This window comes from Salmo salar, chromosome ssa13, assembly GCF_905237065.1.
Source record: "Salmo salar chromosome ssa13, Ssal_v3.1, whole genome shotgun sequence".
NCBI classification, from domain to species: domain Eukaryota; kingdom Metazoa; phylum Chordata; class Actinopteri; order Salmoniformes; family Salmonidae; genus Salmo; species Salmo salar.
Window position 1 is genome coordinate 8,366,102 of NC_059454.1, and position 72,089 is coordinate 8,438,190.

At 46.0% G+C, this 72,089-nt stretch overlaps 1 protein-coding gene and 1 long non-coding RNA gene across 4 annotated transcripts in view; both read right to left on the bottom strand.

Annotated features, from left to right (window-relative positions):
• Positions 1–11,380: 11,380 nt before the first annotated feature.
• LOC123726185 (uncharacterized) lies at positions 11,381–42,426 on the bottom strand. Its single transcript, XR_006758487.1, has 2 exons — positions 42,064–42,426; positions 11,381–11,651 (listed from the first exon to the last, which is right to left on the bottom strand). It is a non-coding gene; the product is annotated as an uncharacterized lncRNA (long non-coding RNA).
• Positions 42,427–49,932: 7,506 nt separating this feature from the next.
• LOC106566383 (alpha-enolase) overlaps positions 49,933–72,089 on the bottom strand; it is a 29,251-nt gene continuing 7,094 nt past the window's right edge. For 2 of the 3 annotated variants that reach the window (XM_014134351.2, XM_014134353.2), the window contains exons 3-12: positions 65,406–65,501; positions 64,698–64,756; positions 64,108–64,177; positions 60,102–60,235; positions 59,517–59,739; positions 56,177–56,374; positions 54,824–55,025; positions 54,280–54,388; positions 51,990–52,048; positions 49,933–50,505 (exon numbers count right to left, since the gene is read on the bottom strand). In XM_014134351.2, the coding sequence (XP_013989826.1) occupies positions 50,442–50,505; positions 51,990–52,048; positions 54,280–54,388; positions 54,824–55,025; positions 56,177–56,374; positions 59,517–59,739; positions 60,102–60,235; positions 64,108–64,177; positions 64,698–64,756; positions 65,406–65,501 (1,214 nt within the window). In that variant the 3' untranslated portion in view covers positions 49,933–50,441. Of the gene's footprint in view, positions 50,506–51,989; positions 52,049–54,279; positions 54,389–54,823; positions 55,026–56,176; positions 56,375–59,516; positions 59,740–60,101; positions 60,236–64,107; positions 64,178–64,697; positions 64,757–65,220; positions 65,280–65,405; positions 65,502–72,089 lie in introns of all 3 variants that reach the window. The other variant, XM_014134352.2, reaches the window with a different exon arrangement.

The window sequence follows — 72,089 nt, forward strand, 5'->3', positions numbered from 1 at the left end:
GTGTAGGGGTATGAGGTAATAACATGACTATATACAGGAAGTACCAGTACCGAGTCAATGTGCAGGGCTATGAGGTAATAACATGACTATATACAGGAAGTACCAGTACTGAGTCAATGTGTAGGGGTATGAGGTAGATACAGGGCATTCGGAAAGTATTCAATCCACTCTACTTTTTCCACATTTTGTTCCTGTTACAGCCCAATTCTAAAATGACAAAGAAAAAAATAAACTGAAGTATCATATTTACTTAAGTACTCAGACCCTTTACTCAGTACTTTGTTGAAGCACCTTTGGCAGCGATTACAGTCTCGAGTCTTCTTGGGTTTGATGCTACAAGCTTGGCACCCCTGCATTTGGGGAGATTCTCCCATTCTTCTCTGCAGATCCTCTCAAGCTCTGTCAGGTTGGATGGGGAGCATCGCTGCACAGCTATTTTCAGGTCTCTCCCGAGATGTTAGATTGGGTTCAAGTCCGGGCTCTTGCCTGTCCCGAAGCCAGGCCTGCATTGTCTTGGCTGTGTGCTTAAGGTTGTTGTCCTGTTGGAAGGTGTACCTTTGCCCCAGTCTGAGGTCCTGAGCGCTGACCTCATCAAGGATCTCTCCGTACTTTTCTCCGTTCATCTTTCCCTCAATCCTGACTAGTTTCTCAGTCCCTGCCACTGAAAAACATTCCCACAACATGATGCTGCCACCACCATGCTTCACTGTAGGGATGGTGCCAGGTTTCCTCCAGACGTATGACGCTTGGCATTCAGGCCAAAGAGTTCAATCTTGGTTTCATCAGACCAGAGAATCTTGTTCCTCATGGTCAGAGTCCCTTAGGTGCCTTTTGGCAAACTCCAAGTGGGCAGTCATGTTCCTTTAATTTAAGAGTGGCTTCCGTCTGGCCACTCTAACATAAAGGCCTGATTGGTGGAGTACTGCAGAGATGGTTGTCCTTCTGTAAGGTTCTCCCATCTCCACAGAGGAACTCTGGAGCTCTGTCAGAGACCATATGGTTCTTGGTCACGTCCCTGACCAAGGCCCTTCTCCCCCGATTGCTCAGTTTGGCTGGGCGGCCAGCTCTAGGAAGAGTCTCGGTGGTTCCAAACTTCTTTCATTTAAGATTGATGTGTTCTAGGGGACCTTCACTGCTGCAGAACATTTTTGGTACCCTTCCCCAGATTGGTGCCTCGATACAATCCTGTCTCGGAGCTCTACGGACAATTTCTTCGACCTCATGGCTTGGTTTCTGCTCTGACATGCACTGTCAACTGTGGGACCTTATATAGAATTGAATTTACCACATGTGGACTCCAATCAAGTTGTAGAAACAACTCAAGGAGGATTAATGGGAAACAGGATGCACCTGAGCTCAATTTCCAGTCTCATAGCAAAGGGTCTGAATACTTAAGTAAATAACGTATGATCAAACTTATGAAACAGACGTCGATGACAGGTTCAGATTTGGTCCGGGCCAAACCAATCAAATGTGGTCTTTTTTGGGGGCGGCGCTCATTACAATAATAACCATTGTGTAGAATAATGCCCAAATATTCAAAATGATATATATATATTATAATTAATATATAAATATATATTGTATATTTCTACCTTTGTGCACCTATTCAGTATACATCACCCTGAAGAGAATGACCTTCATATCCAGCCATTATGCATTTCCATGTAGTACAGATCATGGACCCATGACATCATTCTGTTAATGAAATTCCGTTACCAGGTGTTTATCCACTCAATTTACTGTCGTTCAATAACAAAAATAGATTTTTTTTTCAAACTCAAGATGTCATAGCCGACAGCCCATTCTTTCTGCAGACATCTTAAAATCTTAAATGAAGAGCAGATATTTCACAGAGTCTTTGGAAAACATGACACCATAAACACTGAGGGAGATTTCACAGTTCTTAACTTCCAGTAAATGTGTGTTTGTGAAATGTTCTGTGTAAATTGGTCAAAGTAGTCCTTGTGCATAGAGTTGTATGGTTTGTTAAACTCTGAAATCAATGTTTTTTTTGTTTGGCAGACATTTTAAAGTAAAAAAAAAAATCGGAGTCATTCTGTTACCGTGGAAATGCCCGAGTGTTTTTTTTCTTCTCTGTGGTAGAGAATGGAAAGACAACACTAGAGAGTGATTCAGCCATATGACCGAGAGGACAGCTAGAGCCTCTCTTTTACATGTCAAGGAGGAGGGAGACCGATTCTCATCTCATCTGGTCTCCTGGGACCCTCTGACTGTTCACACATTGCTGTTTCTCATTTCATGTGTCACACACAATTAAAACGCGCCTGTCGATTCCTGCAGGGAGACCGCCCTCCCTCCTCCCGCCCTCATCCCTCCCTCCCTCCCTACTTTCCCTTCCTTTTCTCCCTCCATAGAGGGAAGGACACACACACACACAGCTAATTTTCAAGGTGTTCATCTCTGAGACAGCAGAAACCACAAGGTGAAATGAAACCAAGAAAGAAAGGTAAAGTAGAGGGACACAAAGACAATGGGTCTGTCGTTGTAGTGGGTTTAGTAAACACAAAGACAATGGGTCTGTCGTTGCAGTGGGTTTAGTAAACACAAAGACAATGGGTCTGTTGTTGTAGAGGGTTTAGTAAACACAAAGACAATGGGTCTGTCGTTGTAGTGGGTTTAGTAAACACAAAGACAATGGGTCTGTCGTTGCAGTGGGTTTAGTAAACACAAAGACAATGGGTCTGTCGTTGCAGTGGGTTTAGTAAACACAAAGACAATGGGTCTGTCGTTGCAGTGGGTTTAGTAAACACAAAGACAATGGGTCTGTTGTTGTAGTGGGTTTAGTAAACACAAAGACAATGGGTCTGTTGTTGTAGTGGGTTTAGTAGCTGCAGAGACGAGACAAAAAGCTCAGGGGAAGACAAGAGTGAGGAGAAGCTTTGTGAGAAGGAAGAGGGGAGAGAGAGGGGGGGAGAGAGAGCGAGAGAAGGGAGTAAATGGTGTTGATTAGAGACGACAGTAAGCAGGTAACGTAGAGATGGATAATGGGAGAGACAGAGAAAGAGACGGAGGGAGGGAGGGAAGGAGAGAGAATAAAGTGTTTCTAACCAGAGGTACGAGTCTGTGATCTGTGTCACCGTGACAAAGTGGTTTCACCCAGAAGGACTGATGTTTAAACCACCGCTGTCAGGAGAAATATTAGTCTTTCATTACAGCATGGCTTGTTGCTAGGAGCGACCAGGCTAGCTCAGGGTGATGTCACCTCACCTTTCTGCCTCATTTACTACTGTAGCTTCTGTTTGTAGAGAGGAGGAACCACACACACACACACACACACACACACACACACACACACACACACACACACACACACACACACACACACACACACACACACACACACACACACACACACACACACACACACACACACACACACACACACACACACGTGAGAACCATGATGTCCATGTCTCTCTTTTTACTAAACCCTCTACAACAACAGACCCATTGTCTTTGTGTTTACTAAACCCACTACAACAACAGACCCATTGTCTTTGTGTTTACTAAACCCACTACAACGACAGACCCATTGTCTTTGTGTTTACTAAACCCACTACAACGACAGACCCATTGTCTTTGTGTTTACTAAACCCACTACAACGACAGACCCATTGTCTTTGTGTTTACTAAACCCACTACAACAACAGACCCATTGTCTTTGTGTTTACTAAACCCACTACAACGACAGACCCATTGTCTTTGTGTTTACTAAACCCACTGCAACGACAGACCCATTGTCTTTGTGTTTACTAAACCCTCTACAACGACAGACCCATTGTCTTTGTGTTTACTAAACCCACTACAACGACAGACCCATTGTCTTTGTGTTTACTAAACCCACTACAACAACAGACCCATTGTCTTTGTGTTTACTAAACCCACTACAACGACAGACCCATTGTCTTTGTGTTTACTAAACCCACTACAACAACAGACCCATTGTCTTTGTGTTTACTAAACCCTCTACAACAACAGACCCATTGTCTTTGTGTTTACTAAACCCTCTACAACAACAAACCCATTGTCTTTGTGTTTACTAAACCCACTACAACAACAGACCCATTGTCTTTGTGTTTACTAAACCCTCTACAACAACAGACCCATTGTCTTTGTGTTTACTAAACCCTCTACAACAACAGACCCATTGTCTTTGTGTTTACTAAACCCTCTACAACAACAGACCCATTGTCTTTGTGTTTACTAAACCCTCTACAACAACAGACCCATTGTCTTTGTGTTTACTAAACCCACTACAACAACAGACCCATTGTCTTTGTGTTTACTAAACCCACTACAACGACAGACCCATTGTCTTTGTGTTTACTAAACCCTCTACAACAACAGACCCATTGTCTTTGTGTTTACTAAACCCACTACAACAACAGACCCATTGTCTTTGTGTTTACTAAACCCTCTACAACAACAGACCCATTGTCTTTGTGTTTACTAAACCCACTACAACAACAGACCCATTGTCTTTGTGTTTACTAAACCCTCTACAACAACAGACCCATTGTCTTTGTGTTTACTAAACCCACTACAACAACAGACCCATTGTCTTTGTGTTTACTAAACCCACTACAACGACAGACCCATTGTCTTTGTGTTTACTAAACCCACTACAACGACAGACCCATTGTCTTTGTGTTTACTAAACCCTCTACAACAACAGACCCATTGTCTTTGTGTTTACTAAACCCACTACAACAACAGACCCATTGTCTTTGTGTTTACTAAACCCTCTACAACAACAGACCCATTGTCTTTGTGTTTACTAAACCCACTACAACAACAGACCCATTGTCTTTGTGTTTACTAAACCCACTACAACAACAGACCCATTGTCTTTGTGTTTACTAAACCCTCTACAACAACAGACCCATTGTCTTTGTGTTTACTAAACCCACTACAACAACAGACCCATTGTCTTTGTGTTTACTAAACCCACTACAACGACAGACCCATTGTCTTTGTGTTTACTAAACCCACTGCAACGACAGACCCATTGTCTTTGTGTTTACTAAACCCACTGCAACGACAGACCCATTGTCTTTGTGTTTACTAAACCCACTGCAACAACAGACCCATTGTCTTTGTGTTTACTAAACCCACTGCAACAACAGACCCATTGTCTTTGTGTTTACTAAACCCGCTACAACAACAGACCCATTGTCTTTGTGTTTACTAAACCCACTACAACAGACCCATTGTCTTTGTGTTTACTAAACCCACTACAACAACAGACCCATTGTCTTTGTGTTTACTAAACCCACTGCAACAACAGACCCATTGTCTTTGTGTTTACTAAACCCTCTACAACGACAGACCCATTGTCTTTGTGTTTACTAAACCCACTGCAACAACAGACCCATTGTCTTTGTGTTTACTAAACCCTCTACAACGACAGACCCATTGTGGCTCCCGAGTGGCAGAGCGGTCTAAGGCACTGTATCTCAGTGCTAGAGGCGTTCACTACATACACCCTGGTTCGAATCCAGGCTGTAGCACAACCGGCCGTGATTGGGAGTCCCATAGGGCGGGTCCACAACTGGCCCAGCGTCGTCCGGGTTTGGGCTGGTTTAGGCCATCATTGTAAATAATAATTTGTTCTTAACGGACTTGCCTAGTTAAATAAAGTTTAAATTAAAACTGACGTGTCTAGTTAAATAAAGGTTAAATTAAAAAAATGTAATCATAAAAAGAGACAACAGAACAAGTGGACTTGATGGATTACCGCCCCCCCCACATACACACACACACCCCTTGAAGGGAGATTTTAACAATATAGGTATTATACACTGAACAAAAATATAAACGCAACATGTAAACTGTTGGTCCCATGTTTCATGAGTTGAAATAAAATACCTTTTTTGGGGGGGTTCACAAATTTGTTTATATCCCTGTTTGTGAGCATTTCTCTTTTGCCAAGATAATCCATCCACCTGACAGGTGTGGCATATCAAGAAGCTGATTAAACAGCAGGATCATTACACAGGTGCACCTTGTGCTGGGGACAATAAAAGGCCACTCTAAAATGTGCAGTTTTGTCCCACAACACAATGCCACAGATGTCTCAAGTTGAAGGAGCGTGCAATTGGTATGCTGCCTGAATGTTCACCAGAGCTTTTGTCAGAAAATATAATGTTCATTTCTCTACCATAAGCCGCCTCCAACGTTGTTTTAGAGAATTTGGCAGTACGTCCAACCGGCCTCAGAACCGCACACCACGTGTATGGCGTTGTGTGTGTGTGAGCGGTTTTCTGATGTCAACGTTGTGAACAGAGTGCCCCATGGTGGCGGTGGGGTTATGATATGGGCAGGCATAAGCTACGGACAACTAACACAATTGCATTTTATCAATGTCAGTTTGAATGCACAAAAATACCGTGATGAGATCCTGAGGCCCATTGTGATGCCCATTGTTTTTTTAAGGTATCTGTGACCAACAGATGTATATCTGTATTCCCAGTCATGTGAAATCCATAGATTAGGACCTAATGAATTTATTTCAATTTACTGATTTCATCATATGAACTGTAACTCAGTAACATGAATTAACCATGTTGCGCTTATATTTTTGTTCAGTATATATAATAATATACACTGATTGTACAAAAACACCTGCTCTTGGTGTGCTAGCAGATACCCATAGACTTCCAGTCATTGCGCTAACGCTAGTTAGCATTGGCTAGCAAAATTACCTCTAACTTCCTTCATACTGGACACAGAGACATAAAAATGGTATCCATGAGTTCATCTGACTCTGGAGAAGTTGATAAAGGGCCTCAATGCCAAAATCCCAAAGTATCCCTATAATGAATCCCACAGTGCCCAAACACCCTCTTTTTATCACACATACAGTACACACTGTGCAGTAATTAGAATCCATAGAGCAGCTTTAAGTGATACAGTCTGTGTGCTCACACCTCTGCCTCTATCCATCACTTTCTCTGTGTCTTCTGTTGCTGTCTATTGTCTGCCCTCTTCTGTTGCCCTCTCTCTCTCTCTCTCTCGTTTGCCCTCTTCTGTTGCCCCCCCTCTCTCTCTCTCTCTCTCTCGTTTGCCCTCTTCTGTTGCCCCCTCTCTCTCGCTCTCTCGTTTGCCCTCTTCTGTTGCCCCCTCTCTCTCTCTCGTTTGCCCTCTTCTGTTGCCCTCTCTCTCTCTCTCTCTCTCTCTCTCTCTCTCTCTCTCTCGTTTGCCCTCTTCTGTTGCCCCCCCTCTCTCTCTCTCTCTCTCGCTCTCTCGTTTGCCCTCTTCTGTTGCCCTCTCTCCCTCTCGTCTGCCCTCTTCTGTTGCTGTCTCTCTCGTCTGCCCTCTTCTGTTGCCGTCTCTCTCGTCTGCCCTCTTCTGTTGCTGTCTCTCTCGTCTGCCCTCTTCTGTTGCCGTCTCTCTCGTCTGCCCTCTTCTGTTGCCGTCTCTCTCGTCTGCCCTCTTCTGTTGCCGTCTCTCTCGTCTGCCCTCTTCTGTTGCCGTCTCTCTCGTCTGCCCTCTTCTGTTGCCGTCTCTCTCGTCTGCCCTCTTCTGTTGCCCCCTCTCTCTCGTCTGCCCTCTTCTGTTGCCCCCTCTCTCTCGTCTGCCCTCTTCTGTTGCCCCCTCTCTCTCGTCTGCCCTCTTCTGTTGCCCCCTCTCTCTCGTCTGCCCTCTTCTGTTGCCCCCTCTCTCTCGTCTGCCCTCTTCTGTTGCCCCCTCTCTCGTCTGCCCTCTTCTGTTGCCCCCTCTCTCGTCTGCCCTCTTCTGTTGCCCCCTCTCTCGTCTGCCCTCTTCTGTTGCCCCCTCTCTCGTCTGCCCTCTTCTGTTGCCGTCTCTCTCGTCTGCCCTCTTCTGTTGCCGTCTCTCTCGTCTGCCCTCTTCTGTTGCCGTCTCTCTCGTCTGCCCTCTTCTGTTGCCGTCTCTCTCGTCTGCCCTCTTCTGTTGCCGTCTCTCTCGTCTGCCCTCTTCTGTTGCCGTCTCTCTCTCTCTCGTCTGCCCACTTCTGTTGCCGTCTCTCTCGTCTGCCCTCTTCTGTTGCCGTCTCTCTCGTCTGCCCTCTTCTGTTGCTGTCTCTCTCGTCTGCCCTCTTCTGTTGCCGTCTCTCTCGTCTGCCCTCTTCTGTTGCCGTCTCTCTCGTCTGCCCCCTTCTGTTTCCGTCCTAGTATTCTGTTGCCGTCTCTATCGTCTGCCCCCTTCTGTTTCCGTCTCTCTCGTCTGCCCTCTTCTGTTGCCGTCTCTCTCGTCTGCCCTCTTCTGTTGCCGTCTCTCTCGTCTGCCCTCTTCTGTTGCTGTCTTAGTATTCTGTTGCTGTCTCTCTCGTCTGCCCTCTTCTGTTGCTGTCTTAGTTTTCTGTTGCTGTCTCTCTCGTCTTCCCTCCTCTGTTGCTGTCTTAGTATTCTGTTGCTGTCTCTCTCGTCTGGCCTCTTCTGTTGCTGTCTTAGTATTCTGTTGCTGTCTCTCTCGTCTGCCCTCCTCTGTTGTTGTCTTAGTATTCTGTTGCCGTCTCTCTCGTCTGCCCACTTCTGTTGCCGTCTCGCTCATTTGCAGTCTTCTGTTGCCGTCTCTCTCTCTCTCGTCTGCCCACTTCTGTTGCTGTCTCTCTCGTCTGCCCTCTTCTGTTGCCGTCTCTCTCGTCTGCCCTCTTCTGTTGCTGTCTTAGTATTCTGTTGCTGTCTCTCTCGTCTGCCCTCTTCTGTTGCTGTCTTAGTATTCTGTTGCTGTCTCTCTCGTCTGGCCTCTTCTGTTGCTGTCTCTCTCGTCTTCCCTCCTCTGTTGCTGTCTTAGTATTCTGTTGCTGTCTCTCTCGTCTGCCCTCTTCTGTTGCCGTCTCTCTCGTCTGCCCTCTTCTGTTGCTGTCTTAGTATTCTGTTGCTGTCTCTCTCGTCTGGCCTCTTCTGTTGCTGTCTTAGTATTCTGTTGCTGTCTCTCTCGTCTGGCCTCTTCTGTTGCCGTCTCTCTCGTCTGCCCTCTTCTGTTGCTGTCTTAGTATTCTGTTGCTGTCTCTCTCGTCTGCCCTCTTCTGTTGCTGTCTCTCTCGTCTTCCCTCCTCTGTTGTTGTCTTAGTATTTTGTTGCCGTCTCTCTCGTCTGCCCACTTCTGTTGCCGTCTCGCTCGTTTGCAGTCTTCTGTTGCCATCTCTCTCTCTCTCGTCTGCCCACTTCTGTTGCCGTCTCTCTCGTCTGCCCACTTCTGTTGCCGTCTCTCTCGTCTGCCCTCTTCTGTTGCCGTCTCTCTCGTCTGCCCTCTTCTGTTGCCGTCTCTCTCGTCTGCCCTCTTCTGTTGCCGTCTCTCTCGTCTGCCCTCTTCTGTTGCCGTCTCTCTCTCTCTCGTCTGCCCACTTCTGTTGCTGTCTCTCTCGTCTGCCCTCTTCTGTTGTTGTCTTATTATTCTGTTGCCGTCTCTCTCGTCTGCCCACTTCTGTTGCCGTCTCTCTCGTTTCCAGTCTTCTGTTGCTGTCTCTCTCATCTGCCGTCTTCTGTTGCCGTCTCTCTCTTCTGCCCTCTTCTGTTGCTGTCTTAGTATTCTGTTGCCGTCTCTCTCGTCTGCCCTCTTCTGTTGCTGTCTTAGTATTCTGTTGCCGTCTCGCTCGTCTTCCCTCCTCTGTTGCTGTCTTAGTATTCTGTTACTGTCTCTCTCGTCTGGCCTCTTCTGTTGCTGTCTCTCTCGTCTGGCCTCTTCTGTTGCTGTCTCTTAGTATTCTATGTTGCTGTCTCTCTCGTCTGCCCTCTTCTGTTGCTGTCTTAGTATTCTGTTGCTGTCTCTCTTGTCTGCCCTCTTCTGTTGCTGTCTCTTAGTATTCTGTTGCCGTCTCTTAGTATTCTGTTGCTGTCTCTCTCGTCTGCCCTCTTCTGTTGCTGTCTCTTAGTATTCTATGTTGCTGTCTCTCTCGTCTGCCCTCTTCTGTTGCTGTCTTAGTATTCTGTTGCTGTCTCTCGTCTGCCCTCTTCTGTTGCTGTCTCTTAGTATTCTGTTGCCGTCTCGCTCGTCTGCCCTCTTCTGTTGCTGTCTCTCTCGTCTGCCCTCTTCTGTTGCCGTCTCTTAGTATTCTGTTGCCGTCTCTTAGTATTCTGTTGCCGTCTCTTAGTATTCTGTTGCCGTCTCTTAGTATTCTGTTGCCGTCTCTTAGTATTCTGTTGCCGTCTCTTAGTATTCTGTTGCTGTCTCTTAGTATTCTGTTGCTGTCTCTCTCGTCTGCCCTCCTCTGTTGCTGTCTCTTAGTAGTCTATGTTGCTGTCTCTCTCTTCCTGTCCTGTTTGTAAAAAGTGTAAAAGTAAACAACTGTTTTAATAGTAATTTCACAGGCTTTTTCACCTCGCCTGCAAATTCTTTGTAAACCATGTTGTACTTTTTCACTGTCTGTATTTCACCTCTTATAATTTGTGCAAATAAATACAACTAATTAGAATATATAGAGCAACTTGAAGTGACAGTCTACTGTGTGCTCAATCCACCTCGGTTCTCTCTCCATCTGCCCTCGTCTGTCACTTTCTGTGTCGTCTGGTGTCTCTCTCCATTATATCCTATTCTTCTGTTGCTGTCTCTGTTGCTTGGCTGGTGTCTCTCTCCATCATATCCTATTCTTCTGCTGCTGTCTCTGTGTTTTGTCTGGTGTCTCTCCATCAAATCCTATTCTTCTGTTGCTGTCTCTGTTTCTTGTCTGGTGTCTCTCTCCATCATGTCCTATTCTTCTGTTGCTGTCTCTGTTTCTTGTCTGGTGTCTCTCTCCATCATGTCCTATTCTTCTGTTGCTGTCTCTGTGTCTTGTCTGGTGTCTCTCTCCATCATGTCCTATTATTCTGTTGCTGTCTCTGTGTCTTGTCTGGTGTCTCTCTCCATCATGTCCTATTCTTCTGTTGCTGTCTCTTGTTTGGTGTCTCTCCATCATATCCTATTCTTCTGTTGCTGTCTCTGTGTCTTGTCTGGTGTCTCTCTCCATCATGTCCTATTCTTCTGTTGCTGTCTCTGTGTCTTGTCTGGTGTCTCTCTCCATCATATCCTATTCTTCTGTTGCTGTCTTTGTGTCTTGTCTGGTGTCTCTCTCCATCATATCCTATTCTTCTGTTGCTGTCTCTTGTTTGGTGTCTCTCCATCATATCCTATTCTTCTGTTGCTGTCTCTGTGTCTTGTCTGGTGTCTCTCTCCATCATGTCCTATTCTTCTGTTGCTGTCTCTGTGTCTTGTCTGGTGTCTCTCTCCATCATATCCTATTCTTCTGTTGCTGTCTTTGTGTCTTGTCTGGTGTCTCTCTCCATCATATCCTATTCTTCTGTTGCTGTCTCTTGTTTGGTGTCTCTCCATCATATCCTATTCTTCTGTTGCTGTCTCTGTGTCTTGTCTGGTGTCTCTCTCCATCATGTCCTATTCTTCTGTTGCTGTCTCTGTGTCTTGTCTGGTGTCTCTCTCCATCATATCCTATTCTTCTGTTGCTGTCTTTGTGTCTTGTCTGGTGTCTCTCTCCATCATATCCTATTCTTCTGTTGCTGTCTCTGAGTTTTGTCTAGTGTGTTTCTAGTATTTCAATCCAAAACAGTCAAAGGGATACTGGGGTAGCTTAACTTGCTTTGGGCCTGTGTCTAGGTCACCTAAATCATCCTCTTCCCTACCATTTGTCCCCTGGCTGATGCTGTTCTCATCTGTCCTCCTCCTTGGCTCATCTGAAAAGGTAGAAAGGTAAAGGTGCAACATGTCATTAGTTAGTTTTAAAGGGCACTTGTAGTTCCTGATTTGGCCTCGTTTTAGATTTGGTTTATTAAGAATTGCTAGCGGGCATGACTGAATTGAAACGTGAGTTGGTTTCGGGGTGTGGTTTGATGTGGATGTTCTGTGTGTGTGTTCGCAGGTGGGAAGACTTAGCCAAATTATTTTGCCAATTCGCTTCAGCCGGCTGGTGTGAGACCACTAGAGACTTTGACTTTGGATATCCGTAAAAAAAAAAATCAGAATGTAAATGGGACAGTATTTTCATGTTGCACATCTTTCAGTAGTCTCATTAAATACTTTCAATATTTGTATATGAATTTCTACAATGTATAGTTGGTTGGAGATTTTTAAGTCATTGAAATGTGGAGCTAACTGTAACATACTGTCCCATGTACATTGTATAATTTACCGGTGGTCCCTAACTAGCCCCATAGGGATATCCAAAGTCAACCCACATTTACCACAGGCATTATGATCGGGTCGCGTACAGCTGCACTCCGAATTGATGATTACTTGTGTGCTGCCAGCTTTGGACATGTTGGCATGATTGAAACAAACCCAACCTTCATTTAAGTTGTGATGCAGTTTTGGACGAGACTGACTTTATGACCAAAATGATCCTATTTACACTTATTAGTACATTTTGACAGTAGAATAAATGTTGTTGACTCATATCGAGGGTCTGGGTCTGGGAGGAGGGGTGTGTGTGTGTGGCAATGCACTGCCGTTTGGTGTGCAGCACGTTGGCAGTGCTTGCTGGGACTTGTAGTACAGCGCATCGCGGGCTGTATGGAAATGAGCTAACATTTATTGACAATTCAAATCATTGCGCGGGCCGGATAGAAATGTGTCACGGGACGGATTGGGCCAGCAGACTTGCGTTTAACACATGTGGCCAAGGCTATATGAATATAAAAAGAGACATGAGCCCAAAAAAAACAAACAACAACATATCTTTAAAATGGAATAAGTTAGAACCTCTAATGATTCATTTCATTGTGTCAGTTCCACCAGCTAATGTGAGATTGTTAGATTTACACAACTAAAAGGACCTCGGTATTTTGGTTGGTTGTAGTAGAGGACAGATCAGCTGGTTGGTTGGTTGTAGTAGAGGACAGATCAGCTGGTTGGTTGGTTGTAGTTGAGGACAGATCAGCTGGTTGGTTGGTTGGTTGTAGTAGAGGACAGATCAGCTGGTTGGTTGGTTGGTTGTAGTAGAGGACAGATCAGCTGGTTGGTTGGTTATAGTAGAGGACAGATCAGCTGGTTGGTTAGTTGTAGTAGAGGACAGATCAGCTGGTTGGTTGGTTGTAGTTGAGGACAGATCAGCTGGTTGGTTGGTTGTAGTAGAGGACAGATCAGCTGGTTGGTTGGTTGTAGTTGAGGACAGATCAGCTGGTTGGTTGGTTGAAGTTGAGGACAGATCAGTTGGTTGGTTGGTTGTAGTAGAGGACAGATCAGCTGGTTGGTTGGTTGTAGTAGAGAACAGATCAGCTGGTTGGTTGGTTGTAGTAGAGGACAGATAAGCTGGTTGGTTGGTTGTAGTAGAGGACAGATCAGCTGGTTGGTTGTAGTAGAGGACAGATCAGCTGGTTGGTTGGTTGTAGTAGAGGACAGATCAGTTGGTTGGTTGGTTGTAGTAGAGGACAGATCAGCTGGTTGGTTGGTTGTAGTAGTAGAGGACAGATCAGTTGGTTGGTTGTAGTAGAGGACAGATCAGTTGGTTGGTTGGTTGGTTGTAGTAGAGGACAGATCAGCTGGTTGGTTGGTTGTAGTAGAGGACAGATCAGCTGGTTGGTTGTAGTAGAGGACAGATCAGCTGGTTGGTTGGTTGTAGTAGAGGACAGATCAGCTGGTTGGTTGGTTATAGTAGAGGACAGATCAGCTGGTTGGTTGGTTGTAGTAGAGGACAGATCAGCTGGTTGGTTGGTTGTAGTAGAGGACAGATCAGCTGGTTGGTTGGTTGTAGTAAAGGACAGATCAGCTGGTTGGTTGGTTGTAGTAGAGGACAGATCAGCTGGTTGGTTGGTTGTAGTTGAGGACAGATCAGCTGGTTGGTTGGTTATAGTAGAGGACAGATCAGCTGGTTGGTTGGTTGGTTGTAGTAGAGGACAGATCAGTTGGTTGGTTGGTTGGTTGTAGTTGAGGACAGATCAGCTGGTTGGTTGTAGTAGAGGACAGATCAGCTGGTTGGTTGGTTATAGTAGAGGACAGATCAGCTGGTTGGTTGGTTGTAGTAGAGGACAGATCAGCTGGTTGGTTGGTTGTAGTTGAGGACAGATCAGCTGGTTGGTTGGTTATAGTAGAGGACAGATCAGCTGGTTGGTTGGTTATAGTAGAGGACAGATCAGCTGGTTGGTTGGTTGTAGTAGAGGACAGATCAGCTGGTTGGTTGGTTGTAGTTGAGGACAGATCAGCTGGTTGGTTGGTTATAGTAGAGGACAGATCAGCTGGTTGGTTGGTTGTAGTAGAGGACAGATCAGCTGGTTGGTTGGTTATAGTAGAGGACAGATCAGCTGGTTGGTTATAGTAGAGGACAGATCAGTTGGTTGGTCGGTTGGTTGTAGAGGACAGATCAGCTGGTTGGTTGTAGTAGAGGACAGATCAGCTGGTTGGTTGGTTGTAGTAGAGGACAGATCAGCTGGTTGGTTGTAGTAGAGGACAGATCAGCTGGTTGGTTGGTTGTAGTTGAGGACAGATCAGCTGGTTGGTTGGTTGTGTTAGACAGTCAGCTGGTTGGTTGTAGTAGAGGAGAGGCAGGACAGATCAGCTGGTTGGTTGGTTGTAGTAGAGGACAGATCAGCTGGTTGGTTGGTTGTAGTTGAGGACAGATCAGCTGGTTGGTTGTAGTAGAGGACAGATCAGCTGGTTGGTTGTAGTAGCGGACAGATCAGCTGGTTGGTTGTAGCGGACAGATCAGCTGGTTGGTTGTAGAGGACAGATCAGCTGGTTGGTTGGTTGTAGTAGAGGACAGATCAGCTGGTTGGTTGGTTGTAGTAGAGGACAGATCAGCTGGTTGGTTGGTTGTAGTAGAGGACAGATCAGCTGGTTGGTTGGTTGTAGTAGAGGACAGATCAGCTGGTTGGTTGGTTGTAGTAGAGGACAGATCAGCTGGTTGGTTGGTTGTAGTAGAGGACAGATCAGCTGGTTGGTTGGTTGTAGTTGAGGACAGATCAGCTGGTTGGTTGTAGTAGAGGACAGATCAGCTGGTTGGTTGTAGTAGAGGACAGATCAGCTGGTTGGTTGGTTGTAGTAGAGGACAGATCAGCTGGTTGGTTGGTTGTAGTAGAGGACAAATCAGCTGGTTGGTTGGTTGTAGTAGAGGACAGATCAGCTGGTTGGTTGGTTGTAGTTGAGGACAGATCAGCTGGTTGGTTGTAGTAGAGGACAGATCAGCTGGTTGGTTGTAGTAGAGGACAGATCAGCTGGTTGGTTGGTTGTAGTAGAGGACAGATCAGCTGGTTGGTTGTTGTAGTAGCGGACAGATCAGCTGGTTGGTTGGTTGTAGTTGAGGACAGATCAGCTGGTTGGTTGTAGTAGAGGAGAGGCAGGACAGATCAGCTGGTTGGTTGGTTGTAGTAGAGGACAGATCAGCTGGTTGGTTGTAGTAGAGGACAGATCAGCTGGTTGGTTGGTTGGTTGAAGTTGAGGACAGATCAGCTGGTTGGTTGGTTGGTTGTAGTTGAGGACAGATCAGCTGGTTGGTTGGTTGTAGTAGAGGACAGATCAGCTGGTTGGTTGGTTGGTTGTAGTTGAGGACAGATCAGCTGGTTGGTTGGTTGGTTGTAGTAGAGGACAGATCAGCTGGTTGGTTGGTTGTAGTAGAGGACAGATTAGCTGGTTGGTTGGTTGTAGTAGAGGACAGATCAGCTGGTTGGTTGGTTGGTTGTTGTAGTAGAGGACAGATCAGCTGGTTGGTTGGTTGGTTGTAGAGGACAGATCAGCTGGTTGGTTGGTTGTAGTAGAGGACAGATCAGCTGGTTGGTTGGTTGTAGTAGAGGACAGATCAGTTGGTTGGTTGGTTGGTTGTAGTAGAGGACAGATCAGCTGGTTGGTTGGTTGGTTGTAGTAGAGGACAGATCAGCTGGTTGGTTGTAGTAGAGGAGAGGCAGGACAGATCAGCTGGTTGGTTGGTTGTAGTTGAGGACAGATCAGCTGGTTGGTTGGTTGTAGTAGAGGAGAGGCAGGACAGATCAGCTGGTTGGTTGTAGTAGAGGACAGATCAGCTGGTTGGTTGGTTGGTTGTAGTAGAGGACAGATCAGTTGGTTGGTTGGTTGGTTGGTTGTAGTAGAGGACAGATCAGCTGGTTGGTTGGTTGGTTGGTTGTAGTAGAGGACAGATCAGCTGGTTGGTTGGTTGGTTGTAGTAGAGGACAGATCAGCTGGTTGGTTGGTTGTAGTAGAGGACAGATCAGTTGGTTGGTTGGTTGTAGTAGAGGACAGATCAGCTGGTTGGTTGGTTGTAGTAGAGGACAGATCAGCTGGTTGGTTGGTTGTAGTTGAGGACAGATCAGCTGGTTGGTTGGTTGTAGTAGAGGACAGATCAGCTGGTTGGTTGGTTGGTTGTAGTAGAGGACAGATCAGCTGGTTGGTTGGTTGGTTGTAGTAGAGGACAGATCAGCTGGTTGGTTGGTTGGTTGTAGTAGAGGACAGATCAGCTGGTTGGTTGGTTGGTTGTAGTAGAGGACAGATCAGCTGGTTGGTTGGTTGTAGTAGAGGACAGATCAGCTGGTTGGTTGGTTGTAGTAGAGGACAGATCAGCTGGTTGGTTGGTTGGTTGTAGTTGAGGACAGATCAGCTGGTTGGTTGGTTGTAGTTGAGGACAGATCAGCTGGTTGGTTGGTTGTAGTAGAGGACAGATCAGCTGGTTGGTTGGTTGTAGTAGAGGACAGATCAGCTGGTTGGTTGGTTGTAGTAGAGGACAGATCAGCTGGTTGGTTGGTTGGTTGTAGTAGAGGACAGATCAGCTGGTTGGTTGGTTGGTTGTAGTAGAGGACAGATCAGCTGGTTGGTTGGTTATAGTAGAGGACAGATCAGCTGGTTGGTTGGTTGGTTGTAGTAGAGGACAGATCAGCTGGTTGGTTGGTTGTAGTAGAGGACAGATCAGCTGGTTGGTTGGTTGGTTGTAGTAGAGGACAGATCAGCTGGTTGGTTGGTTATAGTTGAGGACAGATCAGCTGGTTGGTTGGTTGTAGTTGAGGACAGATCAGCTGGTTGGTTGGTTGTAGTTGAGGACAGATCAGCTGGTTGGTTGTAGTAGAGGAGAGGCAGGACAGATCAGCTGGTTGGTTGGTTGGTTGTAGTTGAGGACAGATCAGCTGGTTGGTTGGTTGTAGTTGAGGACAGATCAGCTGGTTGGTTGGTTGTAGTAGAGGACAGATCAGCTGGTTGGTTGTAGTAGAGGACAGATCAGCTGGTTGGTTGGTTGTAGTAGAGGACAGATCAGCTGGTTGGTTGGTTGTAGTTGAGGACAGATCAGCTGGTTGGTTGTAGTAGAGGAGAGGCAGGACAGATCAGCTGGTTGGTTGGTTGGTTGTAGTTGAGGACAGATCAGCTGGTTGGTTGGTTGTAGTAGAGGACAGATCAGCTGGTTGGTTGTAGTAGAGGACAGATCAGCTGGTTGGTTGGTTGGTTGTAGTAGAGGACAGATCAGCTGGTTGGTTGTAGTAGAGGACAGATCAGCTGGTTGGTTGTAGTAGAGGACAGATCAGCTGGTTGGTTGGTTGGTTGTAGTAGAGGACAGATCAGCTGGTTGGTTGTAGTAGAGGACAGATCAGTTGGTTGGTTGGTTGTAGTTGAGGACAGATCAGCTGGTTGGTTGGTTGTAGTAGAGGACAGATCAGCTGGTTGGTTGGTTGTAGTAGAGGACAGATCAGCTGGTTGGTTGGTTGTAGTTGAGGACAGATCAGCTGGTTGGTTGGTTGGTTGTAGTAGAGGACAGATCAGCTGGTTGGTTGTAGTAGAGGACAGATCAGCTGGTTGGTTGTAGTAGAGGACAGATCAGCTGGTTGGTTGGTTGGTTGTAGTAGAGGACAGATCAGCTGGTTGGTTGTAGTAGAGGACAGATCAGTTGGTTGGTTGTAGTTGAGGACAGATCAGCTGGTTGGTTGGTTGTAGTAGAGGACAGATCAGCTGGTTGGTTGGTTGTAGTAGAGGACAGATCAGCTGGTTGGTTGGTTGTAGTTGAGGACAGATCAGCTGGTTGGTTGGTTGGTTGTAGTTGAGGACAGATCAGCTGGTTGGTTGGTTGGTTGAAGTTGAGGACAGATCAGCTGGTTGGTTGGTTGGTTGTAGTTGAGGACAGATCAGCTGGTTGGTTGGTTGTAGTAGAGGACAGATCAGCTGGTTGGTTGGTTGTAGTTGAGGACAGATCAGCTGGTTGGTTGTAGTAGAGGACAGATCAGCTGGTTGGTTGGTTGGTTGTAGTAGAGGACAGATCAGCTGGTTGATTGGTTGTAGTTGAGGACAGATCAGCTGGTTGGTTGTAGTAGAAGAGAGGCAGGACAGATCAGCTGGTTGGTTGGTTGTAGTAGAGGACAGATCAGCTGGTTGGTTGGTTGTAGTAGAGGACAGATCAGCTGGTTGGTTGGTTGTAGTTGAGGACAGATCAGCTGGTTGGTTGTAGTAGAGGAGAGGCAGGACAGATCAGCTGGTTGGTTGGTTGTAGTAGAGGACAGATCAGCTGGTTGGTTGTAGTAGAGGACAGATCAGCTGGTTGGTTGGTTGAAGTTGAGGACAGATCAGCTGGTTGGTTGTAGTAGAGGAGAGGCAGGACAGATCAGCTGGTTGGTTGGTTGAAGTTGAGGACAGATCAGTTGGTTGGTTGGTTGGTTGGTTGTAGTAGAGGACAGATCAGTTGGTTGGTTGGTTGGTTGTAGAGGACAGATCAGCTGGTTGGTTGGTTGTAGTAGAGGACAGATCAGCTGGTTGGTTGGTTGTAGTAGAGGACAGATCAGCTGGTTGGTTGGTTGGTTGTAGTAGAGGACAGATCAGCTGGTTGGTTGGTTGAAGTTGAGGACAGATCAGCTGGTGGGTTGGTTGTAGTAGAGGACAGATCAGCTGGTTGGTTGTAGTAGAGGACAGATCAGCTGGTTGGTTGGTTGTAGTTGAGGACAGATCAGCTGGTTGGTTGTAGTAGAGGAGAGGCAGGACAGATCAGCAGTGATCCACAGACAAAGACTTAAAGGCATAAAAGGAGACGTTTACCAGTAAATAGACATACGGTCAGTCAGGAGTCACTCAGCACAGAGTTATAGTCTTTTGCCACTAATTGGTCTTTTGACCAATCAGCCTTGGCATTTACACAGCCACTCTAAGAACCCAAATCTGATTGTCTTTCTATATCCGATGACTGTCCACATTCAGTTTTACATTTCCACACTAATGTAGTCCCTGAAGTAGCACTAAGACAATCATAGAATTTAGGAGTTAGAATACTAGAATGGTGAAGAACCTTCTTATGATGGTCTAAAGGTCAGCCATTTTGGTCAGGTTAGTCTAAAGGTCAGCCATTTTGGTCAGGTTAGTCTAAAAGGTCAGCCATTTTGGTCAAGTTAGTCTAAAAGGTCAGCCATTTTGGTCAGGTTAGTCTAAAAGGTCAGCCATTTTGGTCAGGTTAGTCTAAAAGGTCAGCCATTTTGGTCAGGTTAGTCTAAAAGGTCAGCCATTTTGGTCAGGTTAGTCTAAAAAAGGTCAGCCATTTTGGTCAGGCTAGTCTAAAAAAGGTCAGACATTTTGGTCAGGGAGTTGGTAAACCATGCATTGCCAGTGTTGTGATAAGATATCGTAAAATAATGAATTTTAAGAATTTCAGCACCGCATATTTATTAGCTAGCCAGCCAGACAGTTTTAGAGGATTGATTCGACTAATGCAGGCAATCCACAGGCTGAAATCAGGTGATAAGACATAGACAAGTTGTAAATGCAACATGTGATATTGTAACATAATTAGAGGTCAACCGATTAAATCGGCATGGCTGATTAATTAGGGCAGATTTCAAGTTTTCATAACAAATCGGTAAATCGGCCTTTTTGGACGCCGATTATATTGCAATCCACGAGGAGACTGCGTGGCAGGCTGACCACCTGTTACGCGAGTTCAGCAAGGAGCCACGGTAAGTTTCTAGCTAGCATTAAACTTATCTTATAAAAAAAACAATCAATCTTCACATAACCACTAGTTAATTACACACGGCTGATGATATTACTAGGTTAACTACCTTGTCCTGCATTGCATATAATCAATGCGGTGCTTGTTAATTTATCATCGAATCACAGCCTACTTCAACTTTGCCAAACGGGTGATGATTTAACAAAAGCGCGTTCGCGAAAAAAGCACAATCGTATCTAACCATAAACATCAATGCCTTTCTTAAAATCAATACACAGAATTATATTTTTTTAAACCTGGATATTTAGTTATAAGAAATTCATGTTAGCAGGCAATATTAACGAGGGAAATTGTGTCACTTCTTTGGTTCAGTGCAAGCAGAGTCAGGGTATATGCAGCAGTTTGGGCCGCCTGGCTCGTTGCGAACTGTGTGAAGACCGTAATTAATTTTCCTTGAATTTGACATAATTATGACACAACATTGAAGGTTGTGCAATGTAACAGCAATATTTAGACTTAGGGTTGCCACCCGTTCAATAAAATATGGAACGGTTCCGTATTTCACTGAAAAAATAAACTTTTTTTTCTCCCCCAAAATGATAGTTTCCGGATTCGACCATTTTAATGACCTAAGGCTCGTATTTATGTGTTTATTATATTATAATTAAGTCTATGATTTGATATTTGATAGAGCAGTCTGACTAAGCGGTGGTAGGCAGCAGCAGGCTCGTAAGCATTTACTCAAACAGCACTTTCCTGCGTTTGCCAGCAGCTCTTAGCAATGCTTGAAGCACAGCGCTGTTTATCACTTCAAGCCTATCAACTCCAGAGATTAGGCTGGCAATACTAAAGTACCTATAAGAACATCCAATAGTTAAAGGTATATGAAATACAAATGGTATAGAGAGAAATAGTCGACGAGTCATAATTCCTATAATATCTACAACCTAAAACTTCTTAACTGGGAATATTGAACCACCAGTTTTCATATGTTCTCATGTTCTGAGCAAGGAACTTAAACGTTAGCTTTTTTACACGGCACATATCGCACTTTTACTTTCTTCTCCAACACTGTGTTTTTGCATTATTTAAACCAAATTGAACATGTTTCATTATTTATTTGAGACTAAATAGATGTTATTTATGTATTATATTAAGTTAAAATAAAATAGTTAATTGTTAAATCAGTATTGTTGTAATTGTCATTATTACAAATATATATATAAAAATAGTTCGATACATCGGTAACTTTTTTTGGTCCTCCAATAATTGGTATCGGTATTGGCGTTGAAAATCCATAAAATCGGTCGACCTCTAAATCATAACAGAATCTCACAGCTTTCCAAGAAACAAAATCTATGGTCCGTTTACATATATTTATATTTTAAAGGCTATTTATACAGAAAATGTGTATAAAACCCATATAAAGTGGATTTATAATTATATTACAATATTTTAGGTTGACAATTATTCTATTACATAATTTCTGACATATTATTTTCATGCACAACAAAAGTCTGGATTATGCCTCCACTGCCATTCAATCCAATTGAAGTGGTTTGGATTTCTCCCTGACCAAGATGGCTGCCATTTTCAACCCATTCTGGAACATTGAGGGTTTATGACATAGCCCCCTCTAGTAATTTAATAGGATCTCTATGTATGCAACGGTCTCATTTCCGGTCACTGTTCCTTTACATTTTTGGGGAGGTTGTCATGGTAACGGCAGGTAACGTGCAACAAAAAAAACACGAGAGAAAAATTAGTTCAGAGGTTGTATATGAAGGATCTGGTTTGTTTCAGGATTGAGATCTACATATGGAGGTGGTATAAATCGGAAGTCAAAAGATCAGATTCCATGTGTTTTTCTGCTTTTCACACATTAGGGACAAGATCAGATTCAAATTTGCAAAACGTCTGAATTGGGCTGCCTGTGTAAACGAAGCCATAGAGTCAAAGGCCAACTGAGATTTCAGTCTTCAGACACAGATAACCTGCTACAGCCATTCTAAACAGAACAGCATCAACTGTCTGTCTGTGTTTCCTCTCGTAGATTTGTTCTTGCCTAAACGCCAATAATAAAACACATGATCTGTTAATCTGTTGTCCACAAAGGATTACAACTAAAATGTTTTTGAGGTATTATGCAGCAGAGACAGGAGTAATTACCACAGCACTCGGAATCAACGAACACTTAAGATGTCGAAGAAAGACAGTGTCATTAGAACAGGAAGTGATGTAGCAAATCAATGATGAGAGATCAATGAACACCTCTCAGCTCTGCTTGAACCCCCCCCAAACACGATCACACATGCTTACGCGCACACACACGGCCATGCACACTGTCAGATATATTCCGTGTGCAGCTGCAGGACTCCCAGTCACTGACACTTCCTGCAGGCTATAACGCTTCTCTCTCTCTCTCACTGGGACCATTTCATCTACAACTTCACACACGTTATGGTCTCTCCCCCCCGTCTGACGTTATGGTCTCCCCCCCGTCTGACGTTATGGTCTCTCTGGTGGTGGTAGTAGTGGTAATGATGATGGTATTTGTAGTACTGATGTAATGGTGAAGATGACCGTTATTTAGTTATAAGTTAGTTTCATTTTCCATACTTATATTTATATATTTAATTTTGTATTATTATTTACTGACATTTTATATTATTATTTGGTATTGTTTATAATTTTATTACAATGTATATTGTATACATTGTTGCTTTGGCAATATTGACAATGTTTTTCAGCTTGAATGAATGAGAGAATGAGAGAAAGAGAAAGAGAAAGAGAAAGAGAGAGAGAGAGAGAGAGAGAGAGAGAGAGAGAGAGAGAGAGAGAGAGAGAGAGAGAGAGAGAGAGAGAGAGAGAGAGAGAGAGAGAGAGAGAGAGAGAGAGAGAGAGAGAGAGAGAGAGAGAGAGAGAGAGAGAGAGAGAGGCTGGAAGTGGAGCGTTGATTGTCCTTCATTTCCGTCCCTTCTCTCCAGATCCTGCTGATTTACAGTCACATAACAAACATCACTTTCAATGTTTACAAGAAAATGTGCCTCTTTTCAACGACCAAACCGCATTGGTTTGGCAGCAGGGCAGTGGCAGAGCTACAGATCATTTACACTGGCTATATGAGACGTTTATGACTGTGTACCGCTACAGAAGTGTTAGATACACACAGGCAGGCACACACACACACGTTTAGCCTTTGTTAATGATTACACACTACTACAGAAGAATTAGAGACAGACAGACAGTCTGTCTGTCTGTTATGGTCTCTCCCCCCCGTCTGACGTTATGGTCTCGACAGACAGACAGACAGACAGACAGACAGACAGACAGAGACACACATAGACAGACAGACACAGAGGGAGAGGAGAGAGAGAGAGAGAGGAGAGAGAAAGACAGGGTTTAAGCTCAGTCACACTTAGCACTTCAAACCACTTACTAGATATCTCTGCCCCCGAGGCAACAGCAAACATCATGGTTGTCACGTCTGCTTTCCTAATTAAAACCTTGATAGAACGTATGCCTATGTTCCAAATGGCACCATATTCCCCATGTAGTGCACTACTTTGGACCAGGGCCCGTAGGACTCCATTTGAGAAGCAGCCTCTGTCGCACCACAGAACAGATGGGATTAAATCATCTTTAAATATGGTCTCTTAATGTAATCTCTCTTGGTAAGAATGTTACTATGCTAAATCCAAATCTCCCTGTTCTGGTTAAAATGGAGAAGAAAAAAAAAATAAAAATCACTGAGTTAGCTACAGGCAACGGCCGTGCTAGCAACAGGCAACGGCCGTGCTAGCAACAGGCAACGGCCGTGCTAGCAACAGGCAACGGCCGCGTTAGCTACAGGCAACGCGGCCGTGCTAGCTACAGGCAACGGCCGTGCTAGCAACAGGCAACGGCCGTGCTAGCTACAGGCACCGGCCGTGCTAGCTACAGGCAACGGCCGTGCTAGCTACAGGCAACGGCCGTGCTAGCTACAGGCAACGGCCGTGCTAGCTACAGGCAACGGCCGTGCTAGCTACAGGCAACGGCCGTGCTAGCTACAGGCAACGGCCGTGCTAGCTACAGGCAACAGCCATGCTAGCTGATAGCTATAGACAACGGCCATGCTAGCTGATAGCTATAGACAACGGCCGTGCTAGCTACAAGCAACGGCCGTGCTAGCTACAGGCAACAGCCATGCTAGCTGATAGCTATAGACAACGGCCATGCTAGCTGATAGCTATAGACAACGGCCATGCTAGCTATAGACAACTGAAATAATTGAACACAAAACATTTTCATAAATGTATCAAAAATGGCTAGAAACTGGGTCCTCCAATTGATTCATAACTACAGTGAACTAACAGTGGAATATCTGAGACAAGACATATGAATGAACACTGGTCTGAGAGACAACAGCTCAAAGCACAACAGATCAGAGACATGGAGATGAATACATCAGCTTTAACCAACTGCTTAAAGTGGTCTGTCTGTCTGTCTGTCTGTCTGTCTGTCTGTCTGTCTGTCTGTCTGTCTGTCTGTCTGTCTGTCAACAAACAAAAATTTGACATTTTGTTAATCCCCAAAAAGTCAAATGCTATTTCTATGGGATTTAGGGTTAAGGTAGAATAAGGTTTAGGGGTTAGGGAAAAAGATTTTGAATGGCTATAATATTGTGTCCCTACAAGGTTACTTAAGCAAGACTGTGTGCGAGCATGGCTAGCATGGATACCTAGGCCAGTGCTGCTGGTAACATTACAGCTATACAGCACTTCACCAAATCCCTGGTGGGCTCAATGAGAATGGGTTGGCGTAAAGAATCCTTAATATGGCCCATATGGTTGCTAGCAAAGTGGGGAGGGGAAGTCCCCAGTGTTTGCTGTAGTCTTTTGTGGAGTAAAGATGTTATTTTTTTTTTTTTTTAAACGTCGCTTGTTAATGTTAATGTAATAGATATCAATTAATTCTGTATGTAAAGGGAACTTTACCCACTCATATAAACTATCCCTGGTGAAACAAACTTTTGCTAGGCTTAAATGTTGCAGTCATTTATGTGCATTAATCTACATGTCATTCAGTGATAGGATAGTGATATGCTTAGTTATCTGTCGAGCCAACAAGCAAGTCTCTGGCCTGGGAGACACAGCAGCAGCAACAGACACCTCTTAGCTGAGGAGAATATAGCTGCCTGCACAACAGCTTCAGGCAACAGATTTATTACAAATTGATCCATTAGATAGCACTGCTGTGTTTCACCCTCCCTCCCTCCCTCCCTCCCTCCCTCCCTCCCTCCCTCCCTCCCTCCCTCCCTCCCTCCCTCCCTCCTCTCTCCTCCCTCCTCTCTCTGGCTGTTCGCTCTCCCTCTAACCCCCCCTCCCTTCCTCCCTCCTCTCTCTGGCTGTTCGCTCTCCCTCTAACCCCCCCTCCCTCCCTCCTCTCTCTGGCTGTTCGCTCTCCCTCTAACCCCCCCTCCCTCCTCTCTCTGGCTGTTCGCTCTCCCTCTAACCCTCCCTCCCTCCTCTCTCTGGCTGTTTGCTCTCCCTCTAACCCCCCCTCCCTCCCTCCTCTCTCTGGCTGTTCGCTCTCCCTCTAACCCCCCTTCCCTCCTCTCTCTGGCTGTTCGCTCTCCCTCTAACCCTCCCTCCCTCCTCTCTCTGGCTGTTCGCTCTCCCTCTAACCCTCCCTCCCTCCTCTCTCTGGCTGTTCGCTCTCCCTCTAACCCTCCCTCCCTCCCTCCCTCCTCTCTCTGGCTGTTCGGTCTCCCTCTAACCCCCCTCCTCTCTCTCCCTCTCTCCCTCCCTCTCTCCCTCCCTGATGGTAGTGTGTATTAAACTGGAAGTGGTTCAGTGGAAAATATCCACCCACTACACAGAGCGGATGTACTCTCCAGACAGACACTCGAGAAGAGAAGGGAACAGATGGCACCCTACAACTAGGAGGGTACAGATGGCACCCTACAACTAGGAGGGTGCAGATGGCACCCTACAACTAGGAGGGTGCAGATGGCACCCTACAACTAGAGAAGGGTACAGATGGCACCCTACAACTACAGAAGGGTACAGATGGCACCCTACAACTAGAGAAGGGTACAGATGGCACCCTACAACTAGAGAAGGGTACAGATGGCACCCTACAACTACAGAAGGGTACAGATGGCACCCTACAACTACAGAAGGGTACAGATGGCACCCTACAACTAGGAGAGTACAGATGGCACCCTACAACTAGAGAAGGGTACAGATGGCACCCTACAACTAGAGAAGGTTACAGATGGCACCCTACAACTAGAGAAGAGTACAGATGGCACCCTACAACTACAGAAGGGAACAGATGGCACCCTACAACTAGAGAAGGGTACAGATGGCACCCTACAACTAGAGAAGGTTACAGATGGCACCCTACAACTAGAGAAGGTTACAGATGGCACCCTACAACTAGAGAAGGTTACAGATGGCACCCTACAACTACAGAAGGGTACAGATGGCACCCTACAACTAGAGAAGGGAACAGATGGCACCCTACAACTAGAGAAGGGTACAGATGGCACCCTACAACTAGAGAAGGTTACAGATGGCACCCTACAACTACAGAAGGGTACAGATGGCACCCTACAACTAGAGAAGGGAACAGATGGCACCCTACAACTAGAGAAGGGTACAGATGGCACCCTACAACTAGAGAAGGTTACAGATGGCACCCTACAACTAGGAGGGTACAGATGGCACCCTACAACTAGAGAAGGGTACAGATGGCACCCTACAACTAGAGAAGGGTACAGATGGCACCCTACAACTACAGAAGGGTACAGATGGCACCCTACAACTAGAGAAGGGTACAGATGGCACCCTACAACTAGAGAAGGGTACAGATGGCACCCTACAACTAGAGAAGGGTACAGATGGCACCCTACAACTAGAGAAGGGTACAGATGGCACCCTACAACTAGAGAAGGGTACAGATGGCACCCTACAACTAGAGAAGGGTACAGATGGCACCCTACAACTACAGAAGGGTACAGATGGCACCCTACAACTAGAGAAGGGTACAGATGGCACCCTACAACTAGGAGGGTACAGATGGCACCCTACAACTAGAGAAGGGTACAGATGGCACCCTACAACTAGAGAAGGGTACAGATGGCACCCTACAACTAGAGAAGGGTACAGATGGCACCCTACAACTAGAGAAGGGTACAGATGGCACCCTACAACTAGAGAAGGGTACAGATGGCACCCTACAACTAGAGAAGAGGAGGGTACAGATGGCACCCTACAACTAGAGAAGAGGAGGGTACAACTAGAGAAGAGGAGGGTACAGATGGCACCCTACAACTAGAGAAGAGGAGGGTACAGATGGCACCCTACAACTAGAGAAGAGGAGGGTACAGATGGCACTCTATCTATCCTACCCTGCCTTTCTAAAAGTCTTCGAAAGCCAAGTTAACAAACAGATCACCGACCATTTCGAATCTCACCGTACCTTCTACATTTTTTTAACATCCTTCTCCGCTATGCAATCTGGTTTTTGAGCTGGTCATGGGTGCAGCTCAGCCACGCTCAAGGTCCTAAACGATATCATAACCGCCATCGATAAAAGACAATACTGTGCAGCCGTATTCATCGACCTGGCCAAGGCTTTCGACTCTGTCAATCACCACATTCTTATCGGCAGACTCAACAGCCTTGGTTTCTCAAATGACTGCCTCGCCTGGTTCACCAACTACTTCTCAGAGTTCAGTGTGTCAAATCGAAGTGCCACAGGGTTCAATTCTCGGGCCGACTCTTTTCTCTGTATACATCAATGATGTCGCTCTTGCTGCTGGTGATTCTCTGATCCACCTCTACGCAGACGACACCATCTTGTATACTTCTGGCCCTTCTTTGGACACTGTTAACAAACCTCCAGACGAGATTCAATGCCATACAACTCTCCTTCTGTGGCCTCCAACTGCTCTTAAATACAAGTAAAAGTAAATGCATGCTCTTCAACCGATCGCTGCCCGCACCCGCCCGCCTGACGAGCATCACTACTCTGGACGGTTCTGACTTAGAATATGTGGACAACTACAAATACCTAGGTGTCTGGTTAGACTGTAAACTCTCCTTCCAGACTCACATCAAACATCTCCAATCCAAAATTAAATCTAGAATTGGCTTCCTATTTCGCAACAAAGCATCCTTCACTCATGCTGCCAAACATACCCTCGTAAAACTGACCATCCTACCAATCCTTGACTTCGGCGATGTCATTTACAAAATAGCCTCCAACACTCTACTTAGCAAATTGGATGCAGTCTATCACAGTGCCATCCATTTTGTCACCAAAGCCCCATATACTACCCACTACCGGCCTTGTAGCTCCTTAGCTGGCCCTCGCTTAGTCGACAAACCCACTGGCTCCAGGTCATCTACAAGTCTCTGCTAGGTAATCCTCGCCTTATGTCAGCTCACTGGTCACCATACCCGTAGACGCGCTCCAGCAGGTATATCTACTGGTCCCCCCAGCATTCCTCTTCCAGCCTCTCAGGAACTTATCACTAACTGGAGACTCATTCTCCTCACTAGCTTTAAGCACCAGCTGTCAGAGCAGCTCACAGATTACTGCACCTGTACATGTGTTCACCATATAATGTCCAGGGTATAACCTAGCCTGGTGGAACCCGCCTGATCGCTGTGTTCACCATATCATGTCCAGGGTATAACCTAGCCTGGCGGAACCAGCCTGATCGCTGTGTTCACCATATCATGTCCAGGGTATAACCTAGCCTGGCGGAACCAGCCTGATCGCTGTGTTCACCATATAATGTCCCGGGTATAACCTGGATCCGTATGAAGGAGGGGGGATCCGTATGAAGGAAGGGGGGATCCGTATGAAGGAAGGGGGGGATCCGTATGAAGGAAGGGGGGATCCGTATGAAGGAAGGGGGAGGATCCGTATGAAGGAAGGGGGGATCCGTATGAAGGAAGGGGAGGGATCCGTATGAAGGAAGGGATCCGTATGAAGGACGGGGGAGGGATCCGTATGAAGGAAGGGGGAGGGATCCGTATGAAGGAAGGGGAGGGATCCGTATGAAGGAAGGGGGAGGGATCCGTATGAAGGAAGGGATCCGTATGAAGGACGGGGGAGGGATCCGTATGAAGGAAGGGATCCGTATGAAGGACGGGGGAGGGATCCGTATGAAGGACGGGGGAGGGATCCGTATGAAGGAAGGGGAGGGATCCGTATGAAGGAAGGGGGAGGGATCCGTATGAAGGAAGGGGGAGGGATCCGTATGAAGGAAGGGGGAGGGATCCGTATGAAGGACGGGGAGGGGGATCCGTATGAAGGAAGGGGGAGGGATCCGTATGAAGGAAGGGGGGGGGATCCGTATGAAGGAAGGGGGAGGGATCCGTATGAAGGAAGGGGAGGGATCCGTATGAAGGAAGGGGGAGGGGGAGGGATCCGTATGAAGGAAGGGGGACCCGTATGAAGGAGGGGGGAGGGATCCGTATGAAGGAAGGGGGAGGGATCCGTATGAAGGAAGGGGGAGGGATCTATATGGATCCCTCCCCCTCTCCTTCATACGGATCCTCTCCCCCTCTCCTTCATACGGATCTCTCTCCCCCTCTCCTTCATACGGATCTCTCTCCCCCCTCTCCTTCATACGGATCTCTCTCCCCCCCTCTCCTTCATACGGATCTCTCTCCCCCCCTCTCCTTCATACGGATCTCTCTCCCCCCTCTCCTTCATACGGATCTCTCTCCCCCCTCTCCTTCATACGGATCTCTCTCCCCCCCTCTCCTTCATACGGATCTCTCTCCCCCCTCTCCTTCATACGGATCTCTCTCCCCCCTCTCCTTCATACGGATCTCTCTCCCCCCCTCTCCTTCATATGGATCTCTCTCCCCCCCTCTCCTTCATACGGATCTCTCTCCCCCCCTCTCCTTCATACGGATCTCTCTCCCCCCCTCTCCTTCATACGGATCTCTCTCCCCCCTCTCCTTCATACGGATCTCTCTCCCCCCCCTCTCCTTCATACGGATCTCTCTCCCCCCTCTCCTTCATACGGATCTCTCTCCCCCCCTCTCCTTCATATGGATCTCTCTCCCCCCCTCTCCTTCATATGGATCTCTCTCCCCCCCTCTCCTTCATACGGATCTCTCTCCCCCCCTCTCCTTCATACGGATCTCTCTCCCCCCCCTCTCCTTCATATGGATCTCTCTCCCCCCCCTCTCCTTCATATGGATCTCTCTCCCCCCCTCTCCTTCATACGGATCTCTCTCCCCCCCTCTCCTTCATATGGATCTCTCTCCCCCCCTCTCCTTCATACGGATCTCTCTCCCCCCCTCTCCTTCATATGGATCTCTCTCCCCCCTCTCCTTCATATGGATCTCTCTCCCCCCCTCTCCTTCATACGGATCTCTCTCCCCCCCTCTCCTTCATATGGATCTCTCCCCCCCCTCTCCTTCATACGGATCTCTCCCCCCCCTCTCCTTCATATGGATCTCTCTCCCCCCCCTCTCCTTCATATGGATCTCTCTCCCCCCCTCTCCTTCATATGGATCTCTCCCCCCTCTCCTTCATATGGATCTCTCCCCCCCCCTCTCCTTCATATGGATCTCTCTCCCCCCCTCTCCTTCATATGGATCTCTCCCCCCCCCTCTCCTTCATATGGATCTCTCTCCCCCCCTCTCCTTCATATGGATCTCTCTCCCCCCCTCTCCTTCATATGGATCTCTCTCCCCCCCTCTCCTTCATATGGATCTCTCTCCCCCCCTCTCCTTCATATGGATCTCTCTCCCCCCCTCTCCTTCATATGGATCTCTCTCCCCCCTCTCCTTCATATGGATCTCTCTCCCCCCCTCTCCTTCATATGGATCTCTCTCCCCCCTCTCCCCCCTCTCCTTCATATGGATCTCTCTCCCCCTCTCCCCCTCTCCTTCATATGGATCTCTCCCCCCTCTCCCCCTCTCCTTCATATGGATCTCTCTCCCCCCCTCTCCTTCATATGGATCTCTCTCCCCCCCTCTCCTTCATATGGATCTCTCTCCCCCCCCTCTCCTTCATATGGATCTCTCTCCCCCCCCTCTCCTTCATATGGATCTCTCTCCCCCCCTCTCCTTCATATGGATCTCTCCCCCTCTCCTTCATATGGATCTCTCCCCCTCTCTATAAAACTGATCCATTTAGTCCACAGCATAATTCCACTGATCACAGACAGACACAAACTAGAAATGTCTTTCCTAATAATTGCTGAAGAGATATGGATTATTATTTACCTTTGATCTGGTGTCAAGAGATCGGAGCAAGACGTTACACCTTGCTACCATTTTGTGTCTTTCTACAACATGGCGTCCAGATGTATTGGAGGTCCCATTACCAGAGAGGAGGGGAAAGCAATAAGCTATTCTGTGTGTCAGTGTTTGTATTAGTGTGTCTGCTCGCTCTGTGTGCACGTGTGTGTATATGCATATCGGAGTGTGTGTGTGTGTATATGCATATCGGTGTGTGTGTGTGTGTGTATATCGGTGTGTGTGTGTATATGCATATCGGTGTGTGTGTGTATGTGTGTGTGTATATCGGTGTGTGTGTGTGTGTGTATATGCATATCGGTGTGTGTGTGTGTGTGTGTATATATCGGTGTGTGTGTGTATGTATATGCATATCGGTGTGTGTGTGTGTGTATATCGGTGTGTGTGTGTGTGTGTGTGTGTGTGTATGCATATCGGTGTGTGTGTGTGTGTGTATGCGTGTGTGTGTGTGTGTGTGTGTATGCATATTGGTGTGTGTGCGTGTATGCGTTTGTGTGTGTGTGTGTATGCATATCGGCGTGTGTGTGTGTATGCATATCGGCGTGTGTGTGTGTGTGTGTGTGTGTGTGTGTGTATGTATGCGTGTGTGTATGCATATCGGCGTGTGTATGCGTATCGGCGTGTGTGTGTGTGTGTGTGTATGCATATCGGCGTGTGTGTGTGTATGCATATCGGCGCGTGTGTGTGTGTGTGTGTATGCATATCGGCGCATGTGTGTGTGTGTGTATGCATGCATATCGGCGTGTGTATGTATGCATATCAGTGTGTGTGTGTATGCATATCAGTGTGTGTGTGTATGCATATCAGTGTGTGTGTGTGTGTGTGTGTGTGTGTGTGTGTGTGTGTGTGTGTGTGTGTGTGTGTGTGTGTGTTATCTGTGCCAATAAGTCAATAATGACTGCACCTTACCTCCATTATTCACAGCTGGTTATGTCCCAAATGACATCCTATTCCCTATGTAGTGCACTACTTTTGATTAGGGCCCATAGGACTCTGGTCAAAGGTAGTGCACTACATAGGGAATAGTATCCCATTTGTGTACCTCAGTTCAAAGAAAAACCCTGAATCTTGTAATGAAAGGGGAGTCAAAGGCTTGACAGAGCGCTGTTAAACAGAACTCAGAGACAAGTCTGCTTCTAACAACAATGTTTCTAGTTAAATAGTTCACTCAGATCCTATTGTGTTGTCCTGTCATCCCTCTCCACATCCTTCTAGTGTCCCAGACTACACTACAGTAGAGGGGGGGGGTCCATCCTTCTAGTGTCCCCAGACTACACTACAGTAGAGGGGGGGGTCCATCCTTCTAGTGCCCCAGACTACACTACAGTAGAGGGGGGGGTCCATCCTTCTAGTGTCCCAGACTACACTACAGTAGAGGGGGGGGTCCATCCTTCTAGTGTCCCAGACTACACTACAGTAGAGGGGGGGGGTCCATCCTTCTAGTGTCCCAGACTACACTACAGTAGAGGGGGGGGTCCATCCTTCTAGTGTCCCCAGACTACACTACAGTAGAGGGGGGGGGTCCATCCTTCTAGTGTCCCAGACTACACTACAGTAGAGGGGGGGGGTCCATCCTTCTAGTGTCCCCAGACTACACTACAGTAGAGGGGGGGGGTCCATCCTTCTAGTGTCCCAGACTACACTACAGTAGAGGGGGGGGGGTCCATCCTTCTAGTGTCCCAGACTACACTACAGTAGAGGGGGGGGTCCATCCTTCTAGTGTCCCAGACTACACTACAGTAGAGGGGGGGTCCATCCTTCTAGTGTCCCAGACTACACTACAGTAGAGGGGGGGGTCCATCCTTCTAGTGTCCCAGACTACACTACAGTAGAGGGGGGGGGTCCATCCTTCTAGTGTCCCAGACTACACTACAGTAGAGGGGGGGGTCCATCCTTCTAGTGTCCCAGACTACACTACAGTAGAGGGGGGGGGTCCATCCTTCTAGTGTCCCAGACTACACTACAGTAGAGGGGGGGTCCATCCTTCTAGTGTCCCAGACTACACTACAGTAGAGGGGGGGGTCCATCCTTCTAGTGTCCCAGACTACACTACAGTAGAGGGGGGGGTCCATCCTTCTAGTGTCCCAGACTACACTACAGTAGAGGGGGGGGTCCATCCTTCTAGTGTCCCAGACTACACTACAGTAGAGGGGGGGGTCCATCCTTCTAGTGTCCCAGACTACACTACAGTAGAGGGGGGGGGTCCATCCTTCTAGTGTCCCAGACTACACTACAGTAGAGGGGGGGTCCATCCTTCTAGTGTCCCAGACTACACTACAGTAGAGGGGGGGGGTCCATCCTTCTAGTGTCCCAGACTACACTACAGTAGAGGGGGGGGGTCCATCCTTCTAGTGTCCCAGACTACACTACAGTAGAGGGGGGGGTCCATCCTTCTAGTGTCCCAGACTACACTACAGTAGAGGGGGGGGGGGTCCATCCTTCTAGTGTCCCAGACTACACTACAGTAGAGGGGGGGGGTCCATCCTTCTAGTGTCCCAGACTACACTACAGTAGAGGGGGGGGTCCATCCTTCTAGTGTCCCAGACTACACTACAGTAGAGGGGGGGGGTCCATCCTTCTAGTGTCCCAGACTACACTACAGTAGAGGGGGGGGTCCATCCTTCTAGTGTCCCAGACTACACTACAGTAGAGGGGGGGGTCCATCCTTCTAGTGTCCCAGACTACACTACAGTAGAGGGGGGGGTCCATCCTTCTAGTGTCCCAGACTACACTACAGTAGAGGGGGGGGGTCCATCCTTCTAGTGTCCCAGACTACACTACAGTAGAGGGGGGGGGTCCATCCTTCTAGTGTCCCAGACTACACTACAGTAGAGGGGGGGGGTCCATCCTTCTAGTGTCCCAGACTACACTACAGTAGAGGGGGGGGGGTCCATCCTTCTAGTGTCCCAGACTACACTACAGTAGAGGGGGGGGTCCATCCTTCTAGTGTCCCAGACTACACTACAGTAGAGGGGGGGGTCCATCCTTCTAGTGTCCCAGACTACACTACAGTAGAGGGGGGGGTCCATCCTTCTAGTGTCCCAGACTACACTACAGTAGAGGGGGGGGGTCCATCCTTCTAGTGTCCCAGACTACACTACAGTAGAGGGGGGGGGTCCATCCTTCTAGTGTCCCAGACTACACTACAGTAGAGGGGGGGGTCCATCCTTCTAGTGTCCCAGACTACACTACAGTAGAGGGGGGGGGTCCATCCTTCTAGTGTCCCAGACTACACTACAGTAGAGGGGGGGGTCCATCCTTCTAGTGTCCCAGACTACACTACAGTAGAGGGGGGGGGTCCATCCTTCTAGTGTCCCAGACTACACTACAGTAGAGGGGGGGGTCCATCCTTCTAGTGTCCCAGACTACACTACAGTAGAGGGGGGGGGGTCCATCCTTCTAGTGTCCCAGACTACACTACAGTAGAGGGGGGGGGTCCATCCTTCTAGTGTCCCAGACTACACTACAGTAGAGGGGGGGGTCCATCCTTCTAGTGTCCCAGACTACACTACAGTAGAGGGGGGGGGTCCATCCTTCTAGTGTCCCAGACTACACTACAGTAGAGGGGGGGGTCCATCCTTCTAGTGTCCCAGACTACACTACAGTAGAGGGGGGGGGGTCCATCCTTCTAGTGTCCCAGACTACACTACAGTAGAGGGGGGGGTCCATCCTTCTAGTGTCCCAGACTACACTACAGTAGAGGGGGGGGTCCATCCTTCTAGTGTCCCAGACTACACTACAGTAGAGGGGGGGGGTCCATCCTTCTAGTGTCCCAGACTACACTACAGTAGAGGGGGGGGGTCCATCCTTCTAGTGTCCCAGACTACACTACAGTAGAGGGGGGGGTCCATCCTTCTAGTGTCCCAGACTACACTACAGTAGAGGGGGGGGTCCATCCTTCTAGTGTCCCAGACTACACTACAGTAGAGGGGGGGGGTCCATCCTTCTAGTGTCCCAGACTACACTACAGTAGAGGGGGGGGGTCCATCCTTCTAGTGTCCCAGACTACACTACAGTAGAGGGGGGGGGGTCCATCCTTCTAGTGTCCCAGACTACACTACAGTAGAGGGGGGGGGGTCCATCCTTCTAGTGTCCCAGACTACACTACAGTAGAGGGGGGGGGTCCATCCTTCTAGTGTCCCAGACTACACTACAGCAGAGGGGGGGGTCCATCCTTCTAGTGTCCCAGACTACACTACAGTAGAGGGGGGGGGGTCCATCCTTCTAGTGTCCCAGACTACACTACAGTAGAGGGGGGGTCCATCCTTCTAGTGTCCCAGACTACACTACAGTAGAGGGGGGGGGTCCATCCTTCTAGTGTCCCAGACTACACTACAGTAGAGGGGGGGGGGTCCATCCTTCTAGTGTCCCAGACTACACTACAGTAGAGGGGGGGGGTCCATCCTTCTAGTGTCCCAGACTACACTACAGTAGAGGGGGGGGGTCCATCCTTCTAGTGTCCCAGACTACACTACAGTAGAGGGGGGGGGTCCATCCTTCTAGTGCCCCAGACTACACTACAGTAGAGGGGGGGTCCATCCTTCTAGTGTCCCAGACTACACTACAGTAGAGGGGGGGGGGTCCATCCTTCTAGTGTCCCAGACTACACTACAGTAGAGGGGGGGGGTCCATCCTTCTAGTGTCCCAGACTACACTACAGTAGAGGGGGGGGGGGTCCATCCTTCTAGTGTCCCAGACTACACTACAGTAGAGGGGGGGGGTCCATCCTTCTAGTGTCCCAGACTACACTACAGTAGAGGGGGGGGGTCCATCCTTCTAGTGTCCCAGACTACACTACAGTAGAGGGGGGGGGTCCATCCTTCTAGTGTTCCAGACTACACTACAGTAGAGGGGGGGGGTCCATCCTTCTAGTGCCCCAGACTACACTACAGTAGAGGGGGGGGTCCATCCTTCTAGTGTCCCAGACTACACTACAGTAGAGGGGGGGGTCCATCCTTCTAGTGTCCCAGACTACACTACAGTAGAGGGGGGGGGTCCATCCTTCTAGTGTCCCAGACTACACTACAGTAGAGGGGGGGGTCCATCCTTCTAGTGTCCCAGACTACACTACAGTAGAGGGGGGGGTCCATCCTTCTAGTGTTCCAGACTACACTACAGTAGAGGGGGGGGTCCATCCTTCTAGTGTCCCAGACTACACTACAGTAGAGGGGGGGGTCCATCCTTCTAGTGTCCCAGACTACACTACAGTAGAGGGTGGGTCCATCCTTCTAGTGTCCCAGACTACACTACAGTAGAGGGGGGGGGTCCATCCTTCTAGTGTCCCAGACTACACTACAGTAGAGGGGGGGTCCATCCTTCTAGTGTCCCAGACTACACTACAGTAGAGGGGGGGGGTCCATCCTTCTAGTGTCCCAGACTACACTACAGTAGAGGGGGGGGGTCCATCCTTCTAGTGTCCCAGACTACACTACAGTAGAGGGGGGGGTCCATCCTTCTAGTGTCCCAGACTACACTACAGTAGAGGGGGGGTCCATCCTTCTAGTGTCCCAGACTACACTACAGTAGAGGGGGGGGGGTGTCCATCCTTCTAGTGTCCCAGACTACACTACAGTAGAGGGGGGGGGTCCATACTTCTAGTGTCCCAGACTACACTACAGCAGAGGGGGGGGGGTCCATCCTTCTAGTGTCCCAGACTACACTACAGTAGAGGGGGGTCCATCCTTCTAGGGTCCCAGACTACACTACAGTAGAGGGGGGGGGGGTCCATCCTTCTAGTGTCCCAGACTACACTACAGTAGGGGGGGGGTCCATCCTTCTAGTGTCCCAGACTACACTACAGTAGGGGGGGGGGATCCGTATGAAAGAACCGGGGTGCTAGGGTCAGTCTGTCATATCTGGAGTATTTCTCCTGTCTTATCCGGTGTCCTGTGTGAATTTAAGTATGCCCTCTCTAATTCTCTCTTTCTTTCTCTCTCTCGGAGGACCTGAGCCCTAGGACCATGCCTCAGGACTACCTGGCATGATGACTCCTTGCTGTCCCCAGTCCACCTGGCCGTGCTGCTGCTCCAGTTTCAACTGTTCTGCCTGCGGCTATGGAACCCTGACCTGTTCACCAGACGTGCTACCTGTCCCAGACCTGCTGTTTTCAACTCTCTAGAAACAGCAGGAGCGGTAGAGATACTCTCAATGATCGGCTATGAAAAGCCAACTGACGTTTACTCCTGAGGTGCTGACCTGTTGCACCCTCTACAAACACTGTGATGATTATTTGACCCTGCTGGTCATTTATGAACGTTTAAACATCTTGGCTATGTTCTGTTATAATCTCCACCCGGCACAGCCAGAAGAGGACTGGCCACCCCTCATAGCCTGGTTCCTCTCTAGGTTTCTTCCTAGGTTCTGGCCTTTCTAGGGAGTTTTTCCTAGCCACTGTGCTTCTACACCTGCATTGCTTGCTGTTTGGGGTTTTAGGCTGGGTTTCTGTACAGCACTTTGAGATATCAGCTGATGTAAGAAGGGCTATATAAATACATTTGATTTGAATTTACAGTAGGGGGGGGGGGGTCATCCTTCTAGTGTCCCAGACTACACTACAGTGACTACACTACAGTGACTACACTACAGTAAACATATGGCCGGCAGGCCAGAACCAGTAGAGGTGTGCGGATAAACTCACGGCGGAAGTCAAGCCTTGCCACCGTGATATAAAGGCCTGAAGGCCGAGACAATAAGAAGACACAGTAGCAGAATAAATTCAACCACACCTTTTGTTTCATCACAAAACCGGATAGAATCCTCCGTCCAGTGAAGTCCACAAAGCATATTACATGTACAGTAACAGACAGTTACTTACAGCATGGTCAAGCAAGTTAATATTTCCGATATTTTAGGACGGCTAAACAACTATTGATTTAAAACCACAGAGTTACCGTATGTCGTAAAGAAAAACAGGAGCTGCCTCCACTATTGCAGCAGCATTTCAACATCATCAAATCACCTCTGCTTAGTCTAATACAGTGACAACTAAAATATACCCAAAACAACTCAGTCCAATAAGATAAATATGATGTGGCTGTCCATGGTTCTGATTTCTGTGTGTGTGTGTGTGTGTGTGTGTGTGTGTGTGTGTGTGTGTGTGTGTGTGTGTGTGTGTTTCAAGTAGAAAAACATGTTGACTCACCCTACTTGTAGAGAAACACCAATGCCATCCTCCTCTCTTTCAAGTTGATGAAATGTTCTGTCACTCTGTCATACAGTACATGCTTTTATTGTTGTTGTCCTAGGCTACCTGGCTAAAATGTGGTCCCATGTTTCATGAGCTGAAATAAAACAGCCCAGAAAAACATGTCTCTCAAATGTTGTGCACAAATTTGCTTACATCCCTGTTAGTGAGCATTTCTGCTTTGCCAAGATAAACCATCCACTTGACAGGTGTGGCATATCAAGAAGCTGTTTAAACAGCATGATCATTACACAGGTGCACCTTCTGCTGGGGACAATAAAAGGCCACAACACAATGCCACAGATGTCTACGGAAAGAAAGAAAGAGCGTTTGTGTGTGTCTCATTCCTGCCAGTTTGCCAGGCCTGTGTCTCAGCCCAATATCTTAAAACAACACATGAGAAGCACTGCAACAGCCAATTACTCTGGTTGTTGCCATGATACAGAAAAATATATTTTGAGGAGAACAATGACAGACAAACAGAGACAGACAGACAGACAGACAGACAAACAGAGACAGACAGACAGACAGACAAACAGAGACAGACAGACAGACAGACAGGACAGACAGACAGGACAGACAGGACAGCGAGAGAGCGAGAAGCCTGCTTGTCTTGTGAGAGCACCATGTGCTGCCTGCCTATCAGCATGGTCTGACAGATACTTATTTTAATAAAATGTTCAGCACTTGAACAGCCCCATGGAGAGCTCTTTGAGGGAACATTGTAAAGTAATGCTCTGGACAAAAGAACGTTGTCCTACAAGGTAACAATGTAACCAGGCAGATAACAAAGAAAAAAAAGGGGAAAAAAGCAAGATTATTCATACGGCCCAACCATATCAAGTGCAGTCGTATGTGTGTAGAGGATGTCACCGAAGCACTGGTGATACAAGAGCATTTCAATGGTAATAAATAAACCATCTAAGAACCCTAGTAGTGGAATGTTAAGCAGTCAATCCTCTGGTGAATTACCCTGTATCATCTAAGAGTCTAACAGAATCACTTCATACACTACCACGACTCCATTTCAATGGAGAAATAGACCACTTTAAAAACTTTTTTTTTAAATCAAACGTGGTCTATTTATGAAGGCTTTTTTTTTTTATAATTTTTTTTTTTTTACACCAGTTGTCACAAAGTACTTTCAACATACAGGGATTCTTCAAATCCCTAACGTGAAAATAAAACAAGAACCTAACAGAGAAAAAAAAATGTCTCCTTCGATTTCAAAACATATGTCTATAGATAGTGGATATTATGTTACCTCTCTCACTGCAACTCTCTGACTCACTTGACTTCCACTGAGACTAACCATAATGGTGTATTATCTTACGGACAATGCTGAGGAGGGGAACATGTTTGTGAAGAGAGATCTAGGTAAAGAACAACAACACACACGCAGCACAGAAACAGCACGCTGCCTGGCTGCATACGAACACGGCACAGAAACAGCACGCTGCCTGGCTGCATACGAACACAGCACAGAAACAGCACGCTGCCTGGCTGCATACGAACACGGCATGAAAACTCTGACACCCCCCCATCCTGCCTATTGACAAATCAACTAACAAAGACTTGCCACAGCAGCACAGTGAATAAAATAGGTCCTACCCAGGTAATAAAATAGGTCCTACACAGGGAATAAAATAGGTCCTACACAGGGAATAAAATAGGTCCTACCCAGGTAATAAAATAGGTCCTACACAGGGAATAAAATAGGCCTACTCAGGTAATAAAATAGGCCCTACACAGGGAATAAAATAGGCCTACTCAGGTAATAAAATAGGCCCTACCCAGGGAATAAAATAGGCCTACCCAGGTAATAAAACAGGCCTACCCAGGTAATAAAACAGGACTACCCAGGGAATAAAACAGGCCTACCCAGGGAATAAAACAGGCCTACCCAGAGAATAAAATAGGCCTACCCAGGGAATAAAATAGGTCTACCCAGGAAATAAAACAGGCCTACCCAGGGAATAAAACAGGCCTACCCAGGGAATAAAACAGGCCTACCCAGGGAATAAAACAGGCCTACCCAGAGAATGAAATAGGCCTACCCAGAGAATAAAATAGGCCTACCCAGGAAATAAAATAGGCCTACCCAGGAAATAAAATAGGCCTACCCAGGAAATAAGGCACTCCCAAGGGATCCTCAGTCAGTCAGTCAGTCAGACAAACACTTCATTGGCAAAGCCTTCCAGATGTATGCCAACACCACCATTCCCTGCTCTCCCAGCTGCCATTCCCGCTCAAATCAATCCTTAAACAATTCCAAATGACCTTCTTGGGTGAATGTGAAGTGTTCTTCTCTCCAGACGTTCATCAGATTACTCCTATTCAGTTAGCAGACATCTAGGCTAACCAAACAAAATGCCTTGTGCAACGGTAGATAGACATTTACAGCACACTTGCATGCCTATTTGATGGTGTGTGTGTGTGTGTGTGTGTGTTACTGAACAGAATGGTCCCAGACAGTACCCTTCAATCAGTGTTTATGGTGAAAACGGCATCAGTCTTATTCCAAGTGAGAAGCAGTGTTTTTACAATCACATCAGTGTTTTACAGAGAGCACCGAGAGACCATACTAAAAAGATTGATCTATTGTCCTCCAGACAGTACAGTAAAGAGCCAAACATGGGGGTGGAAGAATTCATGGTGCTTTATATCAACTTGTAAGAACATACATAATTTGATCCATATGTTGAAAACAGTTACAGTTCCTTATGTTGAGAACACGTCCAGTACACAGTAATCACTTTTCACATCAAACTTGCCAACTGCTTTTTGTGGCAACGTTCAGACGACAAAACAGCGCAAAGCATTGAAATACAACAGGCTAGGTTTTGATGACTTTTCTTTGTAACGTTAGCTAGCGACACTCATTGTTTGCTTTTGGGGGACAAACTACAAACAACTAGCTAGAGATAAGGTACCAAGCAGGCAACTCTTACCCTAAAATAACGGTGTTTTTTTTAAATGATAACCTTAAATCTGAATTTACAGAAATCACAGATTTCGCTAACAGTTTGCTAGTGAAAGAGTCTTGTCTAGAAGCTGCAACATAACCATCTCATTGACAGTTCTATCATTGTTACCTAGCTAGCTAATTAGCTTAGCTATGCTAACTGCTAGCTAATTATCTCGATTTAGAAAGGGAGCGTATCTAAAAACAATTGGCCAGCTAGTCAAATCAACCTTTCAAATGTAGCAATCTTGCTTGTTAACGTTACTTTTTACTATTCTTTTTCTGGGTAGCTGGCTAGCTAGCTATGTTAAATAGCATAGCTAGTTGGCTTGTTAGCTAACTATTGGTAGGTGCAATGTATCTGGTTAGCTAGTTACCTAGCTAACTAACCCTTGCTAACGTTAGCCTGTCTCTGGTTGAGTTGATTTAGCAACGTTAGCTAGCTACAGCTGACTAGCTTAGAGATAATATATTATGGGTGAGATAGCTAATTGCAACTGGTATAATACCATAGGATCATCAGATGATCTCGAAGACAAAAGGCAATAACTGTCAACAAAAGCTAAGGCTTTGATTGCTAGCAAGCTAATTAGCTGCTATTAGCTAACATTAGCTTTGTGACATTTAGTTGTCATCACCACACCAAAGACCCAATGACCCATCAAGATAATTCATGATACAACTAAAGATACAAATAGCTAACTAGCTACAGCTATATAAGCTAGCAAGATAACGTTACTTGTTTGATTTGCCATCAAGCCCCCTTTTTATTCGTGAACATCAAAGCAGGAGAATAACTTAAGACAGCAACAGCTATTGCAACACTTACCTTGGAGGGCTTGTTTTACACCATCTGTGATTTGTTTGAGATTTGACTGCAACAACAACAAACAATAGCTCAGACAGCTAGCTAGCCAGCCAAGTGTTGCTACACAGGGGAGTAGCTAGCCTAGCTAGGCAGCCACAAGCCACTGGGGGGGACTAATAATAAAAACGCAACTGACCGCGTTTGATAATTCTGTCATAAAATGATGGAGTATGGAGTAAAGAGGACTATTTTCTCTTCAGTTAGCTAAAGAGACACAGAGTGGGGAGAAGCAACACCAAGCATGACACCCCCACTTCTTCATCTTTGGATGTGGTGATTGGGCATTCCATCTACTGGTGAATTATCGCCATCTACTGTAGAAGTGGGAATGGGAAATTCCAAGACCGTGACCACAGAGTTCATACTCTGATGTATCAGTCCCACTGAGTGGACAAAACATTAGGAACACCCTTCTTATATTGAGCTGTACCCCCTTTTGCTCTCAGAATAGCCTCAATTCGTTCAAGGCATGGACTCGAACAAGGTGTTGAAAGCGTTCCACAGGGATGCTGGCCACAGTTGTGTCAAAGTTGGCTGAATGTCCTTTGGGTGGTGGACCACTCTTGATACACACGGGAAAATCTTGAGCGTGAAGAACCCATCAGCGTTGCAGTTATTGACACACTTCAACCGGTACGCTTGGCACCTACTACCATACCCCGTTCAAAGGCACTTACAGTGCATTCAAAAAGTATTCAGACCCCTTGACTTTCTCCACATTCTGTTATGTTACAGCCTTATTCTAAAATGGATTAAATATATTTTCTCTCATCAATCTATACACAATACCCCATCATGACAAAGCGTAAACAGGATTTTCGAAATGTTTGCAAATTTATACAAAAAAATATAAAATATATACCTTATTTACAGTATTCAGACACTGACGTCTGACTCGAAATTGAGCTCGGGTACATCCTGTTTCCATTGATCATCCTTGAGATGTTTCTACAACTTGATTGGAGTCCACCTGTGGTAAATTCAATTGATTGGACATGATTTGGAAAGGCACGCACCTGTCTATATAAAGGTCCCACAGTTGACAGTGCATGTCAGAGCAAAAACCAAGCCATGAGGTTGAAGGAATTGTCCGTAGAGCTCTGAGACAGGACTGTTCTGCCTGCGGCTATGGAACCCTGACCTGTTCACCGGACGTGCTTGTTGCACCCTCGACAACTACTATGATTATTATTATTTGACCATGCTGGTCATTTATTAACATTTTAACATCTTGACCATGTTCTGTTATAATATCCACCCGGCACAGCCAGAAGAGGACTGGCCACCCCTCATAGCCTGGTTCCTCTCTAGGTTTCTTCCTAGGTTTTTGGCCTTTCTAGGGAGTTTTTCCTAGCCACCGTGCTTCTTTCACATGCATTGCTTGCTGTTTGGGGTTTTAGGCTGGGTTTCTGTACAGCACTTTGAGATATCAGCTGATGTCGAAGGGCTATATAAATACATTTGATTTGATTTGATTTTGTGTTGAGGCACAGATCTGGGGAAGGGTACCAAAACATTTCTACAGCATTGAAGATCCCCAAAAACACAGTGGCCTCCATCATTCTTAAATAGAAGTTTGGAACCACCAAGACTTTTCCTAGAGCTGGCCGCCCAGCCAAACTGAGAAATCGGGGGAGAAGGGCCATGGTCAGGGAGGTGACCAAGAACCGATTGTCTGACAGAGCTCTAAAGTTCCTCTGTGGAGATGGGAGAACCTTCCAGAAGGACAACCATCTCTGCAGAACTCCACCAATCAGGCCTTTATGGTATGGTGGCGAGACGGAAGCCACTCCTCAGTAAAAGGCACGCTTGGAGTTTGCCAAAAGGCATCTAAAGACTCTCAGACCATGAGAAACAAGATTCTCTGATCTGATGAAACCAAGATTGAACTCTTTGGCCTGAATGCCAGGCATCACGGCTGGGGGAAACCTGTCACCATCCTTACGGTGAAGCATGGTGGTGGCAGCATCATTGGGTAGGGATGTTTTTCAGCGGCAGGGACTGGGAGACTAGTCAGGATCGAGGGAACGATGAACGGAGAAAAGTACAGAGAGATCCTTGATGAAAATCTGCTCCAGATTGCTCAGGACCTCAGACTGGGGTGAAGCTTCACCTTCCAACAGGACAACGACCCTAAGCCCACAACCAAGACAACACATGAGTGGCTTCGGGACAAGTCGCTGAATGTCTTTGAGTGGCCCAGCCAGAGCCCGGACTTGAACCCGATCGAACAACTCTGGAGAGAACTGAAAATAGCTGTGCAGCGACGCTCCCAATCCAACCTGACAGGGCTTGAGAGGATATTTTTATTTATTTTATTTCACCTTTATTTAACCAGGTAGGCAAGTTGAGAACAAGTTCTCATTTACAATTGCGACCTGGCCAAGATAAAGCAAAGCAGTTCGACAACATATAACAGAGTTACACATGGAGTAAAACAAACATACAGTCAATAATACAGTAGAAAAATAAGTCTATATACAATGTGAGCAAATGAGGTGAGATAAGGGAGGTAATGTAACAGGTGTCGTAATGAGTGGACCAAGGTGCAGCGGGAAAATGTTTACTCATCTTCTTATTTATTATAAAAGAAGGAAAAACCAAAAGAAACACATATACAAAAAGGACCGACACTAAACAGTCCCGTCATGTGCTACATACACTAAACAGGAAATAACTACCCACAATTCCCATTACCAAAACACCCCTATACATAGGACCTTCAATCAGAGGCAACGAGGAACAGCTGCCTCCAATTGAAGGCCAAATCAATAAACTAAACATAGAACTAGAAAGACTAGACTAGAACATAGAAATATACTAACATAGAACATAAACCAAAACCCCGGAACACTCTAATCAAACACCCCTCTACAAAACTCATAGCCCAACAAACCCCGAAACACTCTAAACAAATACCCCCTGCCACATCCTGACCAAACTAATATAACAAATAACCCCTTTACTGGTCAGGACGTGACAGGTAAAGGCAAAAAAGGCCATGGTGGCAAAGTAAATACAATATAGCAAGTAAAACACTGGAATGGTAGATTTGTAGTAGAAGAAAGTGCAAAGTACAAATAGAAATAATGGGGTGCAAAGGAGCAAAATAAATAAATACAGTAGGGGAAGAGGTAGTAGTTTGGCCTAAATTATAGATGGGCTATGTACAGGTGCAGTGATCTGAGAGCTGCTCTGACAGCTGGTGCTTAAAGCTAGTGAGGGAGATAAGTGTTTCCAGTTTCAGAGATTTTTGTAGTTCGTTCCAGTCATTGGCAGCAGAGAACTGGAAGGAGAGACGGCCAAAGGAGGAATTGGCTTTGGGGGTGACCAGAGATATATACCTGCTGGAGCGCGTGCTACAGGTGGGTGTTGCTATGGTGACCAGTGAGCGGAGATAAGGGGGGACATTACCTAGCAGGGTCTTGTAGATGACCTGGAGCCAGTGGGTTTGGCGACGAATATGAAGCGAGGGCCAGCCAACGAGAGCGTACAGGTCGCAGTGGTGGGTAGTATATGGGGCTTTGGTGACAAAACGGATGGCACTGTGATAGACTGCATCCAGTTTGTTGAGTAGGGTATTGGAGGCTATTTTGTAAATGACATCGCCGAAGTCGAGGATCGGTAGGATGGTCAGTTTTACGAGGATATGTTTGGCAGCATGAGTGAAGGATGCTTTGTTGCGAAATAGGAAGCCAATTCTAGATTTAACTTTGGATTGGAGATGTTTGATGTGAGTCTGGAAGGAGAGTTTATAGTCTAACCAGACACCTAGGTATTTGTAGTTGTCCACATATTCTAAGTCAGAACCGTCCAGAGTAGTGATGCTGGACGGGCAGGCAGGTGCAGGCAGCGATCGGTTGAAGAGCAGGCATTTAGTTATGTGTTATAGTTATATGCAGAGAAGAATGGGAGAAACTCCCCAAATACAGGTGTGCCAAGTTTATAGCGTCATACCCAAGAAGACTCAAGGCTGTACTCGCTGCCAAAGGTGTTTCAACAAAGTACTGAGTAAAGGGTCTGAATACTTATGTAAATGTAACATTTCAGTATTTTTTTGCTTTGTGATTATGAGGTATTGTGTGTAGATTGATGACGAGAAAAAAAACAATTGAATCCATTTTGGAATAAGTCTGTAACGTAACAAAATGTGGAAAAAGTCAAAGTGTGTGAATATTTTCCAAATGCACTGTAAATCTTTTGTCTTGCCCATTCACCCTCTGAATGGCACACCTACACAATCCATGTTTCAAGGCTTAAAAATCCTTCTTGGCCTCCCGAGTGGTGCAGTGGTCTAAGGCGCTGCAGTGCTTGAGGCGTCACTACAGATCCGAGTTAGATCCCGGGCTGTGTCGTAGCCGGCCTCGACCGGGAGACCCATGAGGCGACGCACAATTGGCCCAGCGTCGTCTGGGTTAGGGGAGGGTTTGGCAGGCCGGGCGCATGCACGCTGACACATTGGTGCGGCTGGCTTCCTGGTCACAGCCGTATGGGAGTTGCAGCGATGGGACAAAGCTGTAACTACCAATTGGATATCATGAAATTAGGGAGAAAAAATTGTAAGAAACCTGTCTCCTCCCCTTCACTGATTGAAGTGGATTTAACAAGTGACATCAATAAGGGATCATAGCTTTCACCTGCACTCACCTGGTCATTCTATGTCATGGAAAGAGTATACTTGAGTATACTTAATGTTTTGTATACTCAGTGTAAATCATTGCTCAGTACAGAACACTAACTTGGTTGTTACTTAGGGAGTGTTTTATTAACCAATAAATCAAGACAATGTGAGCGACATTAATAATACACAAGATACAAAACATGTATGACTTCAGCAGAGGTGTGGACTCGAGTCACAAATATGATGACTTGCAACTCGACTTGGACTTATGACTCAACCTGACTTGATACCCTCCCGAAGCCCAAATATTAAAAATGAGGCTGTTAAAAAAAGTGTGCAGCGCATCAACTCTTCATTTAACGGATTACAGTTTGAATCAGACAGCAGCCAATCAAATTGTGCGTGGCAGTGCAGAGGAACATTCAGATGGAGCCCTTGGAAAGATGATACCCAAAATTATTATTTTCGGCTGTAAAGACGACGCTGTATCAACAAAAAACGGATTGCAACTTGCAAAACATGCGGGAAGAAAATTACAGACGGAGGCGCAACAACTTCCAACTTTGTTCGACATTTGAAGCTGCACAAAGAAAGGTAAGTCGTGGCTAATATAGCCGACAGCTATATATTTTATTACTTTACTGGTGTAAAATGTAGGCTAACGTAACGTTAAATCAATGAGCCTCCACACAGTCAGTCAGTGTGGGAACATGGTCATTGCACCCAAGATTGAGCTACATCTGGCTCGGCAGCTGGTAGCCTAAACCCTGCCTGATGTTACTGCTGTTCCTAAAACCATTGACATACGTTAGCCTACTGTAACCACACAGAGAGAGAGAGAGTGTGTGTGTGTGTGTGTGTGTGTGTGTGTGTGTGTGTGTGTTTAAGGTTGGGTGATTGTGTACAAGTCTACATCGCCCGATTGCACCCCATAGCGATCCTTGAAAGTCGATCACTATTGGGGGGGTGTGTCTTTCTCATGGCTACCCATGTATTTGGTAAGTTTATTTATTTATTTGGTAAGTTTATTTGGTAAGTAATAAATATATAGATATTTTTAAAAGCATTCATGATTTGCGTAAATGTAAAAATATACTATTACTCTTGTTAAATATGAAATGAAGAGCACATTATGACTTGTTTAGGACTCGAAACAAAGTTTAGGACTTGAGACTTGACTTGATACTTGTTGGTCTTGACTTGAGACTTGACGGTCTTGACTTGAGACTTGACCCGGACTTGCCTGTCTTGACTTGGGACTTGAGTGCTAAGACTTGAGACTTACTGGGTGACTTGTAAAAACAATGACTTGGTCCCACCTCTGGAATTCAGTGGTCACAGCTTTCATTAGGATTTTTTTTTTGGTGTCAGAATGCAGTTTAACAAACACGGTTTAACAAATCAATGAATTATAAAGCCCTTCAACAAAAGCCTGTACACGCTGCTGGTGTACCCACTATAATAACTTGGCCCTATTTAAAAGTGGTCGTTTGGATCGTGGATGCTGAATGGACGAGCAGCGTCACAGCTAACATTTATATCTAAAACGTCTAGGTCTCCATAAGAATATCATGTCGCTGTTGCTGTGCCAACCATCTCTTATATTTATCTCTATTTATCTTCCTGCTCACTTCCAGCCTAGAATTTAGTTTGGTACAGTGGGGGGTTTAATATAAGTCTCGCTGTCTGCCTTGTCTGACCTCGAAAAACAATGTTTCACTTTTTAATTTCGATCTCTGTATTTAGGCGTTTATGAAGTTACATAATGATGTGTTTATATACATCATTGGTTACATTAAAAAATGAACAAAGTAATCCGGATCAGTGATGTATCAAAACGTCATGTAACATTTTCGTGCCAAGTCATATTATTTAAGATTTAATATGACATATTTTTTTATAAAGGCGAAGGTGGAAAGACAATGTATTTATCCATTTACATGTACTGAATGGTATGCTGTAAATCAAAGAAAAATCTTAAACTAAGATAAACAGAGACCTCTAGCGGTCAGTCAGTGGTAGGAGCATAGCGGTACTTCGTGGCAGTAACCACCAGGGGGTGTAATGACTCAAAGAAAAAGAGATGGAAGCGCAGCTCTCAAACAAGGGAGGGGTTGGTCAGTATTTACAGATTTTCCACAACGGAGATTATTCTGATTTTCCCCAAATTTAGCCTTTTTATGAATCAAATCTGTATTGTAAAAACACAGTAATAAGACCAATTTTCTTACTGAAAGGCAGTTGATTGCGCTACCTCACTATGAGACGTAGACGTTGTAGCAGTTCCTGTGTTACAGGAGATTGGTGGCACCTTAATTGGGAAGGACGGACTCGTGCTAATGACTGGAGTGGAATCTGTGGAACGTTCTAAAATACATCAAACACGTGGTATCCAGGTGTTTGATGCCATTCCATTTGCTCCGTTCCAGACATTATTATGAGCCGTTTCACGGCTCCTAAAAGAGGAATAATAAACTGTTTGCCTCTTGCTTCATATGATCGATACAAGGATAATGAAATGTATACAGCTAATCAATGGTGGCAGCCAGGTCTATACACTTCTGCAGCGGAATGAACTTCCAGCCTCCGTGGGCAAGCAGCCATGTAGCGTAATGCTGCTGGCTGAGCATCCATCTTGGCATGGCTCAGTCAGACCTGGGTTCAACAACTATTTTAAATCATTTTAAATACTTTATCAGGGCTTGATTGAGTTGTCTGGTGAAATGGAACCAATTGAATAGTCTCAACTTCAAGCTAGCAGGGGCGGCAGGTAGCCTAGTGGTTAGAGCATTGGGCCAGTAACCAGCAGGTAGCCTAGTGGTTAGAGCATTGGGCCAGTAACCAGCAGGTAGCCTAGTGGTTAGAGCGTTGGACTAGTAACTGAAAGGTTGCTAGATCAAATCCCCGAGCTGACAAGGTAAAATATCTGTTGTTCTGCCCCTGAACAAGGCAGTTAACCCATTGTAAATAAGAATTTGTTCTTAACCGACTTGCCTAGTTAAATAAAAGAAAAACCCAGACCATCTTGTAATCTAGGCAGACTGTAGGAAGCACTCAAAGTATTTGAAAGATTTCAAATAATATTTAAACCTAGGTCTGTAACTCACAGGCCCTTCAAGGGGAGCCAGAATGATTTCAGTGTCACTGAATTTTGTGATAGAGGAACTTACAGATTATATAATAACAAGAAAGCACACAGAGAGGCAGAATGACATCTCTTGTCTGTTTCATAGGTTTATTTCTGGTAATTCTGCCAACGCTTACAGTAGCAACACTAGAACTTCTCTTCAGAGGTGACACATCGTCTGTCCTGCCCAATAACAGCACAGTGCTAAACGTACAGAAGCTCTCCACTAGAATAACACTACTCATAGGAGACAACCAAGAAATGACTACAACTCACAAGAAGCAAAACAAAGATCTCTCATCATCACACGATAAGGTTACACTGACGACAAAGGACAAACACTATTTAAGGAGTCATAGAGGTTAGGTTGGCGGCGGTGCATTACGGTCAGTGCAGTACAAGTTAGATTAGGGTTTCCTAACGTACTAACGGAACCCCAGACTTGGACATTGGGGTTTAATTTCAATGCCGCTCCATATTCCTTCCTCGGGACAGGGCAGTGCGTAGAGACCTAGTGTGGCTTTATGTGGTGGGGTTTACTGTACTTATGCAGGATGAAAACACGAAGGCCCAAGGAGAAGTTGAACCTCCTTAGATTGGGTGCCTGAAGTTCTGGCCAGCAAAGACAGCTTTGTCTCCAAGCTCCTCCTCAATCCTACGGAAGGTAGTCAGACATTCAATTTGGCTGGAGGTTTCAACAGTTGAAGTACCAAAATAGCCTACTATTATCCTGGGTAATGGTATATTAAGATGAGTGATATAGAGCGCGCCAGCTTGTAGCCCTAAAAACCAGAAATGAGTTAACTCTGGTTGGTTCAGCCATTCCTATGGGGAAAATGAACGGGGAAAGAATAGGGTTGTGGGATAGACGACGATAATAAGGTCTGAGGTAAACACAGGCTTAGGAGATCTGATACGTTTTGTTCTTTGTCATAATAAGGGTTAGTTAACATGACCTTTATAAGTTATGAAGCCTTCATGTTTTGTTCTATGAGATAATATCAGTTAGTTAACATGACCTCTATGAATGATGAAGCCTTCATGTTTTGTTCTATGAGATAATATCAGTTAGTTAACATGACCTCTATGAATGATGAAGCCTTCATGTTTTGTTCTATGAGATAATATCAGTTAGTTAACATGACCTCTATGAATGATGAAGCCTTCATGTTTTGTTCTATGAGATAATATCAGTTAGTTAACATGACCTCTATGAATGATGAAGCCTTCATGTTTTGTTCTATGAGATAATATCAGTTAGTTAACATGACCTCTATGAATGATGAAGCCTTCATGTTTTGTTCTATGAGATAATATCAGTTAGTTAACATGACCTCTATGAATGATGAAGCCTTCATGTTTTGTTCTATGAGATAATATCAGTTAGTTAACATGACCTCTATGAATGATGAAGCCTTCATGTTTTGTTCTATGAGATAATATCAGTTAGTTAACATGACCTCTATGAATGATGAAGCCTTCATGTTTTGTTCTATGAGATAATATCAGTTAGTTAACATGACCTCTATGAATGATGAAGCCTTCATGTTTTGTTCTATGAGATAATATCAGTTAGTTAACATGACCTCTATGAATGATGAAGCCTTCATGTTTTGTTCTATGAGATAATATCAGTTAGTTAACATGACCTCTATGAATATGAAGCCTTCATGTTTTGTTCTATGAGATAATATCAGTTAGTTAACATGACCTCTATGAATGATGAAGCCTTCATGTTTTGTTCTATGAGATAATATCAGTTAGTTAACATGACCTCTATGAATGATGAAGCCTTTATGTGAGCTTCAAAATTCACAAAAAGTGACGTTAGCTGATGTAGCTTAATCTCATAGAACAAAACATATACGATGTCCTAAACCTGTGTTTACCACAGACCTTATTATCGCTGTCTATCCAAAAACCCTGCCAAAAAAACGCCATTCATTTCCCAATAGGTTTTGTCCTACGAACCATTGGGGAGTTAGAGCCTAAAAAAATACGCCATTTTACTGCTCTCTCTTTGGGCCAAATGTACACCTTTAAAGTCAAAGGATGTATTTAATGAAAAACATATGACGTGATATTACTAGTGACAATATTTTTTTACAACTGAGTTAAGAGTTTAAAGACGGAGCTCACCTGAGCAGCTGGTTGTACTTAGCCAGACGCTCAGATCTGCATGGGGCACCGGTCTTGATCTGGAGAAGGACACACAGCATACCACAGCATATCAGTTATTTAAGTTGTCTGGAACACAGCATACCACAGCATATCAGTTATTTAAGTTGTCTGGAACACAGCATACCACAGCATATCAGTTATTTAAGTTGTCTGGAACACAGCATACCACAGCATATCAGTTATTTAAGTTGTCTGGAACACCAGGTATCAATACAGAATTATTTCCAGGAAAAGCTGATGCTGAAAAAACTATGGTGAGAATAAAGCACTGCTCTCATGACAGAACTTGCAGTGGGATCTCAACATGACAGAACTTGCAGTGGGATCACAACATGACAGAACTTGCAGTGGGATCTCAACATGACAGAACTTGCAGTGGGATCTCAACATGACAGAACTTGCAGTGGGATCTCAACATGACAGAACTTGCAGTGGGATCTCAACATGACAGAACTTGCAGTGGGATCTCAACATGACAGAACTTGCAGTGGGATCTCAACATGACGGAACTTGCAGTGGGATCTCAACATGACGGAACTTGCAGTGGGATCTCAACATGACGGAACTTGCAGTGGGATCTCAACATGACGGAACTTGCAGTGGGATCTCAACATGACGGAACTTGCAGTGGGATCTCAACATGACGGAACTTGCAGTGGGATCTCAACATGACAGAACTTGCAGTGGGATCTCAACATGACAGAACTTGCAGTGGGATCTCAACATGACGGAACTTGCAGTGGGATCTCAACATGACGGAACTTGCAGTGGGATCTCAACATGACGGAACTTGCAGTGGGATCTCAACATGACGGAACTTGCAGTGGGATCTCAACATGACGGAACTTGCAGTGGGATCACAACATGACGGAACTTGCAGTGGGATCTCAACATGACAGAACTTGCAGTGGGATCTCAACATGACAGAACTTGCAGTGGGATCTCAACATGACAGAACTTGCAGTGGGATCTCAACATGACAGAACTTGCAGTGGGATCTCAACATGACAGAACTTGCAGTGGGATCTCAACATGACAGAACTTGCAGTGGGATCTCAACATGACAGAACTTGCAGTGGGATCTCAACATGACAGAACTTGCAGTGGGATCTCAACATGACAGAACTTGCAGTGGGATCTCAACATGACAGAACTTGCAGTGGGATCACAACATGACAGAACTTGCGGTGGGATCTCAACATGACAGAACTTGCAGTGGGATCTCAACATGACAGAACCAAGTGGGATCTCAACATGACAGAACTTGCAGTGGGATCTCAACATGACAGAACTTGCAGTGGGATCTCAACATGACAGAACTTGCAGTGGGATCTCAACATGACAGAACTTGCAGTGGGATCACAACATGACAGAACTTGCAGTGGGATCTCAACATGACAGAACTTGCAGTGGGATCTCAACATGACAGAACTTGCAGTGGGATCTCAACATGACAGAACTTGCAGTGGGATCTCAACATGACAGAACTTGCAGTGGGATCTCAACATGACAGAACTTGCAGTGGGATCACAACATGACAGAACTTGCAGTGGGATCTCAACATGACAGAACTTGCAGTGGGATCTCAACATGACAGAACTTGCAGTGGGATCTCAACATGACAGAACTTGCAGTGGGATCTCAACATGACAGAACTTGCAGTGGGATCTCAACATGACAGAACTTGCAGTGGGATCACAACATGACAGAACTTGCAGTGGGATCTCAACATGACGGAACTTGCAGTGGGATCTCAACATGACGGAACTTGCGGTGGGATCTCAACATGACGGAACTTGCAGTGGGATCTCAACATGACGGAACTTGCAGTGGGATCTCAACATGACGGAACTTGCAGTGGGATCTCAACATGACGGAACTTGCAGTGGGATCACAACATGACGGAACTTGCAGTGGGATCTCAACATGACAGAACTTGCAGTGGGATCTCAACATGACAGAACTTGCAGTGGGATCTCAACATGACAGAACTTGCAGTGGGATCTCAACATGACAGAACTTGCAGTGGGATCTCAACATGACAGAACTTGCAGTGGGATCTCAACATGACAGAACTTGCAGTGGGATCTCAACATGACAGAACCAAGTGTCTGTCTGCTGAACTTTGAACCAACATCTCCTTCAGTGTTAGGTCACACCAGTATTAAAATCTGCTTCATTAAATAAATGTAATTTTGTTAAAAGTAATCCAGTTAAATCTGTAGTCTGATGAGAAGGTGTATCCTACCTGTCCAGTGCAGAGACCGACGACCAGGTCAGCGATGAAAGTGTCCTCGGTCTCTCCAGAGCGATGGCTGACCATCACCCCCCAGCCATTGGTCTGGGCCATTTTGCAGCTACACAGGAAACAGCAAACACATTCATTAGCTAGTACAGAAACTTACACATACATACCCGCAGGAGGCTGGTGGCACCTTAATTGGGGAGGACGGGCTCGTGGTAACAGCTGGAGCGGAATAGGTGTGTAACGGTAACAAATACATCAAACACATGGTTTCCATGTTTAATGACATTCTATGTGCTACGTTCTGGACATTATTGTGAGCTGTTCTCCCCTCAGCAACCTCCACTCATACACCCAATGTCCCCAGATGGGTTTGACACCCAGCTCCACACTAACATCCACTACAGTTTCCCCTTTCATCAGTCTCCCTACCTTCAGCACTGTCTGAAACAATGGCAACAAAATGGCTGCCAGTGGAGTGACACTCCACTCAGTGATGGAGCCAGGCTGAACCAAAATGGCCGTCTGTGTGTGGACAGTTACTCACGCCTGCAGGGACTCTGTGACGGAGCCGATCTGGTTGACCTTGAGCAGCAGACAGTTGCAGGCTTTGTCGGCCACACCCTTGGCGATGCGCTTGGGGTTGGTGACTGTCAGATCATCACCCACCACCTGGATGCTGGTCTCAGCCGTGAACTTGGACCATGCCGCCCAGTCATCCTGGTCAAAGGGATCCTCAATGGACACCACTGTAGAAGACAGAGGAGAAGTGTTGTAACGGCGTGGTTGTTAGAACATGTTGCTGAGGACACTACTGGGGAGAGAAGGGGGAAGAAAGAGCCGTGCAACTCTAAAGCCTAATCGACTGCAATTACAAATGTGAATGGGTAATAGGGTGCCCTATGGGTAACAGGGTGTCCTATGGGTAACAGGGTGCCCTATGGGTAACAGGGTGCCCTATGGGTAATAGGGTGCCCTATGGGTAATAGGGTGCCCTATGGGTAATAGGGTGCCCTATGGGTAACAGGGTGTCCTTTGGGTAACAGGGTGCCCTATGGGTAATAGGGTGCCCTATGTGTAACAGGGTGCCCTATGGGTAACAGGGTGTCCTATGGGTAACAGGGTGTCCTATGGGTAACAGGGTGTCCTATGGGTAACAGGGTGCCCTATGGGTAATAGTGTTCCCTATGGGTAATAGTGTTCCCTATGGGTAATAGTGTTCCCTATGGGTAATAGTGTGCCCTATGGGTAATAGTGTGCCCTATGGGTAATAGTGTGCCCTATGGGTAATAGTGTTCCCTATGGGTAATAGTGTTCCCTATGGGTAATAGTGTTCCCTATGGGTAATAGTGTTCCCTATGGGTAATAGTGTTCCCTATGGGTAACAGGGTGCCCTATGGGTAACAGGGTGCCCTATGGGTAACAGGGTGTCCTATGGGTAACAGGGTGTCCTATGGGTAACAGGGTGCCCTATGGGTAACAGGGTGCCCTATGGGTAACAGGGTGCCCTATGGGTAACAGGGTGCCCTATGGGTGATAGTGTGCCCTATGGATAATAGTGTGCCCTATGGGTAATAGTGTGCCCTATGGGTAATAGGGTGCCATTTAAGACTGTTAAACTGGAGTCTTAACAGTATAATGAGGATCAGTGTTATCTCAGTAACAGACCTGGGTAACTCAGCCGGAGTCTTAACAGTATAATGAGGATCAGTGTTCTCAGTAACAGACCTGGGTAATTCTTCATCTAGTGGTAGTAGCACTGCCGACCACAGGCAACCTATCCCCCTTGGTGATGGGGACCCTGGACAAAAGTAGTGCACTATATAGGGAATAGGGCTCTGGTCTAAAGTAGTGCACTATCTAGGGAATAGGGTGCCATTTGGGACACATCAACACCCACCTGGATAATCCTTGACGAAGCTCTTGTAGAGGTCTCCCAGCTGGTCTGGGGTGATGTAACGGCTGGAGTCGTCAGGTGACTTGAAGTCCAGGTCGTATTTCCCGTCCTTGTAGAACTCGGAGGCGGCCACGTCCATGCCGATAACGATCTTGTCGGTATAGCCGGCTTTGCCAATGGCTTCCTTCAGCAGCTCCAGAGCTGAGTAGAACATAGATGAATAAGAGATTCCCTCACGCTAAATTATGAGATTTGCTTGGCTTGATATATATTTTTCCCATATTTAAATAGTGTACAATACCATGAGCTACACTGAACTACACTGACCTGGCACTGAGCTACACTGACCTGGCACTGAGATGCACTGACCTGGCACTGACCTGGCACTGAGCTACACTGACCTGGCACTGGGCTACACTGACCTGGCACTGAGCTGCACTGACCTGGCACTGAGCTGCACTCACCTGGCACTGAGCTACACTGACCTGGCACTGAGCTACACTGACCTGGCACTGACCTGGCACTGAGCTACACTGACCTGGCACTGAGCTACACTGACCTGCTACCGACCTGGCACTGAGCTACACTGACCTGGCACTGAGCTACACTGACCTGGCACTGAGCTACACTGACCTGGCACTGAGCTACACTGACCTGGCACTGACCTACACTGACCTGGCACTGACCTGGCACTGAGCTACACTGAGCTGCACTGAGCTACACTGACCTGGCACTGAGCTACACTGACCTGGCACTGACCTGGCACTGAGCTACACTGAGCTACACTGACCTGGCACTGAGCTACACTGACCTGGCACTGACCTGGCACTGAGCTACACTGACCTGGCACTGAGCTACACTGACCTGGCACTGAGCTACACTGACCTGGCACTGACCTGGCACTGAGCTACATTGAGCTGCACTGAGCTACACTGACCTGGCACTGAGCTACACTGACCTGGCACTGAGCTGCACTGACCTGGCACTGAGCTACACTGACCTGGCACTGACCTGGAACAGAGCTACACTGACCTGGCACTGAGCTGCACTGACCTGGCACTGAGCTACACTGACCTGGCACTGACCTGGCACTGAGCTACACTGACCTGGCACTGACCTGCTACTGACCTGGCACTGAGCTACACTGACCTGGCACTGAGCTACACTGACCTGGCACTGACCTGGCACTGAGCTACACTGACATGGCACTGAGCTACACTGACCTGGCACTGACCTGGCACTGAGCTACACTGAGCTGCACTGAGCTACACTGAGCTGGCACTGAGCTACACTAACCTGGCACTGAGCTACACTGACCTGGCACTGAGCTACACTGACCTGGCACTGAGCTACACTGAGCTACACTGACCTGGCACTGAGCTACACTGACCTGGCACTGAGCTACACTGACCTGGCACTGACCTGGCACTGAGCTACACTGACCTGGCACTGAGCTACACTGACCTGGCACTGAGCTACACTGACCTGGCACTGACCTGGCACTGAGCTACACTGAGCTACACTGACCTGGCACTGAGCTACACTGACCTGGCACTGAGCTACACTGACCTGGCACTGACCTGGCACTGAGCTACACTGACCTGGCACTGACCTGGCACTGAGCTACATTGAGCTGCACTGAGCTACACTGACCTGGCACTGAGCTACACTGACCTGGCACTGAGCTACACTGACCTGGCACTGAGCTGCACTGACCTGGCACTGAGCTACACTGACCTGGCACTGACCTGGCACTGACCTGGAACAGAGCTACACTGACCTGGCACTGAGCTGCACTGACCTGGCACTGAGCTACACTGACCTGGCACTGACCTTGCACTGAGCTACACTGACCTGGCACTGACCTGCTACTGACCTGGCACTGAGCTGCACTGAGCTGCACTGAGCTACACTGACCTGGCACTGACCTGGCACTGACCTGGCACTGACCTGGCACTGAGCTGCACTGAGCTACACTGACCTGGCACTGACCTGCACTGACCGGGCACTGACCTGGCACTGAGCTGCACTGACCTGGCACTGAGCTACACTGAGCTGCACTGAGCTACACTGACCTGGCACTGAGCTTCACTGAGCTACACTGACCTGGCACTGAGCTGCACTGAGCTACACTGACCTGGCACTGACCTGGCACTGAGCTGCACTGAGCTGCACTGAGCTACACTGAGCTGCACTGACCTGGCACTGAGCTGCACTGAGCTGCACTGAGCTACACTGAGATGTACTGAGATACACTGACCTGGCACTAAGCTACATTGAGCCACAGTGGCTGGCCAGTCTATGCATTATTCAGTATTGGGCTGAGGTCTTAATTTGGAGACCATCTGTTGCCTCCGGAGCAGCATTCCTAGGCAATGAGCAGAGAGCTCCAGCAACATAGGGTACCTGTGGTGTAAACACGTGGGGAAGTGGAGATAGGGACTGGGGGCAAAGAGGTCTATACTAGTGAAGTACTAGAGGGTTCTGGGAATGTTAAAGTCAGTGGATGTTCCCTCTCAGCTAAGGCACAGAAGTGTAAGGAAATCATGTTAGCAGCACTACTCATTATCCAACTGAACTGAAGTGCAGCTGCAGTGGTGCCATATTGCTGGTCTTGTACTGGGAAAATAAAGTTTTTCCTACTGCAGCTTGTGACAACTGATGCTGTGAAAAGGGCTATACATCTGACTGATTATTGGATGGATTGATTGACTGACTGACTTACTCTCAAATCTGACTGATTGATTGACTGACTGACTGATTGTCAATCTAATTGATTGATTAATTTACTGACTGCCAATCTGACTGATTAACTGACTGACTGATTAACTGACTGACTGATTAACTGACTGATTGATTAACTGACTGACTGATTAACTGACTGATTGATTAACTAACTGACTGACTGGTTAACTGACTGGTTAACTGACTGACTGATTAACTGACTGACTGATTAACTGACTAACTGACTGACTGATTGATTAACTGACTGACTGATTGATTAACTGACTGACTGGTTAACTGACTGATTGATTAACTGACTGACTGATTAACTGACTGACTGGTTAACTGACTGATTGATTAACTGACTGACTGATTAACTGACTGATTGATTAACTGACTGACTGGTTAACTGACTGACTGGTTAACTGACTGATTGATTAACTGACTGACTGATTAACTGACTGATTGATTAACTGACTGACTGGTTAACTGACTGACTGATTAACTGACTTAACTGACTAACCCATTTCACCCTCTCCCCTCCCTCCCTCCCTCTCAACCCCTCCCTCCCTCAACCCCTCCCTCTCTCAACCCCTCCATCCCTCATTCTCTCTCTTACCTTCCTTGTTTTCCAAGATGTTGGGGGCGAAGCCTCCCTCGTCTCCCACGTTAGTGGCGTCCTGGCCGTATTTCTTCTTGATGACGTTCTTCAGGTTGTGGTAGACCTCGGCTCCGATCCTCATGGCCTCCTTGAAGGTGCTGGCTCCTACAGGGAGGATCATGAACTCCTGCATGGCCAGCTTGTTGCCTGCGTGGGAACCTCCATTGATCACGTTGAAGGCCTGGACAGAGACAACAGAGGTTTGAGCCTCAGTTTCAAATTACAGTTAAAGTTAAGTAAAGTCTTGTTGTAAATATAAGAGGTGATTCTGTATTACAGTTGAAGTTAAGTAAAATAATGTTGTAAATATATGAGGTGGTTCTGTAATTACAGTTGAAGTTAAGTAAAATAATGTTGTAAATATATGAGGTGGTTCTGTAATTACAGTTGAAGTTAAGTAAAATAATGTTGTAAATATATGAGGTGGTTCTGTAATTACAGTTGAAGTTAAGTAAAATAATGTTGTAAATATATGAGGTGGTTCTGTAATTAGGTCCAAGCCAAAGTCAGTCAAATAAATGTAAAATCTAAACACAGGCTTACAGGGACAGGTAGGATGACATCGGGGTTGCCAGCGAGGTCAGCGATGTGACGGTACAGGGGGACACCTTTCTCAGCAGCACCGGCCTTGCACACAGCCAGGGACACGCCCAGGATGGCATTGGCACCAAACTTAGCTGGGAGGAAGTGGGGGATGGGGGGACGAGGTAAATGCCCATATAGCTCTTTTCTGCCTCTTACTCCTCTCATCATTGGTTTTGAAAGGTGGTTCCTGGCAGTTCACCAACCCCATGACTAAACTTCACCCTTGTTACCAAACTTAGCTGAGGGGGGAACAGAAAGAGAGCCCGTAGTCCATTGTGAATGACTGTTATCATAATTAATTGCTGTCACCATAGATTTAGTTCTGGGTTCCAAGATTTAACAGCCAATACAGTGCTTTTCTGTGTACAGCTTCTATTCTCTATTCTGTATACAGCTTCTATTCTCTTTTCTGTATACAGCTTCTATTCTCTATTCTGTATACAGCTTCTATTGTCTTTTCTGTATACAGCTTCTATTGTCTTTTCTGTATACAGCTTCTATTCTCTTTTCTGTGTACAGCTTCTATTCTCTTGTCTGTATACAGCTTCTATTCTCTTGTCTGTGTACAGCTTCTATTCTCTTGTCTGTATACAGCTTCTATTCTCTTGTCTGTATACAGCTTCTATTCTCTTGTCTGTGTACAGCTTCTATTCTCTTTTCTGTATACAGCTTCTATTCTCTTTTCTGTATACAGCTTCTATTCTCTTTTCTGTAAATGGCTTCTATTCTCTATTCTGTAAATGGCTTCTATTCTCTTTTCTGTATACAGCTTCTATTCTCTTTTCTGTAAATGGCTTCTATTCTCTATTCTGTAAAAGGCTTCTATTCTCTTTTCTGTGTACAACTTCTATTCTCTTTTCTGTATACAGCTTCTATTCTCTATTCTGTAAATGGCTTCTATTCTCTATTCTGTAAATGGCTTCTATTCTCTTTTCTGTATACAGCTTCTATTCTCTTGTCTGTATACGGCTTCTATTCTCTATTCTGTATTCTATTCTCTTCAAGGGGACAACAAAAGCCTATTTGGGGACTTTGTATTGACGCCTAGTACACTGGTGTACTGTATATGTCTAGCCTTCCCTGTAGCTCAGTTGGTAGAGCATGGTGTTTGCAACGCCAGGGTTGTGGGTTCGATTCCCACGGGGGGCCAGCAAAAAAATAAATGTATGAAATTGTATGAAATGTATGCATTCACTACTGTAAGTCGCTCTGGATAAGAGCGTCTGCTAAATGACTAAAATGTAAATGTAACCAGAATCCTCATGTTAACTCAATGCTGTGAAGAAATAAGGCAGTGTACAGCCGGCAGATTTTGAATGGTTCCGGATGGCAGCTCACCATTTTTACATCTAAATTTAACCCTAACCCATCAGACCCTAACCCATCAGTCCCTAACCCATCAGACCCTAACCCATCAGTCCCTAACCCATCAGACCCTAACCCATCAGTCCCTAACCCATCAGACCCTAACCCATCAGAACCTAACCATCAGTCCCTAACCCTAACCCATCAGTCCCTAACCCATCAGTCCCTAACCCATCAGTCCCTAACCCATCAGACCCTAACCATAACCCATCAGTCCCTAACCCATCAGTCCCTAACCCATCAGTCCCTAACCCATCAGACCCTAACCCATCAGTCCCTAACCCATCAGACCCTAACCCATCAGTCCCTAACCCATCAGACCCTAACCCATCAGTCCCTAACCCATCAGACCCTAACCCATCAGTCCCTAACCCATCAGACCCTAACCCATCAGACCCTAACCCATCAGTCCCTAACCCATCAGACCCTAACCCATCAGAACCTAACCATCAGTCCCTAACCCTAACCCATCAGTCCCTAACCCATCAGTCCCTAACCTATCAGTCCCTAACCCATCAGTCCCTAACCCATCAGTCCCTAACCCTAACCCATCAGTCCCTAACCCATCAGTCCCTAACCCATCAGTCCCTAACCCATCAGACCCTAACCCATCAGTCCCTAACCCATCAGACCCTAACCCATCAGACCCTAACCCATCAGAACCTAACCATCAGTCCCTAACCCTAACCCATCAGTCCCTAAACCATCAGTCCCTAACCCATCAGTCCCTAACCCTAACCCATCAGTCCCTAACCCATCAGTCCCTAACCCATCAGTCCCTAACCCTAACCCATCAGTCCCTAACCCATCAGTCCCTAACCTATCAGTCCCAAACCCTAACCTATCAGTCCCTAACCCTAACCCATCAGAACCTAACCATAACCCATCAGTCCCTAACCCATCAGAACCTAACCATAACCATCAGTCCCTAACCCTAACCTATCAGTCCCTAAACCATCAGTCCCTAACCCATCAGTCCCTAACCCTAACCCATCAGTCCCTAACCCATCAGTCCCTAACCTATCAGTCCCAAACCCTAACCTATCAGTCCCAAACCCTAACCTATCAGTCCCTAACCCTAACCCATCAGTCCCTAACCCTAACCCATCAGTCCCTAACCATAACCTATCAGTCCCTAACCTATCAGTCCCTAACCCTAACCTATCAGTCCCTAACCCTACCCTATCAGTCCCTAACCCTAACCTATCAGTCCCTAACCCTAACCTATCAGTCCCAAACCCTAACCTATCAGTCCCTAACCCTAACCCATCAGTCCCTAACCCTAACCTATCAGTCCCTAACCCTAACCCATCAGTCCCTAACCCTAACCCATCAGTCCCTAACCCATCAGTCCCTAACCCATCAGTCCCTAACCCATCAGTCCCTAACCCTAACCTATCAGTCCCTAACCCTAACCTATCAGTCCCAAACCCTAACCTATCAGTCCCTAACCCTAACCCATCAGTCCCTAACCCTAACCTATCAGTCCCTAACCCTAACCCATCATTCCCTAACCCTAACCCATCAGTCCCTAACCCATCAGTCCCTAACCCTAACCCATCAGTCCCTAACCCATCAGTCCCTAACCTATCAGTCCCTAACCTATCAGTCCCTAACCCTAACCCATCAGTCCCTAACCTAACCTATCAGTCCCTAACCCTAACCTATCAGTCCCTAACCCATCAGTCCCTAACCCTAACCTATCAGTCCCTAACCCTAACCTATCAGTCCCTAACCCTAACCTATCAGTCCCTAACCTATCAGTCCCTAACCCTAACCTATCAGTCCCTAACCCTAACCCATCAGTCCCTAACCTATCAGTCCCTAACCCATCAGTCCCTAACCCTAACCCATCAGTCCCTAACCCTAACCCATCAGTCCCTAACCTATCAGTCCCTAACCCATCAGTCCCTAACCCTAACCTATCACTCCCTAACCCTAACCTATCAGTCCCTAACCCTAACCTATCAGTCCCTAACCCTAACCTATCAGTACCTAACCCATCAGTCCCTAACCCATCAGTCCCTAACCCTAACCCATCAGTCCCTAACCTATCAGTCCCTAACCCTAACCTATCAGTCCCTAACCCTAACCTATCAGTACCTAACCCTAACCTATCAGTCTCTAACCTATCAGTCCCTAACCTATCAGTCCCTAACCCTAACCTATCAGTCCCTAACCCTAACCCATCAGTCCCTAACCTATCAGTCCCTAACCCATCAGTCCCTAACCCATTAGTCCCTAACCCTAACCTATCAGTCCCTAACCCTAACTTTTTGCTGTGCCTGCTGAATATTCACAACTAATAAATAAAACCAAGAGAAGCAGCTAACATTTAGCAATTTAGTCTAAATGAAATGTGAAGCCTCCACGTAGTGCTCATAAAGACTTTGAGACTGCTCTAATCAGCCTTTATCAATTGTTTGTTTAAAGTTGGCCCGGGCTGTCAACATCAGTTTAAAAACATGCAGGTTCGTTAGACATCCATCACCCTACTATCACTTGTTATCTATGCCTCATAATAAAGGCTCATACATGTTTATAACAAGTTATAAAGCTTTATACCTGCGGGCTCTAAGTAAAATGTTTCCCAACTTACACTTGTTCTCTGTGCCATCCATGTCCAGCATCAGCTGGTCAACCTTCTCCTGCTCCAGGACACTGACATCCTGAACAACAGTACAGACAGACACAGAACAACACACCGGTCATTAGAGATAGGGACTGACAACAAACAGACAAAAAGGTTAGTTCAAAGTTCAAAACAGGTTAGCTCAAAACACCAGGCTTGAAGGACATTTAATGGTTCACTAGTACACTACTACACACAGCATCTTGAGGTGCTACTTTGGCAGGTTAGGTGAAAGATCTTTGGAGCTCTGCAGTGACCGTCACTGTGCTCAAGGACAGTAATCACTTTGACAGTGATCAAAGTGCAGTGCTGTATTTCTACAACAACTCAGAGATAAATGTAACAGACAAAAAATGCAAAGATACTATTAATACATACTATATAGAGATAACTTACCACTTTGACTCAATTGTCTTCAGTCAGGATCGTGCTTAGCAATCTACTACATGACAAACATACTGCCGTGACTCTTCCATCTCATACTGTAAACTCTATGCAACTCTGATTTGACACTAGCACGACATTGTCAATGTTAGTCAGACAGTAAATGTTCCTACCTGCCGAACAAGTGCAGGTGCAATAGTTTTATTGATATGATCAACAGCTTTTGAGACACCTGCAGAGGGACAAGCAGAGCGTCACGACCCAGGGAGAAGTAGACCGTGCAACAGCAGCAGCAGTAGGCATTACCAGACGATCACAGAGCAAGAGCCTTAGCTCTCGCTAAGACTGGCTGTTTGGGTGGCAGCAATTAGGCTGGTTAAACAAACGTCAAGTGGAATTATCTACTATTGGGATCATGTGGGTAAATCACAGAAATAGAATGACAAAATGCCCGCCAGTTGAATCCACCCATCTTGGAACGCTGACTTGAATAGGGATGTCCGTTATTGTCACCATATTGCCATCTGGGTAATACTGGTTTAGCAGATCTGTGATCGTCTGTGAATGCCTGCGACAGAGGTTAGTTAGTGGTCCAAATCAAAGCAAACACACTCAAAAAGTCATGCTTTCATCAACCAGTTCATTTCAGTGTTATCTCTGTCTTACTCCTGTTGCTCCTCCACGCTGTGTATTTACCTGGTTACACAGAGCTGGGGCCAAGAACTCATTAATATATTTAACAGACCTTTTCACCCCTGACAGAGGAGGAAAGATTGATGAAGTGTCAGAAAGCAAGGATGAAGATGAAAGAAAAATGTAACGGAATTTTTTTTAAAAGAGGGGGCTTTGTACTATAAGGACATTGGGATATCAAAGCAAACCTTTGCCCAGGTAGCGTGTCTTGTCGTTGTCACGGAGCTCCAGAGCTTCATAGATACCAGTAGAGGCACCGCTGGGGACGGCAGCCCTGAACAGACCTGGAGAACACAGAGGATTTTAATGACTACTGTGTTTTAAATTGATTTCCTGACTCACTGCAAGAGGCTGGCTGTTGCATACTAGTTAAAGAAATCAAAATGTTTCACTGCAGCCCAGAACTGACCTTAATACATCAATATTAGATCAATGATTATGGATATCCAGAGTTTTTTCTGCATAGAAAAGGATTGGGCGGGCCTCCTAAGTGTTTTTATTTTTACCTTTATTTAACTAGGCAAGTCAGTTAAGAACAAATTCTTATTTTCATCGACGGCCTACCAGGGAACAGTGGGTTCACTGCCTTGTTCAGGGGCAGAAGGACAGATTTGTACCTTGTCAACTCGGGGATTTGAGTTACTAGTTCAACGCTCTAACCACTAGGCTACCTGCCGCCCCTAGTGTTCTTTCGGGCCGACTAAGTCCAAACAGTAAAAATAAGTGTTAAATAAAACCAGATATAAAGTATGTAGATAAGATAATGGAGCTATATATTTTTTCAATAAGATGATCTTTGAGAACTAAAATGACCAAAATAAAAATTAGACAGTCAGTGAGAATCAATTTTTTTGTAAATGATGCGTTCAGGAGTATTTTTGTCATGCCATGGGGCCCTCATTGATTTTGTTACAATGTTGGAGTCACTCAGACAGCATATGAACACAGCATAAGCCATGGCAAAATGTTTAGCTATAAAACTGCAAATATTTTATTATTATTATTATTATAATTACGTTTTTATATATATTTTTATCTTCAACTCTACACTGTTGGAAACGGACCCGCAAGTACGCATTTTATTGTTAGTCTACCTGTTGTTTACGAAGCATGTGAGATTTTCTAGAATTCCCGGCAGTTAGCTTTAACACAGTGACATTTTGTCTCGCTGGCCAAGAAGAGGGCTTCTAAAACCTCTGATATCCACAAATATCCTGAAAATCATATTTTGTGATTTTTCAGTATACAGTGCATTCGGAAAATATTCAGACCCCTTGACTTTTTCCACATTTTGTTACATTACAGCCTTATTCTAAAATTAATTCAATCGTTTTTTTCCCCTTGTTTTCCCACACAATACCCCATAATGACAAAGCAAAAACAGATTTTTGACATTTTTACAAATGTATTAAAATTTTTAAAAAGAAATACATTTACATAAGTATTCTGACCCTTTACTCTGTACTTTGTTGAAGCACCTTTGGCAGCGATTACAGCCTTGAGTCTTGTTGGGTATGACGCTACAAGTTTGGCACACCTGTATTTGGGGAGTTTCTCCCATTCTTCTCTGCAGATCCTTTCAAGATCTGTCAGGTTGAATGGGCAGCGTCGCTGCGCAGCTATTTTCAGTTCTCTCCAGAGATGTTCGACCGGGTTCAAGTCCAGGCTCTGGCTGGGCCACTCAAGGTCATTTAGAGACTTGTCCAGAAACCACTCCTGCGTTGTCTTGGCTGCGTGCTGAGGGTCGTTGTCCTGTTGGAAGGCGAACCTTCGCCCCAGTCTGAGGTCCTGAGCGCTCTGGAGCTGATTTTCATCAAGGATCTCTCTGTACTTTTCTCCGTTCATCTTTCCCTCGATCCTGACTAGTCTCCCAGTCCCTGCCTCTATAAAACATTCCCACAACATGATGCTGCCACCACCATGCTTCACTGTAGGGATGGTGTCAGGTTTCCTCCAAACATGACGCTTGGCATTCAGGCCAAAGAGTTCAATCTTGGTTTCATCAGACCATGGTCTGAGTCCTTTAGGTGCCTTTTGGCAAACTCCATGTGGGCTCACATGTGCCTTTTACTTAGGAGTGGCTTCCGTCTGGCCACTCTACCATAAAGGCCTGATTGTTGGAGTGCAGCAGAGATGGTTGTCCTTCTGGAAGGTTCTCCCATCTCCACAGAGGAACTCTGGAGGTCTGTCAGAGTGACCATCAGGTTTTTGGTCACCTCCCTGACCAAGGCCCTTCTCCCCTGATTACTCAGTTTGGCCGGGTGGCCAGCTCTAGGAAGAATCTTGGTGGTTCCAAACTTCTTCCATTTAGGAATGGTGGAGGCCACTGCGTTCTTGGGGACCTTCAATGCTGCATAAATGTTTTGGTACCCTTCCCCAGATCTGTGCCTCGACACAATCCTGTCTTGGAGGTCTACGGACAATTCCTTCGACCTCATGGCCTGGTTTTTGCTCTGACATGCGCTTTCAACTGTGGAACCTTATATAGACAGGTGTGTGCCTTTCCAAATCATGTCCAATCAATTGAATTTACCACAGGTGGACTCCAATCAAGTTGTAGAAACATCTCAAAGGATGATCAATGGAAACAAGATGCACCTGATCTCAATTTCGAGTCTCAAAGCGAAGGGTCTGAATACTAATATTATTATAGTATTTCATAATTTTTTCAAATAAATGTGCAAACATTTCTAAAAACCTGTTTTTGCTTTGTCATTATGGGGTATTGTGATGTCATTATGGGGTATTGTGATGTCATTATGGGGTATTGTGTGTAGATTGATGAGGAACACAAAATGTTTTAATACATTTTAGAATAAGGCTGTACTGTAACAATATGGAAAAAGTCAAGGGGTCTAAATACTTTTTCAGAATAAACTCTACTGCAGTAGTTTGAAGGTTGTTTGTTATTCATAGTAAAAAGCAACAGGAAATCAAAATTATCCAATGAGCAGCAAGTATCCCTTTGGTCCTATTTTAATCACATTTTGTTCCCAGAGGAGGAGAGAGAGGGTTGCACATGCTAAGCAGGTCAATGTGATTTAACAGAGTTGGGCAGAGAAGAAAAGCTCTCTACTGAGCATGTGCAATGTAGCAGCCTCCACACACACACACACACACACACACACACACACACACACACACACACACACACACACACACACACACACACACACACACACACACACACACACACACACACACACACACACACACACACACACACACACACACACACACACACACACACACACACACACACACACACACACACAGTGCAGCAGCTTCCAGGATGTGACTGCTGGCTCAGACACACACCAAGGTCAGACATTTTGGATTCAAGAAAGATACAGGATGTGCGAATTTGATTCTAACTGCTCATTGGGCTAAAAAAATAAAAAAATAAATGCTGATCAAACCAATGACAGGGGTCCTGAGATCAGGAGGGATTTAAAGCTTAACCACAGAGACACACAGAGAGATTTAGGCCATGAGTTCAGGCTTATCAAATCATCTGCATCAGGAAATCAGCTATGGGATGCTTGATATAATTTAGCAGTCAAGCCCAATAAACCTATTCAGATTAATTTAGTTTTAGTGATTTCACTTGTTTTCAAATCAACTACAATCAAAGCATGCAACATATTGCATTTTGGACACGTCTACAGTATGTCTGAATTCAGTAAGGTTAACATATGCCTAGATTCAGTTCGAATTGTATTATTTTATTTTATTTATTTAACCTTTATTTAACTCGAGAAGTCAGTTAAGAACAAATTCTTATTTACAATGACGGCCTACCCCGACCAAACCCGGACGACGCTGGGACAATTGTGCGCCGCCCTATGGTACTCCCAAATCACGGCTGGTTGTGATACAGCCTGGAATGGAACCAGGGTCTCCTTAGACCGCTGAGATACAGCCTGGAATGGAACCAGAGTCTCAGACCGCTGAGATACAGCCTGGAATGGAACCAGGGTCTCCTTAGACCGCTGAGATACAGCCTGGAATGGAACCAGGGTCTCCTTAGACCGCTGAGATACAGCCTGGAATGGAACCAGAGTCTCCTTAGACTGCTGAGATACAGCCTGGAATGGAACCAGGGTCTCCTTAGACTGCTGTGATACAGCCTGGAATGGAACCAGGGTCTCCTTAGACCGCTGCGATACAGCCTGGAATGGAACCAGGGTCTCCTTAGACTGCTGAGATACAGCCTGGAATGGAACCAGAGTCTCCTTAGACTGCTGAGATACAGCCTGGAATGGAACCAGGGTCTCCTTAGACCGCTGAGATACAGCCTGGAATGGAACCAGGGTCTCCTTAGACCGCTGAGATACAGCCTGGAATGGAACCAGAGTCTCCTTAGACCGCTGAGATACAGCCTGGAATGGAACCAGAGTCTCCTTAGACCGCTGAGATACAGCCTGGAATGGAACCAGGGTCTCCTTAGACCGCTGAGATACAGCCTGGAATGGAACCAGAGTCTCCTTAGACCGCTGAGATACAGCCTGGAATGGAACCAGAGTCTCCTTAGACCGCTGAGATACAGCCTGGAATGGAACCAGAGTCTCCTTAGACCGCTGAGATACAGCCTGGAATGGAACCAGAGTCTCCTTAGACCGCTGAGATACAGCCTGGAATGGAACCAGAGTCTCCTTAGACCGCTGAGATACAGCCTGGAATGGAACCAGAGTCTCCTTAGACCGCTGAGATACAGCCTGGAATGGAACCAGTCTCCTTAGACCGCTGAGATACAGCCTGGAATGGAACCAGAGTCTCCTTAGACCGCTGCACCACTCGGAAGCCCTCTGTCCAGATACTAATATGTTCTTTTTTGTGGTTGGAAACCCCCATCGGAGGACGTGACAGTCACTCTCAAAGAAAAATACATTTGCGTGCTCAGCTCAAATGTTTGTTGTAACAAAAAGTCTTTAGGTTCCCGGGTTCAAAAAGGCATATATACTTGAAGAAAGGAAAAACCGGCACTCACTGAAATAAATGTCAAAAAAATTAACGTTTTGAATGTGTTTCTTTTAGCAGCAGAGGCCAGAACAAACGAACGCGTTTCGGTGGCAGCCATCCGTCTGTTCTGACCTCTGCTGCTAAAAAATAAATAGGTGAAAACTGAAAGACTATTTCCAGTGAGTACAGTCACTCTCATCCCAGAGGATTAGTACTGGATCTGAAAATAGAAACAGAAGGACGATGCAGCCCGTCTAGTAACGTCTGTAATTCAAAACCCTTTGTGTTATATAGCAGAGACACATTACATCTCGGGGGCCTTGTCTCTGCATGCTCCAATAATCCAACCCTATTTATACAGCAGCAGACAACACAAAGTGTATCCCAAATTGCCCTCTATTCTCTTTATAGTGACATTCTTTTGAACAGATCTCTATGGGAATCACTTTGGGCCCTGGTCAAAAATTGCGCAGTATAAAGGGAATACGGCGTCATTTGGGACGCATCCCTCCCCTCCTAAACTAGAAACCATGAAGCTGCTAACTTAAGAGCACCTAGCAACCTTCCCACAAACTGTCAAAAGAGAGTAAGACAAATGGAAAACTCTTTCCCTTTTTTGGGTGGATTTCAAGCCCATTTGCAAGCCCATGTTAAATCCAACATGTCTTCTCTCACTCCCCCCCCCACCCCTTTTCCTCTTCCTCGGTGGACTAATTCAGATAGCTTCATTAACATTCTGGACATTCATTCATTAAGTTGAAATAACTGCTTTGTTTTAGCCCACGGAGCAGAACTCCACTCTTTACAAGGGCAGCGGAAACCCCGATTCCATTCTGGACATTCATAGTTAGTTGGCTGAATATATTGTTAGGTTGGTTGAGATAAAAAAAATACATCTTGAAAGTTAAGGTATTGATTTCCAATGAATTGTAATCCCCATTACAAATTACAGGTCTGTCATGTTCTGTGCCTGTATGATCAACAACACTTTAAATATGACTTAAATTCACATGAGGAAGAGTATTAGAAGACTTCAGTGATTACCCCCAGAAAAACAATAAAAAGGACTAATTCCTGGTTAACAAGATGGAGTAGAATTAAGCAATAAGGCACGAGGGTGTGTGGTATATGGCCAATATATCATGGTTAAGGGCTGTTCTTACCACGAGGGGGTGTGGTATATGGCCAATATATCACAGTTAAGGGCTGTTCTTACCACGAGGGGGTGTGGTATATGGCCAATATATCACAGTTAAGGGCTGTTCTTACCACGAGGGGGTGTGGTATATGGCCAATATACCACAGTTAAGGGCTGTTCTTACCACAAACCCCTGAGTTGCCTTATTGCTATTATAAACTGGTTACAAACGTAATTAGAGCAGTAAAAATAAACGTTTTGCAATCCCCTTGAAATACGGTCTGATATACCACAGCTGTCAGCCAATCAGCATTCAGGGCTGGAACCACCCAGTTTATAATAAGTTTTAACCTGGCCTCTTTTAGGCCTCTAGGTATTACAGAGTCCAACCTGTGAACTCTGTACTGTAAGTATCCACGTCTCCATCTCAAATAGTACCCTATTCACTATATAGCGCACTACTTCTGACCAGGGCTCATAGGGGTGCACTGAAAGTAGTAGGCAAATGTAGTGCGCTATATAGGGAATAGGGTGCCATTTGGGATCCAGAAGTGTCGGATTGGAGATGGAGGGTTATAACCTGATAGGCTACTATTAAATGGAGATGGAGGGTTATAACCTGCTGATAGGCTACTATTAAATGGAGATGGAGGGTTATAACCTGATAGGCTACTATTAAATGGAGATGGAGGGATAGAACCTGCTGATAGGCTACTATTAAATGGAGATGGAGGGTTATAACCTGCTGATAGGCTACTAATAAATGGAGATG